The following is a 72,089-nucleotide window of genomic DNA, read 5'->3' as shown; positions in this document are numbered from 1 at the left end:
CTCTATTAAGCAACGTCTCTCCCTCAGATACCTGGTATAGTGTAATAGACTTAAAAGATGCCTTTTGGACTTGCCCTCTAGCCGAGGAAAGTCGGGACTATTTTGCCTTTCAATGGGAAGATCCTGAGACCCACCGCAAACAACAGCTCAGGTGGACCTCCTTGCCTCAGGGGTTTGTAGATTCACCGAACTTGTTTGGCCAGGCTCTTGAACAATTACTCAGCCAATTTGAACCTATTCAAGGAACCAAGCTACTTCAGTACGTAGATGACTTGCTGGTAGCTGGACCAACAGAAAAAGATGTAAGAGAAGCCACTATAAAGTTGTTAAACTTCCTAGGGGACAAGGGGTTAAAAGTCTCCAAGTCAAAACTTCAATTCACTGAACCCGAAGTAAAATACCTGGGACACTGGCTAACTAAAGGAAAAAAGAAATTAGACCCTGAAAGGGTAGCTGGTATCGTGGCTCTGCCCCCACCTGGTACAAAGAGAGAAATCAGGCAGTTACTAGGACTCCTGGGGTACTGCAGACAATGGATTGAGAGTTATAGTGAAAAGGTGAAATTTCTATATGAAAAACTAACCACTGACAGGATAAAGTGGACGGAGCAAGATGAAAAAGAATTTAAAAATTTAAAGGAGGCCCTAATAACAGCCCCGGTCTTAAGTCTTCCAGATGTGAAGAAACAGTTTCAATTATTTGTGGATGTCAGCAACCACACTGCCCATGGGGTCTTAACTCAAGATTGGGCAGGAGTTAAGAAACCAATAGGATATATGTCAAAGCTGTTGGATCCAGTAAGCAAAGGATGGCCCACATGCTTGCAGGCAATAGTAGCTGTGGCACTGATGGTAGAAGAAGCAAAAAAAGTGACTTTTGGGGCACCTTTAATTGTATATACTCTTCACAGTGTCAGGAACCTGCTGCAACAAAAAGCTGATAAATGGCTTACTGATGCTAGGCTTCTGAAATATGAGGCAATATTGGTCCATTCTCATGATTTAGAGCTGCGGACAACTACAGCACAAAACCCTGCGCAGTTTCTGTATGGGGGGGTCTCAGAGACACCAACTCATAATTGTGCTGAAATAGTAGAACTACAAACAAAGATAAGGCCGGATCTGGAGCAAGAAGAACTGGAAGAAGGAGAGAAATGGTTTGTGGATGGTTCAGCAAGAGTAGTGGATGGTAAGAGAAAGTCAGGATATGCGGTAATAGATGGAAAAACAGGAGAAGTGGTGGGAGTCTGGACCTCTAAGTGCTAGTTGGTCAGCTCAAGCATGTGAATTGTATGCAGTATTAAGAGCTCTGAAGCGATTGAAAGGAAAAAAGGGAACTATTTTTACAGATTCCAAGTATGCATTTGGTGTGGTACACACTTTTGGGAAAATTTGGGAAGAGAGAGGGCTGATTAACACCAGAGGGAGAGGATTAATTCATGGGGAAATAATAAAACAGATCCTGGAAGCTGTCAGGGAGCCAGAGGCAATCTCAATAGTGCATGTTAAGGGACATCAGACAGGCATGCAGTTCCAGACCCGAGGAAATAATCTAGCTGACAAAGAGGCGAAAAATGCAGCATTATTAAAAGTAAGTACCCCAGAGGTCGAGCAAGGAGAACCCAAAGAATACCCCCCACAACCCTCCGAAAGGGAGATTGAAGACTACCTAAAAATCGGAGCAAAACAAGAAGAAGGTAAGTGGAGGTTACCTGATGGGAGGGAGCTACTGTCAAAAGAATATAGTAGAAAAATCCTCAAAAGACTACATCAGCAAACTCATTGGGGGGCAAGGGCCCTGGCAGAACAATTTTTAAAGTTTTTCAGATGTAAAGGTATTTATGAATTAGCAAAGCAGGAGGTACAAGGGTGCATGATTTGCCAGAGAATAAACCGGGCTAACTCCCGACAGGCAGTACTGGGGAGTCGCCCTGCTGCTCATCGGCCTTTTGAAAGGATCCAAATAGATTTTACTGAGCTACCTAAAATTGGAAGATATAAAAATTTGTTGGTATTAGTTGATAAACTAACCCACTGGGTGGAGGCTTTCCCTACCTCAAGGGCAACAGCCCAGACAGTTTCAAAAATATTATTGGAAGAAATTATACCCCGATATGGTATAATAGACTACATAGATTCGGATCAAGGGACACATTTCACCTCTAAAATTATTAAGCAATTGGCTGAGGCACTAGGAATTCGATGGCAATATCATACCCCTTGGCACCCTCCGAGCTCGGGCCAGGTAGAGAGAATGAACCAAACTCTAAAAGCACAATTATCAAAATTAATGTTAGAAACAAAAATGACCTGGATAAAGTGTCTCCCCTTAGCCCTCCTAAACATCCGAACTATGCCTCACTCTGAGACAGGGCTGTCACCCTTCGAGATGCTTTATGGGATGCCTTATGAACATGGAATGCCAGTAGGGCATCCTGGGATAGAGGATGGACAAATCCATCCCTATCTGACAGCAATCAATAAGAATTTACAGGAATTAAGGAAACGGGGGCTGGTGACACAACATTCCCCCCTGGGATTTGCTATCCACAAAATACAGCCGGGGGACAAGGTTCTTATAAAAACATGGAAGGAAACCCCTCTCACTCCTCACTGGGAGGGTCCATTTCTTGTCCTCCTCACTACAGACGCAGCAATTCGAACGGCAGAAAAAGGCTGGACGCACGCTTCTCGAGTGAAGAAAGTCGAAGTCCAGCAAGGAATACCTGAGTGGAAGATCACTTCTTCACCCAGAGATTTTAAAATAAAATTGCACAGACCCAACAAATGACCGGGAGGGATCAGATAAGTTGTAATATAACTGGTTGTGAATGTTATCCCTTTGTCTCTTTCAAGTGTGAATGTTGTAACGAAATTTGGGTTGTTCATTGTCCCTGAGGGGATAGGCCCAGAGGCCTGTGTACAAAGTGTTTGGAGGAGGAGCAAGACCTGACTAGCCAATATTTAACCCTTGCTACCAAAATGGGAAATTGGAACTAGACTCCCCTGAGTGGTACGCCATATATATATATAAATACGGGTTCAGGGGAAAATTGGACGCACAAGCAGAAACTTTAACAGTCAAGTGCCAGAAAGCCATCAAGGTACCTTGCGGTTCGGACACAATAAAGCTCTCTAGGTGAAACGTATATAAGATGTTGGGGTTTTAGTTTAGTCCTAGTTTTTTTTCTGTTAGAGGAATTTTCCCCCATATGCATGTTGCTAGGGCACAAATGACTGTACTTAAGAAAGACAAAAGGGGCCTGTCCAAGCTTTTTGTTCGCACCTGGCTGGCAGTTCAGTTCGTTCTCAGCGTCTGGAGGGAGAAGGTGCAGAGAAAGGAGCTGCTGGTTCCCGTTTTCGGCGTCTTTCCTTTCTGCTGGAAACAACACCGGGGATCCCAAAGCTGCTTTCCCTGCCCTGCTGGAGGCTGGGCTGCGGCCGCCCTACCCCGCTGCTGCTTCGAGCCTTCGTTACGCTGTAGCCGTGCTCACCCTGCCTGCCTGGAGCCCCGGGGGGTTCCCCTTTTGGATACATCTCGTCTGCCACCCGGGATTTGTGTTTGTGCCTGCCGCTTCAGCCTACCAGTCCAGCCTGCTGTTTCCGGGAACCCGGGACCAGCTGCCCACCGGTTTGTGAAGCTCCTTTGTTCCATCCTTCCCCGGGATCCCAGGGCATCAGAGCAGCCGCGTGCTCCCCGAGCTCGCTCCGGAGCGCCCCCTGCAGCCGCGGGGGAACCATCACACCTGCCCTGCTCACCAGGAGCCGCCAGCGATCCCTGTCGGCTGCGAGCGGAACTGCATCCGAGGGGAAATAGCCTGACAGCCGAGAAGGCCGGGACTGGGTTTGTGTTTGCTGTTACTGTCATAGTTGTTGTTGTTTTGTTTGACTAGTTATATATATATATATATATATATATATATATATATATATATAGTAAAGAACTGTTATTCCTATTTCCCACATCTTTGCCTAAAGACCCTTGATTTCAAAATTATAATAACTCAGAGGGAAAGGGGTTATATCTGCCACTCCAAGGGAGGCTTCTGCCTTCCTTAGCAGACACCTGTCTTTCAAACCGAGACATAAGAGAAGGTATGTTATTTGGTCCAGCCATAGGGCCCCAGAAGAATATCCCTGTTGCCAAGAAGATGGCTTACCTCGCCGCTGGCTGCACTCCAGTGGGCGAAGGCAAAGGCAGAGGGATACACCTATGGGGGTTCCTGATGGTTCTGAGCCTGACCATATGCCTAACACTTAATATACCCTTAGAGGGTATATCCCCCAAAGAGGGCCAAAAAGCTGGCAGTCTTTGCAAACCGTGTCAGCAGGTTCCTTTGAAGGAACAGGAAGCACACCAAAGCCCAGAGAACTGCAAAGGAAATAGCATACATTGTGATCTAAACAGCACTCGATTTAAAATTTGTGAATCAGAAGGCAAAATTAAATGCTTATCTCAAAATGCAAGGTTTAAGGAAAGGAAGTCAGAAGCTCCTCCTCTCAAAAATAAAAACCAATACTCCAGGAGACATAAAAGAAATATAGACCAAATGCCGGTCTCAATCTGTGACCATTGTAATCATACTGTATGGGTTGGAGGGAAGAAAAAATCCATCTTCGTAGCCTATTCTCACATCAACAAATTATGTTATGATAATGCAAAATTAAGCATGTGCTTGATGGATGGAAAAATTTACTGGGTAGGAAAAAATTTAAGGTACGAAGACAGATCACCCCTCGGCAATGAACCTGTTATACTGGACCTCCTTGAGGAAAATGATGACAGGGCATGCTTACAATATGATAACACTTTTTGCTTTACTAAGAACAAGGATGGCATAGACCCGGAAAACTCTATGAAACAGGTAACATTAAACCTTAAGAGACAAGAATCAGAAATAAGAAAAAAGAGAATAGAACAAGAGAGACTACTGGCATTAAGCAAACAATACGACTTATTGGAAAAACAGTATAATGATTGGGAATGGCCGGCCCCAAACACTAACTTGTTCATAGACCTAATGCAAGAAATTGCTACTGAGCTAGGTTTATCCAACTGTTGGATATGTGGGGGGCTAAAATCAGCAGAAAAATGGCCTTGGAAGGGTGAAGGCTTAGCTCCAGAACAATTTTTAAAAAGAGATAAAAATCAGTTCTCAAAGACTACACAGAGGCCTGAAGGTTGGATTCTAGACCAACGGGTAATAGGAATAATTTGCATCAGCAGGGAAGGAAGTGAATATACCGAGGTTGTTGGATACACCCCGTGTATATCCACCCTAGCAGTATATTCAAATAATAAAAGTAAAATCTGGCAACCAGAACCCCCTTCAGGATATTGGAGTCAAGAGAGGAAAGCGAATTGTGATTGGAATAGTCGAGTTAACCTTTGCAGGTACAAACAATCTGGAGCTAACCCTTACCAATCCCTAGAAAACTTAAGAGAATATTGGAGAGAACCAGAAAATACAAGAATAAAATGGAAAGCCCCTGATGGTATATACTGGATATGTGGTAAAAAGGCATACAGCGAACTGCCCAGTAAATGGAAAGGTTCATGCACTCTAGGTATGATTCGACCCTCTTTCTTTACACTCCCCAGATCAGAAAGTGGCCTGTTAGGAGCCCCTCTATACGAAACGTTAAGCCGAAGGAAAAGAGGGATAAAGAAAACACTACCTATAGCAGGTGGGAGTCAAAAATGGCGTGAAGAAGAGTGGCCAGCAGAAAGAATAATCCAATATTATGGTCCAGCAACATGGGCACAGGACGGGAGCTGGGGATATAGAACCCCTGTATATTTACTCAATCGGCTCATAAGGCTCCAAGCTGTAGTAGAAGTGGTTTCAAATCATACCTCGGATGCACTAGAACTGTTAGCTAAACAACATTCCCAGATGCGTGCCTTTGTATACCAAAACCGAATTGCATTAGACTATTTGTTAGCTGAAGAAGGGGGAGTCTGTGGGAAATTCAATGAATCAGAATGCTGCATAGAAATTGATGACTATGGGGAGACCATCAGGGACCTCGCAGCTGAGATCAAAAAGGTGGCACATGTTCCAGTCCAAAAATGGAATTCCATTTTACAAGCATCTTGGTGGGAACAACTGTTTGATGGTACATGGTGGAAGAAAGCAGCATTTTTTATACTTTGTTCAGTGGCCAGGGTGATATTCATACCCTGCATGATTCCTTGTTTTATTAGATTAATACACTCAGTAGTACAAGGTATGCAAATAGCTGCGATGCCCATGGACCCGGAACTAGCTGCTGGAGGATTTGGCAAAAACAATAAAATTTCTAAAATCATGGAATTAAAAGAAGAAGCAAATAGTAAAGCTGCCGAGGTTCTGATAAAGTTTGAAAAGCAGATAAAAGAGGAAAAACTAGAGTTACAAGAGAAACTAAATAGCTATGACTAAAAGGAATTCTTTTGTTTGAATATTCATACCTTTATACTTGTAATAAGTATTTGATGATAGTGTTTCTATTTTTTTTGCAACAAAAGGTAGCACGAATTAATGTTTCCATATAAAAAGGGGGGGAATTGTTATAAATAAAGTATGTAATTCGTGCTATTATATATAAAACTGGAATGTAATCAAACCATGTAGAGACAAAGTTCCCACCCCCCACCCCCCCCCCCCCACCGGCTTGGCTGAGAGAAAAATTTCACAACACCAAAAGAAGTTCCTCACAATAAGTGAGGATTCCACCTAGGTGGAGTTGGATCTTATCACCGGGACATTTGCACTATGACGATTTGATTACCACCTTCTGGTATCTACACCTCATCTGATAAGGAATCGGACATTCCGGGAACTAAAAATAACTGTTCCAGGAACCAGAGATGGTCCATCCATCAGCAGAAATGACCCACTCATCACCCAGGATGGACGAGTCATCAGACCCAGGAAAGGCTTTGTGCAGCCCAACTCCGGGACAAGAAAACTTCATGAATACGAGAAGAATAGGATTAATTCGGACTTCACCAAAAACTGTATAAGAAGGGACCAGCCGAAGCAGCAGTCGTGAACTTGGGAGGTCTGGTGCGATAGAGATCAGATCTATGCGTGTTCACCCAGCTCCGACCCCGGGCTCGGTGCTGCTTTCCTCGATCGTGGCTTTTGAAACCGATATTTCGGTCACATAATAAATGTCATTTCTTTATAAATTTTGATTGGCCATTTCGTTTCTATCAAACCAATCACCACACACCACTGGGTGAACACACGATAATCACGCAGCATATTTTTCTACCTCTAATTCAGCTATGCCTCTTTCCTCTTGCTGCCTGTTCTGAGCTTCCCCTCCCCCTCCCAAAGACACGTGCTCCTGCCACATGCTCCGAGCTCCTTTGTTCGAAGCGCGGGCAAAACCAAATGTAACTCAAACTCTTCAGCAGTGTCTGATTGGCCGCTCACCCCCGGTCCGCCCCAGTCCTCCCCTTCCCCCTTCTCCGAATAAAGGATAGTCGAGGGGAGGCTCTGCTCTCTCTCGGCTCAGCTTTTCCTGTGAACATTTGTAGTTGTCTCTCTCCTTTTTTAAGGCTTCTAACTGCAGGGAATTGAGCAGGCAGGGAGCTATATTTCTCCCTCTTTGCTTCTGCTGATGGTATTTGCTCTGCAGCTGATACAGGTATCGCTTTTAGAGCTATTAAAGTGCTAGATCGCCTGTGCTGCCTCTCTGGGTGGCTCGAGGCTTTCCAAGGCATTGAAATACAAGCGCTAGCCGGTATAAAGCTGAAAAGATACCATCCACATTTTGGCGCTCAACGTGCTATCTCTGAACTCCGGTTCTGAGAGACTTTCAGGGTGTCCCGGCAGCTGTGTGTCTGCTGGAGTCAGCTCTGCACGTCGTGCTGTGCCAGCTCTGTGTAGCGAGCTGTTACTTTTTGCGTAACAGTGAGCCCAGAGGCTCAGCCTGTACCTCCCCCACACCACGTGGCGAGGAAACGGCTGGAAAGCAGAAGACCCTTCTCGCATGTTTTTTTTCTCCGGACCTGCTTTCCTGTGGAAAAATCCAGATTTCTGGTGAGTATCCCTGCTGGTTTAGGGGCTCCTGTCTTAAGCTGGTGCCGGTTCAAACTTTCTCTTTTTTTTCCTCCTTTTTGGCGATTTGGGGTTGAGGTTTGTGGTGTTGCTCTCATAATGGGATCTGAAGTTTCTGCACACCATAGAGAAATACACCACCAAGTTCAAAGCTACCTTTCCTTAACTGGGCATAAATACCCTAAAAATCTAGTTCAATCTTTTGTACAATGGCTTTTTCAGTACTTTCCTAATCTTACATCCGAAGACATAAGATCTGCTGAATTTTGGGATAAGGTGGGGAGAAAACTTTCCTCTCTTAGGCGTGCAGGAGATCAAACAGTTTCAAAATTCTTTCCTCTCCTGTTACAAAGTTATACTTTGCCTGAGAAAAAGGCAGTACATGAAAAGCCTCTGCAAGAAACCCCTGTTAATTCCCTTATACCCTCTTCCAATCCCTTTGTCCCGGACCCCTCTTCCCCTACGCTGGTAAACACAGCTAGAGCAGACTGCTTTTTAGCACAGGAGAGCTATCGTCCTCCTGGCTCACCCGTGTTTCCTTAGCACCCTGCCTCGGACGGGAATCCGGAGTCCGTCCCAGGACCTTCCCAACCCCTTTTCTCCACTCCCTTGTCCCCAGTTTCTAGCCCTCATGTTTCAAGCGCGCGTAAGAACCCCTTCTCCCCTGATCTCTTTGTTCCCAGGGAGAGCCATTGCCATGTGCTCGCAGCCCGGGGAAAACCCCCTCCCCCCAACCCCTTTTCTCCGAGTTTGTTTGTCTCCAATAATGGCGGCCGCGATGTTCCTTCCTCTCCAAACTACACCTCCCACAATCCCTTTCTCCCCCACCCCACAAATCCCTTCTTGTCTCCATCCCCTCCCACTCATGCGTCACAACCTGACCCCGCCCCAAACCCCGCCCCCACAGTGTCGTGTTTCACCCCTCCCTCTGTGCCCGCCCATGGCTCAAGTACCGCCCCTGCCTCCCACAACCCCGCCCCCAACCCCTCCCCTCCTCCGGCCGTGTCCCCGCCTCCACTCCCCGCCCCTGCGCCTCCACTCCCCGCCCCTGCTTCCTCTTGTCCTGTCCCTGGTTCCCACAATCCTGTAAATACCTTTTTAAATCCGGGAACCCATGGCTACCAGGAAGTAACTCCAACTGCTTCTACTACACTCTCTCCTACTATCAATGTAGCAAACCCTTACTGGAAACCCTTACCTTATTCTAATATTAAGGATTTGTGCAAGGCCATTAAGGAGTTTGGAATGCATAGTAATTATTTTAAGAGCCTTTTAAGTGCTACTTTTGGAACTCACTTACTGGTACCTCATGATTTACTTACATTGATGCAAACTCTTCTGACAGCTGGTGATTTTATGATGTGGAAAAAGCAATGGAAAATAATTTTATCTGATTTATTAAAAATTTTGTGGCAAACTCCAGATAATTACCTGGACCTTGAGAATAATTATATCACATTAGACCTTTTATCTGGTGACAATAATATGGCAAATTCTCAAAAACAAGCAATGCTTATCCCTCGTCCAGTTCTTACTGAAATCACACGTGCTGCTGAAAAGGCCTTAACATTATTACCATCTCAAACTCCTAACTCTCATTATACCACCATCAAGCAATTGCCAAATGAAAATATTCACTTTTATAACCGTTTGTGCGAAGCTGTCTCTTCCCAGGTCCCTAATTCTGACCTCCAACAAGCGCTCCTACTCAAACTTCTCCAAGTAAATACGAATGATGCTTGCAAACAGGTCATCCTCACTCTCCCTCTTCATCCTCCTCCTACTGTTGAATCCATCCTCGAAGTCTGTACAAAGAAGGTGCAGCTGAACACAGCTGCTCCCCTTTTGAAAAAAGTGGGGATGGTTGGGGAAGTTGTAGAGAATGTTACGGGTACAAGAGAAACTCAATTGCGTGGTAACCTTATATGCTATTGTTGTCAGAAAAAGGGACATGTAGCTCGCAATTGCAGAGCGATTATAACTGCTGATAAAAACTCTCCAAAGACTGTTTCCCCAGGTCAACAGCAGGGAAACTAGTGACTCAACGCGTCCTAACAGCTCCGCGTTCAGACAAAAATAGAGCTGCAGACAAAGCAACTTGGACTTCTGGACTCAGGTTTAAGGTAACCTGTGCTAAAACACACCATTTCAACAACAACAAACAGACTGTAATACCCATCTCATTCCAGAATGTGGACCACATGCAAGACTTTACATACCTTTTTGTTATTGGGGACACTCGGGTAACACCTGCTGGGATAGAGGTTACACCCACACTCATGAAAGTGGATCAGAATGGGTGTTCTAACCTAATTGTACAATGTATATATCCGCCGTACTTTATGCCAAAGGGTCAAGTCATTGCACAGGCCATTCCACTGCCCAAATACCTGCCCACAGATGGTCATATGCCAACCATCTGTTGGACTGAGGTTTTGGGAAATGACAAACCTATAATAGAATGTAAGCTCCATCACAAATCACATAAAATCAGTATAATGGGAATGAAAGACACAGGTGCGGATGTGTCGGTCATTCCATTTGATAAGTGGCCTGAGCAATGGGAGCTACAATCTCAGGGCATCATACATGGGATTGGAGGTACCCAAATTGCAAAGCAATCCAAATACACCATCCAAATTGAAGGTCCTGAAGGACAAATAGCAACTCTTCGTCCGTATGTCCTGGACACCAAATTCACCCTGTGGGGAAGGGATGCCATGTCTCAGTGGGGAACAAAAATTGATATCAGCCCTAGATATCAAAATTTTCTCTTGCAGGCCACTAAAGCAGAGTGCCATCCACAAAAATTAACTTGGAAAACAGATGAACCCGTGCAAGTTAAACAGTGGTCTTTAAAAAAAGAAAACTTAGAGGCACTCAAAACATTAGTAGCTGAACAATTGGCTAAAGGAAATATAGTTCCAACTAACAGCCCGTGGAACACACCCGTGTTTGTAATAAAAAAAACGGGAAAGAGCAAATACAGGCTACTCCAAGATCTTAGAGAAGTTAATAAAGTTATTGAAGACATGGGACCCCTTCAACCAGGTATGCCATCACCTTCAATGCTCCCACAACATTGGCATTTAGCTGTTCTTGACATTAAAGATTGCTTCTTTCATATTCCACTCCATCCTGCAGATGCCCCTCGATTTGCATTTTCTGTACCCTCTCTTAATCATGAAACCCCCATGGAACATTACCATTGGCTTGTGCTTCCCCAAGGTATGAAAAATTCCCCAACTCTCTGCCAAGAGTATATTGCTAAAATTCTATCTCCCATCCGTGCCAAAGCAGAGAAAGCCATCATCCTACATTACATGGATGATGTGCTGGTGTGTGCTCCCAATAATCAGTATCTTGAGCAGACACTTAACATGGTGATTGAGGCCCTAGAGGCCAAGGGCTTTGAATTACAACCTGAAAAAATGCAGAGAACAAGCCCTTGGAAATACCTCGGACTCAAAATCACAGAAACCTCTATCACCCCAACACCCGTCACCATTAATAATAACCCGAAAACATTAGAGGAAGTGCAACAGATCTGTGGGACGCTGACCTATCTAAGGTCCTTGTTAGGACTCACCACAGAGGATGTAGCTCCTATTGCAAACCTGTTGCAAGGGGAAGGTGGTCCAGCATCCCCCAGATCCCTGACAGAAGAGGCAAGGCAGTCTCTCAGAAAGATACAAGAGCTCATTTCCACCAGACAAGCACAAAGGTATCAGCCCTCCCTACCCTTTAGGCTTGTCATTCTAGGGAAGGCACCACGCTTTCACAGCCTCATATTTCAGTGGGACAAAGAGCAGAAGGAACCCCTCATCATAATTGAATGGGTTTTCCTTCCACTCCAACCTCCTAAAACCATCACACAGCCACAAGAATTAATGGCAAAAATTATCATGAAGGGTAGAGCAAGGCTCCGCACCCTGGCAGGATGTGACTTTGCATGCATCTACTTACCGGTAACAACAGACGCATTAGATCACCTACTCCAAAATAATATAAATTTACAATTTGCATTAGATAGTTACTCAGGCCAAATCTCCAATCATTACCCAAAGCATGACATGTTTAATCTGGCATTCTCTTTCATCCCTCGAGAGATTCAAAGCAGAAAACCCCTCGATGCGATTACAGTTTTCACTGATGCATCAGGGAAAAGTAAGAAGTCCGTGGTCACATGGAAAAATTCAAAGATGCAAAAGTGGGAATCTGACATCAAGGTAATCCAGGGATCACCACAAGTAGCTGAATTATCAGCTGTCGTTAGAGCATTTGAGAGGTTCAAAGAACCCTTTAATTTGGTCACAGACTCAGCATATGTAGCTGGAGTAACTGTTAGAGCTGAGCATGCTCTCCTAAAAGAAGTCTCAAACAAAAAAATTTATGATTTGCTCTCAAAATTAATTTATCTGGTTTCCCACAGAGAGCACCCCTATTTTGTCATGCATGTGAGGTCACATACAAACCTTCCAGGATTTATTGCGGAAGGTAATCGTAGAGCTGATGCTCTGGCTATGCCAGCAGACATAGTTCTATCAGCTGACTTACTAAAGCTCCCTCAAGTTTTCGAACAGGCAAAATTGAGCCATGCTATGTACCATCAAAATATTCCTGCTCTCATTCGCATGTTCCATCTGTCGCGGATGCAGGCAAAAGCAATAGTGGCAACATGTCCCAACTGCCAGAAGCTACAGCTTCCATCACTGGGCATGGGGGTCAATCCCAGAGGTATTAATAGCGGTGAAGTGTGGCAGATGGACGTCACAAATTTCCCTGAATTTGGGAGATTAAAATACGTTCATGTTTCTATTGATACCTTCTCTGGTGCTATTTATGCCTCTGCACATGCAGGTGAAAAAGCTAAGGACGTTGAAAAACATCTTGTCCAAGCTTTTGCTGTGCTTGGTATACCTGAGGAGATAAAAACTGATAATGGACCTGCCTACACCTCTCAGGAATTTAAAAACTTCCGTCGGCAGTGGGGATTTCGACGTTACAGGTATTCCTCACTCCCCAACTGGACAAGGTATTGTTGAACGTGCCCATCAAACCCTCAAGCGAATGCTGCTACAACAATCAGGGACCATCAAACTCAACACACCTGTCCTCAGACTCAGCAAAGCACTGTTTACCATAAACTTCCTGAATGGCACCTTTGAGGATCCAAACCCTCCCATCTATCGTCATTTCCAGAACACCGAGAGACAGAAACTGAAGGAGAATCCAGAAGTCCTGATCCAGGACCCAGAGACTCAAAAAATCCAAGGACCATACAAACTTGTAACTTGGGGACGTGGGTATGCCAGTGTATCTACCCCTGAAGGACTGAGATGGATCCCAGGGAAATGGGTAAAACCTTATGTCACTTCCTCAAAAATTAAGGAGGTTAAAACAGCCTCCTGGAAGAGACGCCGTAAAAAGGATCCAAATTTTGCACCCTCATGTAAACCCCCTACTGCAGATTTTGATGTTAATCCCTTAAGTTAAGTTGCACTGTTTTGCACTCAGGTTTTGCACTGTATTCTGTAAGTCTTCGTCCTGATACTCCATACCATAGATGTCCTGACTAACCCCTGAGTTTTGCTGGGGAACTAGTTTAAAGGCATCCTAGGTACTATCGAGTTGTAGGGACGATAGATTCCAATTATGTTTTGCACTGTTGTTCTGTTACTGTTCTATGCACTTTAAGTTACTAAGAGTTACAACCCAGCTTTAAAGAAAAAAAAATAGGGAATTGTTGCTGCCTGTTCTGAGCTTCCCCTCCCCCTCCCAAAGACACGTGCTCCTGCCACATGCTTCGAGCTCCTTTGTTCGAAGCGCGGGCAAAACCAAATGTAACTCAAACTCTTCAGCAGTGTCTGATTGGCCGCTCACCCCCGGTCCGCCCCAGTCCTCCCCTTCCCCCTTCTCCGAATAAAGGATAGTCGAGGGGAGGCTCCGCTCTCTCTCGGCTCAGCTTTTCCTGTGAACATTTGTAGTTGTCTCTCTCCTTTTTTAAGGCTTCTAACTGCAGGGAATTGAGCGGGCAGGGAGCTATATTTCTCCCTCTTTGCTTCTGCTGATGGTATTTGCTCTGCAGCTGATACAGGTATCGCTTTTAGAGCTATTAAAGTGCTAGATCGCCTGTGCTGCCTCTCTGGGTGGCTCGAGGCTTTCCAAGGCATTGAAATACAAGCGCTAGCCGGTATAAAGCTGAAAAGATACCATCCACACTTTCCCACAGTCCTTCTCTAGCAGAAGTAACAGGACTGAGCCATGATTTTAAAAAGGTAACAGGGCCTTCATTTTATAAGGTTTTACCTGTATGCAACAAAAATCAGCCAGGATCTCTTTGCTTTTGAGTGAGAAAATCCCGAGACAGGGAGGGAAAGTCAGCTTATCTGGACAGTGCAACCCCAGGTTTTCAAGAATAGCCCAACAATATTTGGAAACCAGCTAGCAAAGCATGGAGAGGCAGTTGGGAAGCCAAGCAGAAAGTACTGCAGGTGTGGATATCTTGACCTTAGTGGGCCAGAAGCCATAGGAGTGGCAGACAGGTATTTGAAGGATTAAGTAGAAGGAACATTATATATTACATGGTGTTTTACTTAAGAGAAATCATACAAGGCGGTAGTTAATCAGTGCTGCTAGGAAACAAGAATGTTGCAGCTTTTTCCTAAGGTAGTGGAAAGTTTTGTTTGAAGGCTGTAAGAGTATATAAGCCATGCTGTAGAAACTATAAACGGCTTTTGCTTGCATCAAGCTGCCTCCTGTCTCTCAATCGCCGACACCAAAGGAATTGGAGGATTGGAGGAGACAAGAGCCAGGAAGGGTTATTCTTCAATATGTTGATGACATCTTGATTGCAGCTAAAACCAGAGATGACTGCATCCAACTCACTGTAAGCTTGTTAAACTTTTTGGGACAGAGTGGATACAGTTTCCAAAGACAAAGCGCGGATTGCCGAGGAAGAAGTAGTGTACTTGGGATTTGAGATCTTCCATAGACACCGACAGCTAAGCAAAGAATGGAAAGAAGCCATCTGCTGACTTCCAGAGCCCCACACCAAGAGAGAGATGCAAGTTTTCCTGGGACTGGTAGGTTGGTGTCATTTGTGGATAGCAAATTATGGACTTCTGCTAAAACCCCTGCATGGAGCATGAAAAGCAGCTGAAAAGGGAATCATTACATGGACTGAAAGCACAAGGGCTGCATTTAAACAGCTGAAACACTCTTGGCGCCCAATGTGAGGCCTGAGGGCATTAAGAGAGAGAGGTGAAAAAGGAATAACAGTTCCTGGATAACTTAATTTTGTGTGCTGGATATAGGAACCTTGCTAGGCAGCACTATGTGGTCTAGTTTACCCTGGTTCGGGTGGCAGGTGGTCGTGGCTATATTCTTCCCCTTTGCAGCTCCTTACCTAAATATGGGTCCTCTGACTAAGGCTACCGTTGCTGTTATCCAGCTTGCGCTATGGGTTGAGAAGGTGAGGAATTCATGGGTTTTTAACTTCCTCTGGAATGTGGGCACATGGATAAAGGGCTATCACACACTGAGTGCATGTTTTTGGGGTTATGTTAAAAATGGTACCTTCTGTGAGGAAATGACACTAGGGGAAGTTTTCTCCCAACCCCTCAACCAGTTCTTTGGGCCCACCCCATCAATTTTCGAAGGGTTTAGATTCCCTCTGAGTACTAACCACCGGCTGCTGGTAGGCCTACTCTATTTAGCACTCAGGGATAAGTTGAGATTGGCTTGGATAACTACCCAGACACCAGCCCCAGAGACTAGAGATCCTACCCCAGAGCCTGATCCTGCCCCAGAACCTGACATGGCCCCAGACACTAGAGACCCTGCCCCACAGCCTGATAACGCCCAACAGCCCGATACCGCCCAACAGCCCACCTCAGAAATGGACTACCCAAAGTGGGTGGGGGTACTGGTGAAGGGGATGCAGGAGATGTGCCAGGAGATATGCCAGGAGGTGGGCCAGGTGCAACAGGAGATATGCCAATTGCTATGGAAATACACTTCCTCAGCTAGTGAAAAACCCTCTCCCTGCCCCAAAGAGGGTGAGTCCGATGGTGCAGCAGTGGAACCCACAAATGTTACAACTGTCCAGGTTTCAGCTGAACCACAAGGACAACCACAGCCAGCAGCAGTCGCCCCTGTGCAAAGGAGGAAGTATAAGATCAAATCAGTACGACCAGTTAATGATGATGGGGAACCAGGGCCCTCACAACCAGCAGGAGAGCCAGAGCCAGAAATCATCACTGAGTCCCTGTCGTACAACAGTCTCCGTGGTATGCGAAAAGACATTGTGTGAAGGGGGCATGAGCCTTATACCACCTGGCTGCTTCAGGTTTGGGACCTTATGGGCACAGGTGTGCAACTGGATAGTGGTGAGGCAAGGTATCTGGGATCGTTGACCCAGGACCCAGGTGTGGACCAGATATTTGTGAGGGAGTCAGGGCCCCTTTCTCTCTGGGAGCGGCTCTTAACGAGTGTGAGATAAAGGTTCGTTCACAAAGACAGAATGCAGAAGTACCATCATAGAATGCAATGGAGGACACTTGAGGAAGGGATCCAGCAGCTAAGAGAGGTGGCAGTATTAGAGGAACTCTTTGGGAGGGATGGACAGCATGACAATGACCCTGATAAGGTCAGGTGCACAGGACAGATGATGTGGAACCTGGCAAAGCTAGGTCCATCGCAGTACACCACCTTCATTGCAACAATTGATGCTGACAATAACTGAGAAACAGTGGGCTCTGTTGCCAACAAGCTCAGAAATTATGACAGTATGGTCAATGGTCTGCTGAAAGCTCATGTCTCTGCTGTGGTCCAGGACCTCAAAGAGGAGATGAAGGAGATCAGGGAAGAGATGAGGAAGATCAGTGTGGCACCAGTGCGAGTCACAGGCCCCCAAGTCAGAGCCCCTCTTCCCCTGGCTAGAGAGAGAGGGTACACCCCACGAGCTGAGCTGTGGTTTTTTCTGTGCGAGCATGGGGAAGACATGAGAAGGTGGGATGGGAAACCCACCTCTGTCCTGGCAGCACGGGTGCGTGAACTCAAGGTGGGAGGCACTAACCAAGGGGATTCCGCTAAGGTGAAAGTAGCCTCAGCCTCCCATGACCAAGCTGCCAGGAATTACAAAAGGGAGGATGATATGTCAGATCCCCCTGAAAGGACCTCGAGCATGTACGCCCAGGGAAAGAATGATAACCAGGGCTAGAGGGGCCCTGCCTACAGCCAGGAAGAGGCACAGGAGAACCGCGTTTTCTGGACGGTGTGGATTCGATGGCCTGGCACATCAGTGCCACAAAATATGATGCATTGGTTGATACTGGGGCACAGTGTCCTTTAATGCCATCGGGACATGTGGGGGCAGAACCTGTATCCATCGCCGGGGTGACCGGGGGATCACAGCAGCTGACCCTTTTGGAAGCTGAGGTGAGTCTGACTGGGAAGGAGTGGCAAAAGCATCCGATTGTGACTGGCCCAGAGGCCCCGTGTATTCTGGGCATAGACTTCCTCCGGAATGGCTATTACAAAGACCCAAAAGGACTCAGGTGAGCGTTTGGGATGGCTGCTGTGGAGGCAGAGGGCATTAGGCAATTGAGCACCCTGCCCGGACTATCAGAAAATCCTTCTGCAGTTGGGATCCTGAAAGTGGAAGAGCAACTGGAGCCCTGACGATTTTTGCCTTTTCTTTTATACCTCTGTCATACCTTTTTAGAGCTTCTGTATTCCTAGTGCTTTTTCCCTACATTCTTGGACTTGTTTGTTAAGCTAAGAGACTAAACATTTTAGAAGCTTCGTAGCTAGGGATCAGTGTGCCCCAGACCCCAAGGTCCTCTCCAGAACACATTCTGTAAACCAAGATAGAGCCATCCAGGGGAAGGTTCCTTGGGGAGGGGGGCTCACTTGAGCCTCTGATTGGGGAATCTTTGATAGATATGCTAATTAGTAAAACCTATAATGTTATACCCAATGTTGGGGAGGGGAACAGAGAAAAAGAGAGAGACACAGAGATAGACTCGGCGGGGTGCATCTCGATGCATATGACCTGGATGTGCACACCTAAGGATCCTTAAAATAAACAGCAAGTTAAAATCCCTTTTCCCCTTCTAACCATGTATGACTCTTGATTTTAAGACCAGGAAAAGGCATCAGCTCCTGGCAACCACAAAGGGACGCTAAAGACCTTGAAAATCACAGTCTTGGGTTGGAACACATCTTGCTTTGCTCCTCTCTTTGCCGGCAAATTACAGAGGGGCCGGAGCAACAATCTAAGACTGTGACCAGGACTTTAGGACCCAGCACAGAAAGGCAGAAGCATGGAAAGAGGTAAGAGAAAAGTGTATCAGTACTACTGAGACTGTGCTAGCACTAGGGAAGGAGATCTCCGAGGGGGTTGGAAAGGTTGGGGGCATAAAAGCCCACAAAAGGGGAAAGCTTAAACTTTTCCCCTGCGAACTGTGGAAAGGAGGGGACACCCTCCGTGGAGTCCACAGGAGCCCAGAGGATGCACCCTACGCACCTCAGAGTGGCTCAGAGGTTGTTTGCTTGGTTGGTTGATTGGGACGTCGGGAAGTTGTGGGTTCGAATCCTTTTGAGACCAGATTTCCACACGCGCGCATTTACTGCTTGCTAAAACTAGTTGCTTTTATGTGTTTTAAAGTGCTGTTTTGAAGTGTTTGTGTAGTAACCTAGATAAACTGCCTGGGAAATCGGAATTCCAAAGCCAGATTGCAGGCTGAATTCCAGAGTGAAGAGCTTTCCTCTGGCAGAGTTTTCCTGTCTGTGAGAAAATATGGGTGGTGTGAATGAAAAAATCCCTTCTAACAGCCCATTAGAGCTGATAATAAAACACTGGAGATGGCTGACAGGGCAAAAAACTACTTTGGACACCGGAGAATTGATCAGACTGTCCACACGGGTTTGGCCGACTTTAAATTTAAGTCAAGGAAATTGGCCTCGCTATGGGAGATGCGGGTATGCCACCGCCCCCTGACCGCCCCAGAGGCAGAGAAGGTGCAGTCTGGCCATCGCCCCCTGACCTTTCCAGAGGCAGAGACAGGGAAGGGGGAGGGGAAAGGGCAGGCTGCCCACCTTTCCCCAGGAACCCCGAACACGGAAGTGAAGGCAGAAATGGACACGGGCAATTGCGGCAGCATTCCCCAATACAGAGAACTGTAAGTTTCCGAGCCAGAGACAGGAGGAGCCGGTCGCTCTCCCCACCCTGCGGCACAGGCAGTGTTAAAGCTGAGGGCAGATGGGATGGCCCCGACCCAGGCGGCTCTTGCAGAGCTAGGGACGGGAGAACCTGCTTACAGCCCCTGCCTCCCCACCCCTCCACTGCCGCAAAGAGCGAGACAGTTCCTGATCAACATTTGCCTGGAACAATTTTTAAAACCAATGAACCAATTTCTATTAAAAGCGAATGGGATGATTTTGATACAGATGGTTCTCACGGGGAGGGTGGTAGAAGAAGGGGCAAGATAGCCCAAGAAGACATGAGAGCAGTCAGTCCCGTCGCTAAACACACAAAGTCCAAAGCAGATAAAGGGGGGGAGGAAGAACTTGCATTAGAAGCACCTCTGAGACAGGCTGTGGGAAATCAAAAAGTTATTTATATAAAAGCACCATTTTCTCTCGGAGAATTACAGCAGTGGAAAAACTCAATTGGGAAGTACAGGGACAACCCAGAGAGAGTAGCTATGCGTGTAGAAATGGCCATAAATAACCCAAAACCCAGATTGGGGTGATCTAAATGTTATGCTAGATGAATTATTGGATAAAACAGAGAGAGAAGTGGTCAACAAAGCTGTTATATCTGCTATAGAAACTCAAATTGCAACTGGGAGTCTTCAAGGGTCAGTTAATGATATCTATCCCCTAGCGAACCCTAACTGGGATCCTAATGTCCCAGAACAGATAGAAAAGCTGAAGCGATACCAGAAATGGGTGGTTGTTGAGTTAATAACATATTCTGTGTTAAATACTTTAAAAGGTAAACTGAGTCAAGACACTGTGGATGTGATTGGAGCTACAGGGGTAAGTGAAACAAGGCCTTTTTTCCAACCTCTAAAATTTAAATTGCGAAAACACTGGGTCACTCACCAGTTCCTGTATATGCCAAATTCCCCAATGCCATTGTTAGGCAGAGATTTATTAAAAAAATTGGAAGCAGAAATTAAGTTTTCAAAGGAAGGGGGAGTGAAAATTATAATCCCAGAATCTAAAATTATCAAAGCAGCTGCTATCCTTGTACAGGAATGCCATGCAAAAATTCCCAAAGAAGTTGAAAAGGCTGTCATTCAAATAGTGTGGACCAATGATTCTCCTGGGAGATCCAAAAAAGCTGAACCTGTGAGTATCACACTCAGCAGGGGCTACACCAGTAAGGCAAAGACAATATCCTCTGAAATTAGAAGCTCGCAAGGGATTAGTACCTGTGATTGAAAAGTTTCTCAAATTTGGGTTGTTAGTGGAATGTGAATCCAGGTACAACACACCAATCTTGCCAGTAAAGAAAGCTGATGGTAAAAGCTACAGGTTGGTACAGGATTTGAGAAAAATCAACAAGATAACAGAGGACATACACCCAGTGGTAGCAAGTCCTTACACACTTTTGACAACACTAACAAATGAATTAGGGTGGTTCACTGTTTTAGATCTCAAGGATGCCTTTTTCTGCATTCCTCTGCATAACAATAGCCAAGAACTCTTTGCATTTGAGTGGGAGAATCCAGAAACAGGAAAGAAGACCCAGCTCACCAGGACAGTTTTACCACAAGGATTCAAAAACAGTCCGACCATATGTAAGAGACAGTTCGAAGATCCCTCATCTGCCTCACGATCATCGCCGAGGACAGAGACTGAACACAGGAGTCCTGGCCTGGCTGAGGTGGGATGTCTGCCAAGTGTTGCCTACAGGTGTGCCCGCTGGGAACTGGTATGCATTCCTGAGGAAAATTAGTGCAGGTAACAATGGACTGGGCCGTTCTTGCTGCCCAGGCGGGAAGGACTGCGCTGAAGCAGAAAGGAATGACCTGTCCTGTACACCTGTCCTGCACACCTGTCTTGTGCATCTGTCCTGTACCTGTTTTCCCAAAACAACGGACCCCATAACAACCGCTGTAGATTTCCCCACCTCTTGGCCAGTTGCCCCTCGCTTCTGGAAAGGACTATAAAGGGACTTTCTGAAATAACCAAGTCCGAGATCTCCCCACGGAAAGAAGACGAATCTATTGGCGGAAGACCACGAGGACTTAGTCTCATCTGTTGGTAGCTATTGATCCCCCTCTTTTTCTTCCTCTCTACTTTGTGTTTCTTTCTCTCTCTCTTTCTCTCTTCTATTGCATTACTGTGTTGTGGGCACTTAATAAAGGTGCACTGTTTTGACTAAAACTGAAATCTCCTGTGTCCTTTTACACCCTGAGATCGATAAACGAACCATCACGACCCCCGCTTGCATTAGCGGATCGTGACATTAAACTGGCGTCACAGACAGGATCTGACAGACAGAAGGGGTTGCAAGGTTGTGTGTAGTCTGTAATAGGGGAAGGACATTTCGCTCCAGCCGCGCCTAGCCCGACAACCTGAAAAGGGTGAGCGGTGTCTAGAAAGCAAGGGGGGTGACTCAAATTTCCCGCAAACTGCACACACCGAGGTGAAAAGCACCCCATACTCAGTTGAGGGCTCTGTCTTCAGATTTTTCGGAAAAGATCTCTTAGTGTAAAAGGGGAAACTGTGGGGGTTTTTTTTGGTGTGTGCGTGAATTTGGACTGCTTGGTGTAGTGAAGAGACAACCATAAGTAACTTAAGGAGTACCTCCCAAGCAGATTTGGTCTCTTCACCCACCCAGGGAAACGAAGGGAGACACAGCGAAGCTGTGTGTGTCGCAGTGTGTAATTAACTTTTACCTCCCTGTGGTGGTTTTGATCCCTTCATAAAATGACTGAAAACCGCAGTGCAAAAGTTAAAGGTGCATTTTATGCTCTGCTAGCAAAACATAATGCCCGGCCCTCTCCGGGAGGGGAAGAATGGGCTCAAAATAACTGGTTTAATTTGGATTATGTGACTGATAGAGTATGTTCTTTACAACATGAGACTAGATTTAAATTTGGCCGAAATAAAACCATAATCTGCTCTGTTTTAGGAGCATGCCTTGTGGCAGCTATAGATCATCGCTTAAAGCGATATACTGAGGAGAAAGCGATCATAGATTCCCTTCAAAACCTAGTGGAGATTTTACAGAAACAATTAGATGAAGAAAAGAATAGAAATCATTTGCTAGAGGCTGCTTTAAAAGAGGAATATTCTAGGAATTCAAAGAGTACTGACTCACCAAAAGAGAGAGAGGAAAAGGAAACTCCTCACATTAACCAAATATACCCCCAGAAAGAACTAATGCTAGTGAAAAATTGTGGGGAAAACTGCTGCCCTCGTATGAGACCTCTGATTAAAACAGAATATAATTATATCAATGACGAAGATTTTGAACCACATATCACCACTAAGCAAATACCATATACCTCTGTTGAATTGGCTAGATTAAAAAAAGAGTATGGGCGGCTCCCCCACGAATCTGAGACGGAATATGTCTTCCGAGTGTCTCTCACCGGAGGAGACCAAATTCAATTAACTGAACAGGAGGCCAGTGGATACTGGGGACATGGAGTTTTCTTGACAACAGGAGACAAACATGGCACGTGGTCCCTGACTCAGCGTGCAGCTTTCTGGGCTGGGGGACTCAATCCTTTAGAAAGGGGAGACCCTTTCGCTATAGTTGGTACCCCCGATCAACTCCTAGAAAGTGTCCACAAAGCTGCCTGTTTGCAAATGATCCATGAAAGGAAATTAACTCCTGGATATGAATCCCCCATGCAATTACCTGTTAAACCTGAACTAATGACCCCTTTAATTCGAGGCCTTCCAGAATCACTCAAACCTACAGCAATTGTCCTTCAAAAAACCATAGCAGCTGTAGGTCCTGTAGAAAGGCTGGATAGATTCCTTGGAAACCCAAGCGACCAAACTGGATCTACCGATCCTGGGTTTACTCCATATTCAACCCCCTCTCAGCTGCCAGGTTCACAATCGAATTCACCTGCCGGTGATCGCAAAGTTTGGACATGGAGTGAGGTTGCAGAAGATCTGATTAATTACAGTAGAAAATATGGACCTATAAAAATCCCAGAGGAAAAATCAGACAAAACAAAAGGTGTCAGGTACATTAGGGCTCCTCATAGCGAAAAGCCAGAGAATGTAAAACAGATCTCTAACCGTCAGCATTGGTGGTTATTAGGCATCAAAAAGAGGGTCCCCAAAGATGTGATGGATGGCTTACCCCTTGATAAATTGAGTAAGGTAGTGTCTAACTGGCACTGCCGAAAACCCGTTCTACCAAATCCGTCAGTTCAACCCGGTGCACCCCTCCTCCCTCAGAATCTGGGCAGTGAGTCAGAGCAACCTGTCCCTCAAAGTCTGTGCAGTGAGCCAAAACAACCTCTCCCTCAAAACCAGGGAAACTAGACCCTCCGTCTCTTGTCAGCGGGCGAAGAGACAGAGCATGGGTATACCTGAGAAGGCTCACTAAAAATAAAAAAGGAGATATAATGATCACAGCTATTACAGGCCCTAAACGGGCACCTGTAACTTTTCTGATTGACACTGGGGCACAAATTTCTGCGCTGACAAAGAAAGATGCCCAGAGGTGTGGAATTGTTCCAACAAAGAACCGATATTGTGTTTTAAATGCCTTGGGAATGACAGAATCTATGAATGTGGCCCTAGTCAAGCTCATTTTGCCTGGAGAGGAAAATCAACTCTCTATTAAAAAGGTGATTGGAGATATCTCAACCAATCTATTAGGGATGAATGCCCTCGTTGGGAGGCAGTGGGAGGACTCAGAGGGTCTTCTGTGGTCTTTTGGCACACCACGTTTTAACGTCAGACTGCTCTAAGCCGCACCCTCCCTACCATTCAGCAAAGTAACTAATATGAAACAATACCCCCTCCCCCTGGGTGCCAAAGAGGGCATCAAGCCAGTGATACAGGAGCTGCGAGAACAAAGAGTAATAGTTAATACTCATTCTCCTTTCAATTCTCCAGTATGGCCAGTACAAAAGCCTAATGGGAAGTGGAGGCTGACAATAGATTTTCGCAGGCTAAATGCCAACACAGACCCTCTTACAGCAGCAGTCCCAAATTTGGCAGAATTAATAACATTGATTCAAGAAAAGGCTCATTCAATCATGGCAACTATAGATGTCAAAGACATGTTTTTTATGATACCTTTACAGCCAGAAGATATGGACCGTTTTGCTTTCACATGGGAAGGACAGCAATACACTTTCACTAGGCTTCCCCAAGGGTACAAACATTCCCCCACCCTGGCTCATCACACTTTAGCCCAAGAGTTAGAAAAAATACCCAAAGCTGACAATGTGACTGTTTATCAATACATTGATGATATCCTTGTGGGAGGAGATGAAATAGAAGAAGTGAGAGATACCCAACAGAAAATAATCTCCCACTTAGAAAGCCTTGATTTGCAAATTCCCCCAGAAAAAATCCAAAACCCTTCACAGGAAGTGAAATTTTTGGGAATTTGGTGGAAAGGAGGTATGACATGTATCCCACTTGATACCCTAACCTCTTTAGATCAGATTAAAATGCCTGAATCCAAAAAAGATCTCCAACATGCTTAGGATTATTAGTATTCTGGAGAAAACACATCCCAGATTTTTCCATAATTGCCAGACCACTTTATAACTTGTTAAGAAAAGGGATAAAATGGGAATGGACTGCTTCTCAAGAAGAAGCATTGCAACTGTTGATTTTTGAAGCAACAGCTCACCAAGCCCTGGGCCCCATTCACCCTACAGATCCTTTTCCGGTGGAATGGGGATTTGCCTCCTCAGGGTTGTCAGTACACATATGGCAGCGGGGTCCTGAGGGTCCAACAAGGCCTGTTGGTTTTTACTCCCATGGCTTTAAAGATGCTGAAAAAAGGTACACTACCTGGGAGAAAGGATTGTTTGTGGTTAGCTTATCTCTCATAGAAGTGGAGAAGATTGCACGACAACAACCAATTGTTTTGAGAGGCCCTTTCAAAGTTATTAAGGCAGTCTCTACTGGGACCCCCCCACCTGACGGGGTGGCCCAGAGGGCCTCAGTAAGGAAGTGGTATGCTCAGATTGAACATTATTGTAGCATCTTCTCAGTAACTGAAGGAGCTGTAAAAAATCTGGCAATCCAAGAGACTGAAAACTTGAGTAGCAGCCAGGACAAACCTGCCTCAGTCATTAAAGTAGCCCCTCCTTTTTCCCCCGAACAGTCAGCAAATTCTTGGTTTACAGATGCTTCTGTCAAGCGAGAAGGAAAGGTGTGGAAATACAAGGCTGTAGCCCTCCACACCTCCTCAGGTGAATGAATTATCACAGAGGGGGAAGGCAGCACCCAAGTTGGCGAGCTGATAGCTGTTTGGAGTGTTTTCCAACGTGAGGCACAGAATACTTCTCTTGTCTGTATCTACACCGATTCCTATGCTGTGTTTAAGGGATGTACTGAGTGGCTTCCTTTTTGGCAGCAAAATGACTGGGAAGTTAACAGAATCCCAGTATGGCAAAAGGAAAAGTGGCAAGAAATTCTAAATATTGCAAGTCAAGGGAATTTTGCCATGGGGTGGGTAGCCTCTCACCAGACAGATGGAAATCCAGCAGGAGAGTGGAACAATAAAGCTGATGAATTAGCAAGACTAAGTCCTTTGAAAAAGGATCAGATTACAGAGGACTGGGAGCACTTATTAGAATGGTTGCATGTAAAAAGACAACACACAGGTGCAAAAGATTTGTACAAAGAAGCCCTTGCTCGCGGTTGGCCTGTTACCAGAGAAATGTGTAAAACATGCATATCAGCCTGTGAACAATGCCACAGACGGCTGGAAAGACACCCTTTGGAAGATGACCCTCTGCATTTAAGAAAGGGTAAAGGCTTATGGGATGCATGGCAGGCAGATTATATTGGCCCCTTTAAAAAGTCAGGAGGTAAACATTTTGTGCTTGTAGGAGTGGAGATAATATCTGGGTTAGTCCAGGCCGATGCCTTTAAAAGAGCTACAGGAGATAACACTGTCAAAGCATTGCAGGGATGGTTTGGAACTTTCCCAAAACCACAAGAAATTCAATCTGATAATGGGTCTCACTTTACTGCCAAAGTTGTACAGGACTGGGCAAAAAGTGAAGGGATTAAATGGACTTTCCACACCCCTTACTACCCTCAAGCTAACGGCATTGTAAAAAGGACCAATGGTCTCCTAAAATCACTTCTGAAACCACAGGAGGGAAATTGGGATGTTCGACTATGGGAAGCTGTGAAAGGTGTGAATGATAGATGGGGGGGTAAACGGGTGTCCTAAAATCACTGCCTTTTGCCCAACAGCTCCAAGTATTATTCCTTCATTACAGGGACCAAATGATCCTAAGAATCCTTCACACTACCCTGGACAACCTGTTTTGGTAGACCTTCCTACTGTAGGAGAAGTACCACTAGTGCTAAAAAGCCCTCTGAATAAATATGCATGGGTAGCCTCTGATGCCCTAGGGAGAGAGCATCGGATACATATGTGCTGGATAATTCCATCATTCTAACTTTCTGCCTTTGGTTGCAGACTGTGTTTGCTTTTCACAGAACTCTGAGGGACATGAAGAATCCAGCATGGTCCCTTAAACAAGTCAAATTGCTGATGCAAAACAATGTCTCAGAAATTCAGCCAGCTTGTTCACCTTTTCTGCAAACTTCCTTTGAGGGGTGGACAACCTGGTTGTGAAAGCGGAACCCTTCTAAGAAACGAACGCAAAGGGACATAACCGGTGTTGTGGGAACAGGATTGGGAATCTTAAATAGTATTGATTCAGAAGTACTAATGAATAAATTGGCTGCAACAACTACAGATTTGACTAAAATACAACAACCCATCAGTGGTTGTTATCAAACATATTACCAAATTGGGAAAAGGTAAATCTGAATGACCACAAATTGATAATTGACGCACTCAATGCTACACAAAACAACATTTCTTTGGCTCTCAGCTGCATCCAGGCTCAATTATGAATGCAGTCAGTTGCTGCCTCAATTATAAGAGAAGGCGAAGAAGGCACTTTTCCTACTGAAATTCAGAAAATAATCTGGGACAGTGCTACTGATTTTGAAAGAGAATTCCAATCCTGGTGGAACTTAGTAAATTTTACCTACGATCCCATCACAAACACAGCCACAGCCTTTGTACTAACCATACGTAATGCTTCAGTGCATTCGATATTCCCAATCATTGCATTAGGGCTGAACCATGATGGAGCTGTTCTCTATCCTTTCGAGCATAGAGAATGGGCCCGTCAAATTGGTGAGAAGTGGCAAACTGTTAATTTGGAAACTTGTGTTATCCGAGAACAACAAGGGTTCATCTGTGAAAGTAATGCAATTAGAGCTCAAGACATTTGTTTAGATACAGAACAAAATAGCTGTCATTTTGAAATTCATCCTAACGAGATTCCTGAAACAGTGCTTTTGTATATAGGTAATAGATGTGCATGCTTAAGAACTGCTTGTGATAAAGTATTTGTAGAAAATTTAGTAGTAGATACAAAAAAAACATTTAAATTTTTGTGTTTGTAACTTTACTAAAATCATAGGATGTGATTTTTCATATTTAGCCCCAGTTACTTCTTATCACCTTTTACAGTCCAATTACACACTGATCCACCAATTATTGCCTACCCCCATTGGGATGAACCTTACTTTGGTAAAGCAATTGTTGCTGCACCAAGATTTAATTGAAATTTTGGAAAAGATCAAGAAAAATGGACAGAAAACCTTGGTAACTGTTCATCACAATGTGAAAGAAATACATCGTGTTCTAGAAAGGGTAAAGAAAGATGCTGAACACAGGTGATCGGATACTCTTTTTGGGTGGTCACCTACTGCTACAGGTGTCCTGAACAAATTGTGTCATCCCATCATTGTTCTCTTGATTTTGGTTTTGATTGGTTTTGTTTTATCAGCAGTCTTATACATCATGAATTGGAGAATGATGAAACGGTTAACACAATTGACCTCTATAATAGATGTCCACGATTTGGCCAATACCCCATTCACTGTGGACATACCCAAGGTTATTGACACTAGACGAACTACACAAGTATTAAAATAAAATGTGATAAGAAATTAGAGGTATTTTGATTAAAAAATTACATGTGTATTCTGATTAAAAAATTATTTATTTCCTTCTTTTTTGTTTCCTTCTTTTTCTTTTCTTTTCTTTCCCTTCCTTTCTTATGTTCTCTACCCCTTTTCCGGGATATGCTAACCAACATTGACAAGTCCTGAAGACTTCGCAACAGCACTACAAAATCGTGCTGATAGAGCTCTCCTGATGACAGTCGTGAGTCACGGGGTGGTGTAAGAGACGGTCCGAAGATCCCTCATCTGCCTCACGATCATCGCCGAGGACAGAGACTGAACACAGGAGTCCTGGCCTGGCTGAGGTGGGATGTCTGCCAAGTGTTGCCTACAGGTGTGCCCGCTGGGAACTGGTACGCATTCCTGAGGAAAATTAGTGCAGGTAACAATGGACTGGGCCGTTCTTGCTGCCCAGGCGGGAAGGACTGCGCTGAAGCAGAAAGGAATGACCTGTCCTGTACACCTGTCCTGCACACCTCTCCTGCACACCTGTTTTGTGCATCTGTCCTGTACCTGTTTTCCCAAAACAACGGACCCCATAACAACCGCTGTAGATTTCCCCACCTCTTGGCCAGTTGCCCCTCGCTTCTGGAAAGGACTATAAAGGGACTTTCTGAAATAACCAAGTCCGAGATCTCCCCACGGAAAGAAGACGAATCTATTGGCGGAAGACCACGAGGACTTAGTCTCATCTGTTGGTAGCTATTGATCCCCCTCTTTTTCTTCCTCTCTACTTTGTGTTTCTTTCTCTCTCTCTTTCTCTCCTCTATTGCATTACTGTGTTGTGGGCACTTAATAAAGGTGCACTGTTTTGACTAAAACTGAAATCTCCTGTGTCCTTTTACACTCTGAGATCGATAAACGAACCATCACGACCCCCGCTTGTATTAGCGGATTGTGACACCATATTCGGAAACCAGCTGTCAAAGGAGCTTGAGGACTGGAGGAAACAAGAACCAGGAGGAGCAGTCCTCCAGTATGTTGATGACATCCTGATAGCAGCCAAGACACGAGATGACTGCATTGAGCTCACTGTAAGTCTGTTGAACTTTTTGGGCCAAAGTGGGTATCGGGTCTCGAAAGAGAAGGCACAGGTTGCCAGGGAAACAGTAGTATACCTGGGCCTGGAAATTTTCCATGGACATCGACAACTCAGCAGAGAGCAGAAGGAAGCCATCTGTCGATTTCCAGAGCCCCCTACCGTAAGGAAGATGCAGGCCTTCCTGGGAATGGTAGGTTGGTGTCGCCTGAGGATATCAAACTACGGTGTACTGGTGAGACCTTTATATGAGGTCATTAAAGCAGCTGAAAAGGGGACAATTATGTGGACAGAGAATGCCAGGGCTGCATTTAAACAGCTGAAACATTCCTTGATGTCAGCCCCAGCTTTGGGGCTGCCGGACTTGACTAAACCTTTTGAACTCTTTACACACGAGCAACTGAATGTTGCTCTGGGGGTACTGGCACAGCACCTTGGAGACCAGCGAAGAGCAGTGGCCTATTTCTCAAACAACTAGATAATGTTGGCCAGGATGCTTGAAAGCTGTGGCAGCAACAGTCCTTCTGATACAGGAGGCCCGTAAATTCCCCCTTGGGCAGCACATTGTCGTGTATGTACCCCATGCAGTGATAAATGTGCTGGAGCAAATGGGGGAACACTGGCTCTCCCCTAGCAGGATGCTCAAATACCAGTCTGTGTTGTTAGAACAAGATGCTGTTACTCTAAAGACAACTTCTGTGGTAAACCCTGCAATGTTTTTATCATCCACGTTACTTGACAGTGTGCCTGAGCATGATTGTTTGCAGAAAATAGTGGAAACTTATTCCAGCAGACCAGACCTGAAAGATGTTCCTTTGAAAGATCGAGACTGGGAATTGTACACTGATGGGAGCAGCTTCATGAGAAACGGTAGGAGGATGACCGGTTACGCCGTAACCACCTCAGATAAAATCATTGCGGCAAAAGCCTTGCTTTCAGATGTATCATCACAGAAAGCTGAACTCATTGCACTAACAAGAGCTCTAGAACTGAGCGAGGGGAGGAAGGTGAACATATGGACTGATTCCAAATATGCCTTCAGTGTTGTGCATGCCCACGGAGCTATTTTGAAGGAAAGTGGCCTGCTGACTGCTCAAGGTAATGAAGTTAAGCATGCAAAACAGATTCTTGCACTTTTACAGAGCATTTGGAAGCCTACGGAAGTGGCTATCATGCACTGCAAGGGTCATCAAAAAGGGAAAACAGCCCCCGAACTGGGAAATCGTTTTGCTGATGAAACAGCCAGAGAGATTGCAGAAAAAGGCATTTTTGCAGTGGTACCACAGAAAGAGATAGTTTTGTCATCATTTACCCCAAAATACGATCAGAGGGATCACAAATTAATTAAGTTCCTTGAAGCTGAAATCAAAGAAGGTGGGTGGGCTGTTACCCCGGTAGGACAAGTCGTAGTTCCACCCCTGATCCTTCGGGAAATAGCCCAACGAGAGCATGAAAGTACCCACTGGGGAACAGAAAATCTTTTAAAACATTTGAGGAAAGTAGTGATAGGGAGGGGAATGACTGATATTGTACAATCTGTAACAAGCAAGTGTGAAACCTGCTGTAAAAACACCCCTGACACAAGCAAGAGAGTTGTGTTAGGAGTGAGAAAAACAAGAGATCTCCCGGGAGATTATTGGCAAATAGATTTTGCTGAGATGCCATGCAAGGAGGGATGCAGGTATATACTGGTACTAGTTGACACCTTCAGTGGATGGCCTGAGGCTTTCCCCTGTCCCATCAACACAGCAAAAGAAGTAGTGAAAGCTTTGCTCAATCATATAATACCAAGATTTGGGGTTCCTTTGGGAATGTCATCAGATAGAGGACCACATTTTGTTGCAACGGTGGTTGGGGAAGTTAGCAGGATTTTGGGACTTACCTGGGACCTGCACACACCATACAGGCCCCAGGCAAGTGGCAAAGTTGAACACATGAATGGGACCCTCAAAACCCAGATTTGCAAGATTTGTCAAGAGACATCCATGACATGGGTTCAAGCCCTGCCTATAGCCTTCCTGAGAGTCCGCATACAGCCAAGAAGAAGGCACAACATCAGTCCCTATGAAATATTATATGGCAGGTCATACCAGGTTCCACACATCCCAGGGCAAATTCATATGAGAGGTAAAAATGATTTGCAGAAATATTTAATGGCTCTGAGTTCCACTTTGCAGAAGCTCCAGAGATTTGTTGTATTATCCAAATCAATAAGAATAGACACACCTGCTCATCAATTCCAGCCTGGAGACTGGGTCTACATCAAGTGGTGGGACAGCGACCCCTTGCAAGCCAAGTGGAAGGGACCATTCCAAGTTTTGCTGACCACTTTTACTGCGGTCAAGGTTGCTGGCAAGGGACGGTGGATTCATTACACCAGGGTGAAGAAAGCTTCTGCTCCCAAAACCACCAAGAAGACAGAGACTGATACAAATCAGAAAGATGCAGTTTAAACTGTTTTTTACATGTTTGCTGTTTGCCCAACTGTTAACCATGGTTCAGGGTTCACCCCATGATTTGCATAAGGCTGTGGTCCAAAATGTCTCCAAAATTCTTAATAAGACCGATTGCTGGATCTGTACTCAGTTACCACCCCTAGAAGGGAGGCGTCACTGGCCATTGATTGGCATTTTAATGGAAGAAAACCGCACTGAAATGTGGGAACCAATTAATAGCACCCTTCTGCCTCCCATTACCCTGAGTGGCCTGGTAGAGCATGCAAACTATAAGGTTCCTTGTGCAATTGTAAACGCCACAGGAAAAGCCGTTCTTCCTTCATATTGTCATCAGGCCCATTTCAGGGAAATAATAGACCCAAGAATTGCAGCAAAGATGAAATTGACAGGGTGGAGACTGGCTCAGCCATTTGGGACGGGGTTGTATTGGATATGTGGTAATAAGGCCTGGAAAGTTATGCCCGTGAACAAAGACCAGGCTTGTGCTATTGGGGCTGTGGTCCCAAATATAACAATATTTGACCATCTTGAAAAACCACATGAGAGGAGGAAAAGATCTCTTAATCCCCTCATTGAACACCCCACACTTTTCCATAGCATAATCAGAGCCCTTAAACCCGCTTTTGGAGTAGTTGAACTGGAGAGAGCAATTGTAAACATCTCGGCTGTCATTGAACGTATTGAGCAGCATACTGCAGATGCAATTTCAGCCTTACAGGAGGAAGTTGACCCGTGCAGTTATGCAAAACAGGATAGCTCTCAATTTCATACTTGCTGCACAAGGAGGTGTATGTGCTACTGTCAATACCTCTTGTTGTTCTTATGTGGACCAAAGTGGAAGAATTAAGAAAGATTTGGATGAAATTTGGAAGGGAACTCAAATTCTACATGAAGTGGCTTCTAGAAATAACACTTTAAAATTTGATCATATTTTTGATATCCTCACCTCATGGTTACCAAACTGGGCCTGGGTAAAAGAAATATTCATAATAGTTCTAATTGTAGTTATTATCTGTGTAATTTCCTGTGGAGCAGCCGGTTGTGTAAACCGGTTCTGCGGGTAAAAATAGAGTAAAGTAGAGTAGAGTAGACACTAGACAAGATAGAGTTTTGTTAGTCTCTAAAAGGGGGGAAATGATGCCATGAAGATTTTTTGCCTTTTCTTTTATACCCCTTATACACCTTTTTACAACTTCTGTATTCCTAGTGCTTTTTCCCTACATTCTTAGACTTGTTTGTTCAGCTAGGAGACTAAACATTTTAGAAGCTTCGTAGCTAGGGATCAGTGTGCCCCAGACCCCAAGGTCCTCTCCAGAACACATTCTGTAAACCAAGATAGAACCATCCAGGGAAAGGTTCCTTGCGGAGGGGGGCTCACTTGAGCCTCTGATTGGGGAATCTTTGATAGATATGCTAATTAGTAAAACCTATAATGTTATACCCAATGTTGGGGAGGGGAACAGAGAAAAAGAGAGAGACACAGAGATAGACTCGGCGGGGTGCATCTTGATGCATATGACCTGGACGTGTACACCTAAGGATCCTTAAAATAAACAGAAAGTTAAAATCCCTTTTCCCCTTCTAACCGTGTATGACTCTTGATTTTAAGACCAGGAAAAGGCATCACAACGAGTGCCAATTGCTACCTCAACAGTGCACCGCCGGCAGTATCAGACAAATTGATATGCTGTGATCCCCATCCACAAGATGATCCGTGAGCTGGAGAGCCAAGGGGTGGTCAGCAAGACCCACTCACCCTTCAATAGTCCCATTTGGCCTGTGTGCGAATTGGAAGGAGAATGGAGATTGTCTGTGGACTATCGTCCCTTGAATGAAGTGACTTCACCATTGAGCGCTTCAGTGCCGGACATGTTGGAGCTACAGTATGAGCTGGAGTCCAAAGCAGAGAAGTGGTATGCCACTATTGACATTGCCAATGCATTTTTCTCCATTCCTCTGGATGCAGAGTGCAGGCCTCAGTTTGCTTTCACCTGGAGGGGCATGAAGTACACCTGGAACTGACTGCCCCAGGGGTGGAAGCACAGTCCCACCATCTGCCATGGACTGATCTAGGCTGCACTGGAAAAGGGTGAGGCCCCAGAACATCTGCTGTACATTGATGACATCACTGGGTGGGAGAACACGGCATCGGAGGTATTTGAGAAAGGAGAGAGAAAATCATCCAAATTCTCCTGGAAGCTGGTTTTGCCATCAAGAAGAGCAAAGTCAAGGGACCTGCCCGAGAGATCCAGTTCCTGGGAGTAAAGTGGCAAGATGGACGACGTCAGATTCCCACTGAGGTCATCAGTAAGATCACAGCAACGTCTTCACCGACCAACAAGAAGGAAACTGTCTTGGGGTGACATTATGATATGTATCCCATATCGCTGCCCTATGCCCAGAAATTAATTTTTTGTGCCTTTCTATGCCTCTAAACTGAGCCTGAGAGGGGGAAGGAAAAACTGAGCAAAACTTTTTCAAAGCAGTTTGTAGCTTGTTCAAGGTCACACAGAGATAGCGAATTTTTTTCTCCCAGCTGCGGCAGGGGAGGGAGGAAGCACCCGGCTGGCTGCTCCAACAGTCAGTTTTTCTTTTTGGCCAGTGGTTCAGCTTCTTTTTCTCCAGAGAGAGACTGAGAGTCGAAGGTTTTTTCCTTCCCTGGAATTTCGGATTTTCTCCCTTTTCTGCTGGATTGCTTCAATTTCGGAACACATCGGGAGATCTTTCCCCCCGAGCACAGAGGGCCTGGACCTGGGCCAAGCCCCAGCTCCGAGGAGACCAAAGGGAGGATGTCTTGGGGTGACGTTATGATGTGTATCCCATATCGCTGCCTATGCCCAGAAATTAATTTTTGTGCCTTTCTGTGCCTCTAAACTGAGCCTGAGAGGGAGAAGAAAAAACTGAGCGAAACTTTCTCAAAGCAGTTTGCAGCTTGTTCAAGGTCACAAAATGATAGGAGGCTTTTTTTTCCCCAGCTGCGGCAGGGGAGCGAGGAAGCACCCGGCTTGCTGTGTTCCAGTCAGCTTTTGGCCAGTTGTTTCAGTTTCTTTTTCTCCGGAGAGAGAGACTGAGAGTTGGACTTTGCTTTTCCTTCTCTGGAATTCTGGATTTTCTCCCTTTTCTACTGGACTGCTTTCAACCTCAGAGCACATCGGGAGGACTTTTCATCGGGCACAGAGGGCCTGGCCCTGGGCCAAGCCCCAGCTCCGAGGAGACCAAAGGGAGGACTCTAACGCTATCCCAGGTTTTTCCTCCACAGCGAGAGATTTTACCATTTAACCTCATTTTCCTTTCCCGTGTGTTTGTTAAAAAAATAGTTTTATCTTCTTCACTTTCCTTCGAGGAAAATTTATTTTTTTCCCGAACCTGGTGGGGGAGGGGTGGTTGTGCCTTCTCTCAGAGGATATATTTCTAAATTTGGCCAAACCGGTACAAATTTAGTGGCGCCCAACTGTGTGGCTCGAAGGAAAGTGAAAAACCTGTGCTAATTACATTTTGGTTTGTTTTTACTTATTCTGTGCTGGAGTAAAATAGTCATGTTGGTTGAGTTCATAACATTTCTCTGGCTTGATATATTCATGTGTTTCTGGTCCCTAGGCTTATTTGCCTATCCACAACTTGGTCCGATCTTATCCTTGATAAGGAATTTTTGCAGAGCAGGGACACGAATTCGGATTTCTATTTTGCTGTACTCGGTGATAATGATTTATAAGAAGTTGACAGAGGTACAGGCATCTGTTCAAAGTGTGTATGATAAATGGTTTCTCCCTCCTAACCCCAGTCCTAGCTTCAGTAGCCTGTTTTGGGAATTTATTAGTAACTGCACCCAGATTGTTAGAGGAGGGGGAGTCGGGGTTTCCCTTCCCTTTAAATTTGATAGGTTTTCTTTTGAGAGTGTTCAGTTTCCCCTGGATGTTAAAGAGACCACCCTCCTGGTATTTAATCTGGTAAGCTTCCTCTATGTGCTCTGTATGTCTCGCAGCTTGTCTAGAATAAGAGCTTAGATTTCCCGGGCGACTGCCGAGACACCTGACCCAGAGGTGGAGCATCCTGAGTGGTGTGGGGAATGGGAGGATATAGGCCAAATCCTGAAGAAATTCTCTGACCCCATGGTTTGCAATTATTCCCCTGAACAAGTTCAGAAACCACCTGAGGTGGCGAAATATCTGAAAGAGAAATACAATGAAAATTCCAATGAGAACAAGCTCCTTGCAATATGTTGGGTCTTGGCATATGCCTATCGCACACTGCAGCCGGTAAGGGTAGAGAGGCAGGAAGATCAATCAGCAAAGCCTGCAGATACCCCAGTCACTCAGGCTGCAGATAAACCAGACAGCAAGCCCAAACCAGATGGAGAGTCTAAGCCACTGACAGTGGCTCCTGTTACAAGGAAAAAGCACATAACCAAAACTGATCGCCCAGTGAAAGATGAGGATAATGGAGGGGAAGGAACCTCAAAAGATGCAGGGGAAGGAACCTCAAAACCACCAACGGACTCAGGCACAGAAACCATTACAGAGTCCATGTCCATAAAAGACCTTCACAGCCTAAGAAAGGATTACACCCGACGGTCCGATGAATCCATAATAAGTTGGATGGTCCGTATTGGGGATGCGGCAGGTGATGATGTGATGCTGGACGGTGCTGAAGCAAGGCATTTGGGATCCCTGTCACATGATCCAGTGATTGACAAAGCAATGAAAAGGGGGGCTGACTCTACCAGTGTCTGGAGATGGGTTTTGACAGGCGTGATTGAAAGATATATGTGTGGAGATGATCTCTACATGCAGCAAACCCCGTGGAAGACCATAGAACAAGGGATCCAACGCCTGAGAGAACTAGGGGTGGTAGAGGTTGTCTTCGCAAATGACCCAGGATTGAGGAGTCCAGACCGGGCCAGAGTTATTCCATACATGTGGCGAAAACTCATACAACTTGGGCCACCAGAATATGCTTCTGCTTTAGCAATAATGAAACCGGACTATGGTGCGAATGAGACTGTGAAGGATATGGCAGTGAAGCTCCGAGCATATGCAGACTCTGTGCATGGCCCAACACATGCAAGAATTGCAGCTGTGGAAACACGTGTGCAGAAATTGGAAGATAAGATGGAGAAGAATCACCAAGAGATTAAAGAGTGCTTTCTCCACGGACGTTCCCCAGAGAGAAGGAACATCCCACGAAGTGAGCTGTGGAATTTCCTGTGTGACAGTGGGGAAAACATGAGGAAGTGGGGTGGACAACCCACTTCTGCTCTGGCAGCACGAGTGCGTGAATTGAAGGAGCGCAAGTCTCAGAAAGGAGGATCTACCAAAAAGGAAGTAGCCCCAGTTGCCTGTAGCCAAACTGCTGGAAATGATGGAAAAGAGGATGACATTTCCAATTCCCATGAAGGAACCTCTAAGATGCAGGCCCAGGGAAAGAAGGATAACCAGGCATAGAGGGGCCCTGCCTCTAGCCAGGTAGAGGTCAGGGAAAACCGTGTTTTTTGGACTGTGTGGATTCGTTGGCCTGGTACATCAGAACCACAAAAATATGATGCCTTGGTTGACACTGGTGCACAGTGTACAATAATTCCATCGCAGCATGTGGGGGTAGAATCTGTTTCTATTTCTGGTGTAACAGGTGGATCACAAAATTTGACCTTGGTGGAAGCTGAGGTGAGCCTGACTGGAATTGAGTGGAAGAAGCATCTCATTGTGACTGGCCCACAGGCCCCGTGCATTTTGGGCATAGACTTCCTCCGGAACGGGTATTTTAGAGACCCAAAGGGACTCAAGTGGGCTTTTGGAATAGCTGCTGTGGAGACAGAGGGCAGTAAGAAATTGAACACTTTGCCTGGGCTATCAGAAAACCCGTCTGCAGTCGGCCTTCTGAAGGTGGAAGAACAAAGAGTACCAATTGCTACCTCGACAGTGCATCGCCGACAGTACCGGACAACTCGAGATGCTGTGATTCCCATCCACAAGATGATCCGTGAGCTGGAGAGCCAAGGGGTGGTCAGGAAGACCCACTCACCCTTCAATAGTCCCATTTGGCCGGTGCGCAAATCTGAAGGAGAATGGAGATTGACTGTGGACTATCGTGCCTTGAATGAAGTGACTCCACCACTGAGCGCTGCTGTGCCGGACATGTTGGAGCTCCAGTACGAGCTAGAGTCCAAAGCAGCGAAGTGGTATGCCACTATTGACATTGCCAATGCATTTTTCTCCATTCCTCTGGCGGCAGAGTGCAGGCCTCAGTTTGCTTTCGCCTGGAGGGGTGTGCAGTACACCTGGAACCGACTGCCCCAACGGTGGAAGCACAGTCCCACCATCTGCCATGGGCTGATCCAGACTGCACTAGAAAAGGGTGAGGCTCCAGAACATCTGCAGTACATTGATGACATCATTGTGTGGGGGAACACTGCAGCAGAAGTGTTTGAGAAAGGAGAGAAAGTTATCCGGATTCTCCTGGAAGCTGGTTTTGCCATCAAGAAGAGCAAAGTCAAGGGACCTGCCCGAGAGATCCAGTTCCTGGGAGTGAAGTGGCAAGATGGAAGGCGTCAGATTCCTGCTGAGGTCATCAATAAGATCACTGCGATGTCTCCACCGACCAGTAAGAAGGAAACACAAGCTTTCCTAGGTGCCATAGGCTTTTGGAGAATGCACATTCCTGAGTACAGCCAGATTGTGAGTCCTCTTTACCTGGTTACCTGCAAGAAGAACAATTTCCATTGGGGCCCTGAACAGCAACAAGCTTTTGCCCAGATCAAGCAGGAAATTGCTCATGCGGTAGCCCTTGGCCCAGTCAGGACAGGACCCGAAGTGAAGAACGTGCTCTACTCTGCAGCCGGGAGCCATGGCCTGTCCTGGAGCCTTTGGCAGAAGGTGTCTGGTGAGACTCGAGGTCGACCACTGGGGTTTTGGAGTCGAAGCTACAGAGGGTCTGAAGCCAACTACACTCCCACAGAGAAGGAAATCTTGGCAGCCTATGAAGGAATCCAAGCCGCCTCAGAGGTAATTGGAACTGAGGCACAACTCCTCCTGGCACCCCGACTACCGGTGCCGGGGTGGATGTTCAAAGCAGAGGTTCCCTCTACCCACCACGCCACCAATGCCACATGGAGCAAATGGATTGCTCTCATCACACAGCGCGCCTGTATCGGAAAACTGAATCGCCCTGGGATTTTGGAAATAATCACAAATTGGCCTGAAGGTGAAAACTTTGGTCTCGCTGATGAAGAAGAACAAGTGACACGTGCTGAAGAAGCTCCACCGTACAACCAACTGCCATCAGAAGACACACACTACGCTCTTTTCACTGACGGTTCTTGTCGCATCGTAGGGATGAAACGAAAGTGGAAAGCAGCCGTATGGAGTCCCACACGACGGGTTGCCGAAGCTACTGAAGGAGAAGGTGGATCAAGCCAACTCGCTGAACTCAAAGCTGTTCAACTAGCCCTGGACATTGCTGAAAGAGAGAAGTGGCCAAAGCTCTACCTCTACACTGATTCATGGATGGTAGCCAATGCTCTGTGGGGATGGTTAGAAAAGTGGGAAAAAGCTAATTGGCAGCGTAGGGGAAAACCAATCTGGGCTGCTGAAGAGTGGAAAAACATTGCTGCCCGAGTAAGAAAGCTGGTTGTGAAAGTCTGCCATGTAGATGCCCATGTCACCAAGAGTAGGGCTAATGAAGAACACCAAAACAACAAGCAGGTAGATCAGGCTGCAAAGATAGAAGTGTCACAGGTAGACTTGGACTGGAAACACAAGGGAGAGTTGTTCCTAGCTCGATGGGCCCATGATGCCTCAGGCCATCAGGGCAGAGACGCCACCTATAAGTGGGCACAAGACCGAGGGGTGGATCTAACCATGGACAGTATCTCCCAGGTGATCCATGACTGTGAGACATGCGCTGCGATCAAGCAGGCCAAGCGGGTGAAGCCCCTGTGGTATGGTGGGCGGTGGTCCAAATACAAGTATGGGGAGGCCTGGCAGATTGATTACATCATACTGCCTCAAACCCGCCAAGGCAAGCGCCATGTGCTCACAGTGGCAGAAGCCACCACAGGATGGCTGGGGACCTACCCTGTGCCTCATGCTACTGCCCGGAACACCATCCTGGGCCTTGAAAAGCAAGTCCTTTGGAGGCATGGTACCCCTGAGAGAATTGAATCTGACAATGGGACTCATTTTAAGAACAGCCTTATTAACACCTGGGCTAGAGAACATGGCATTGAGTGGGTGTACCGCATCCCTTACCATGCATCAGCTGCAGGCAAAGTGGAACGGTGCAATGGATTGTTGAAAACCACCTTGAAGGCACTAGGTGGGGGAACTTTCAAAAATTGGGAACAGCATCTAGCAAAGGCCACCTGGTTAGTTAACACCCAAGGTTCCACCAGTAGAGCTGGTCCAGCCCAATCTGAATCCCTGCATACAACAGATGGAGATAAGGTCCCAGTAGTGCATGTCAGAGGTCTGTTAGGAAAGCCTGTGTGGATAAATTCTGCCTCGAGTACAGACAAACCCACCCGTGGGGTTGTCTTTGCTCAGGGACCTGGTTGCACATGGTGGGTAATGCAGAAAGACGGAACAACACGTTGTGTACCACAGGGAGATCTGATTGTTGTGTGAAATGCTTGTATACCCCTGCTTGCTGATTGTCACTGTCACTGTTCGTATATAGCTGTGTGTATATATATATATATGTATTAATGTGTGTGTAGAATTAGAATATCTTAGTTTGGGCATTGAGCCAACAATATGGGATAAGGGGTGGAATGTCTTGGGGTGATGTTATGATGTGTATCCCATATCGCTGCCTATGCCCAGAAATTAATTTTTGTGCCTTTCTATGCCTCTAAACTGAGCCTGAGAGGGAGAAGAAAAAACTGAGCGAAACTTTCTCAAAGCAGTTTGCAGCTTGTTCAAGGTCACCAAATGATAGGAGGCTTTTTTTTCCCCAGCTGCGGCAGGGGAGCGAGGAAGCACCCGGCTTGCTGTGTTCCAGTCAGCTTTTGGCCAGTTGTTTCAGTTTCTTGTTCTCCAGAGAGAGAGACTGAGAGTTGGACTTTGCTTTTCCTTCCTGTTCCGGTTTGGCCAAATTTAGAAATATATCCTCTGAGAGAAGGCACAGCTACCCCTTCCCCCCCAGGTTCGGGAAAAAATAAATTTTCCTCGAAGGAAAGTGAAGAAGATAAAACTATTTATTTACCAAACACACGAGAAAAGGAAAATAAGGCTAAATAATAAAATGTTTCACTGTGGAGGAAAAAAAACCTGGGAAAGTGTTAAGAGTCCTCCCTTTGGTCTCCTCGGCGCTGGGGCTTGGGCCAGGGCCAGGCCCTCTGTGCCCGGTGGAAAGTCCTCCCGATGTGCTCTGAGGTTGAAAAAACAGTCCAGTATAAAAGGGAGAAAATCTGGAATTCCAGAGAAGGAAAAACAAAGTCCAACTCTCAGTCTCTCTCTCTCCGGAGAACAAGAAGCTGAAACAACTGGACAAAAGCTGACTGGAAAGCAGCAAGCCGGGTGCTTCCTCGCTCTCCTCCCGCAGCTGAAAAAAAACCTGCTATCTCTGTGTGACCTTGAACAAGCTGCAAACTGCCCTGAAAAAGTTTTGCTCAGTTTTTTCCTTCCCCCTCTCAGGCTCAGTTTAGAGGCACAGAAAGGCACAAAAATTAATTTTGGGCATAGGCAGCGATATGGGATACACATCATAACGTCACCCCAAGACACTTCCCTGGAATTCCGGATTTTCTCCCTTTTCTACTGGACTGCTTTCAACCTCAGAGCACATCGGGAGGACTTTTCATCGGGCACAGAGGGCCTGGCCCTGGGCCAAGCCCCAGCTCCGAGGAGACCAAAGGGAGGACTCTAACGCTATCCCAGGTTTTTCCTCCACAGCGAAAGATTTTACCATTTAACCTCATTTTCCTTTCCCGTGTGTTTGTTAAATAAATAGTTTTATCTTCTTCACTTTCCTTCGAGGAAAATTTATTTTTTTCCCGAACCTGGTGGGGGAGGGGTGGTTGTGCCTTCTCTCAGAGTATATATTTCTAAATTTGGCCAAACCGGTACAGAGGACTATAACACTTTCCCAGGTTTTTTCTCCACAGTGAGACATTTTTATTATTTAGCCTTATTTTCCTTTCCTTGTGTGTTTGTTAAATAAATAGTTTTTATCTCTTTCACTTCCTTTGAGGAAAAATTTATTTTCCCCGAACCTGGTGGGGAGAGGGTGGTGACCTTCCTCCTCTCAGAGGATATATTTCTAAATTTGGCCAAACTGGCACAGAAACACAAGCTTTCCTAGGCGCCATAGGTTTCTGGAGAATGCACATTCCCGAGTACAGCCAGATTGTGAGCCCTCTCTACCTGGTTACCCGCAAGAAGAAGGATTTCCACTGGGGCCCTGAACAGCAGCAAGCCTTTGCCCAGATCAAGCAGGAAATTGGTCACGCAGTAGCCCTTGGCCCAGTCAGGATAGGACAAGAGGTGAAGAACATGCTCTACTCTGCAGCTGGGAACAATGGTCTGTCCTGGAGCCTCTGGCAGAAGGTGCCTGGTGAGACTCGGGACCGACCACTGGGATTTTGGAGCCGAAGCTGCAGAGGATCTGAAGCCAACTACACTCCCACAGAGAAGGAAATCTTGACAGCTTATGAAGGAGTCCAAGCTGCCTCAGAAGTAATTGGCAGAGAGGCACAACTCCTCCTGGCACCCCGACTCCCGGTGCTGGGGCGGATGTTCAAAGGAAAGCTTCCTTCCACGCATCATGCCACCGACGCTACTTGGAGCAAATGGATCGTCCTCATCACGCAGTGCTCCTGAATTGGAAACCCAAGTCGCCCTGGGATCTTGGAAATAATTACGAACTGGCCGGAAGGTGAGACTTTTGGGTTATCTTCTGAAGAAGAAGAGGAACAGGTGACACGTGCCGAAGAAGCCCCACCATATAACGAGCTACCGGAGAGTGAAAGACAATACGCCCTCTTCACTGATGGGTCCTGCCGAATTGTAGGCGCTAGCCGGAAATGGAAAGCCGGTGTATGGAGCCCCACACGACAAGTTACACAGGCTACTGAATGAGAAGGTGGATCGAGCCAATTTGCTGAGCTCAGAGCTGTTCAATTAGCTCTGGACATAGCTGAAAGAGAGAAGTGGCCAAAGCTCTACCTCTGCACTGATTCATGGATGGTAGCCAATGCTCTGTGGGGTTGGCTGGAAAGGTGGAATAAGGCAAACTGGCAGCACAGAGGAAAACCAATCTGGGCTGCTGAGGACTGGAAAGGCATTGCCACTCGGGTAGAGAAGCTACCCATGAAGGTCCATCATGTAGATTCTCACATCCCCAAGAGCAGGGCTAATGAAGAACATCCTAACAACAAACACGTAGATCAAACTGGGAAAATAGAGGTTTCCCAGTTAGACTTGGATTGGCAACATAAAGGAGAGTTGTTCCTAGCTCAATGGGCCCATGATTCCTCAGGTCATCTGTCGGAATTGTAAAAGGGAGAAAGCAGGCCCCGGCAGGGGGAGAGAAGCAGTCCGAAACCAACATGGTTGATAAGCACAAAACTCCATTTATTAGCAATCCAGAGGCACTTATATAGTATACCAGCTTGTTAACTCCTAAGTGGCTTAAAGCTTATCAAAGCACATTTCTACTTCTACCTAATTGGACTTACATTGGCAAGTTTCTATTAGTTATGTTATGATTAAAAGAATTCAATGTTTACCTCCCTTCTCTGGGTCTTATCTGAACAGCTGCAAGTCTTCACCTCCCTCTTTGTTCCCCAGGCCTTTTCTCACACAAGAATCTTCTCATGGAGAGTTTTTTCCCCACACACAGGCCTTTTGCTTGCAGGCTCTTGCTACAGTTCTTTTATTGATCCCAATAATTCTATTTCCCAACAATTCCCCCTTTTTTCTTTTGTACAAGCAATACTTGATGGGTCACAGATGTAGTGACTTTGTATATTATCTCTTGCAAGCATTGGAAGGCAAGGTGAACACACTATTATTAATAATATTACTAGTTCTACAGTAATCAAATGCTACGCAAATAAAACTAGCTATGATTTTTAAACCTAATAACTTTAACCATCCCTCTAAGTTGAGACCATCTTCTTTTTTCTGTAATTGTGTAGTTAATTGATGTAACTCACTTATCTGTTTGTGAAGTAGGAAGAAGTGGTTAGAATGATTTATACAGCACATACCTTGGAACCTTTCACAGCCGTGGCTGTGGGCTAATAGTAGAAAATCAATGGCTACTTAATTTTATAATATTATATGTCTAACACTAATAACACTTATACCTAACTTATTAAGCATTTGCCAGGTTATATTAAACTTATCCCTCTCCCAGCAAGCAAGTTTAAGCAAAATAGCATAAGCCCTGGCTGCTAAAATACCAGGTAAAAACATAAATGCTAACTAAATTAACTGCTTTCGCTTGATCTAAATGGGCAGACAGCTGATTTAAAATGCCTGCTAATGCTTTTGTTTCAAGATGGTCAAAAAAGAATTTTTCACTTTACTTCCGTGTTTGGTGTTAAGCTCTACAGTTCACAAAACCACAGTTAAGGCAGTTTCTTGATATAAGGTGAGCCCTTATTCCAAGTCAGGTTTGCAGTAGATATACAGAGGGCACAACAGCCCTTTTTAGTATTTCCTCCTCACGTGGATGCACTTCTGGATACAGGGTCAGTGCTGTTCACTGCAGGCTCTGTTGCAGCACGAGTCCAGCAGCTGGGTACCCACAGAGGTCCTGCTGGGGTAAGCACACACCCTCTACCTGAATATCAAACCTCAGCGGGCCCTTGCCAGATCCCTGTAGCTGGGTGCCTATACATCACATAAAAAGGCTTTGTTACTTTCCTTTTTGCTTCTACAATACCGCTGTGAAGATAAGCAGGTGCAGCGTCACTATCCCCAAACAAACACAAGTAATTTAATACATACAAGGCTTTTGTTAATTTTTCCTGCACATCTGAAATGTGCTTGAACTTACCTAATATAACTTTAGCATCTGATTAGCACGCTCTACAATAGCTTGCCCTGTGGGTACGTGAGGGATTCCAGTGATGTGCCGCACACTCCACTGCTGACAAAACTTTCGCAGCTGCTCACTAATGTAGGCAGGACCGTTGTCTGTCTTGATCTGCTCCGGTACACCCATCACGGCGAAACAGCTGGTCAGGTGCCGTATTACATGAAGGGCCTTTTCCCCTGTCTGCGCTGATGCCCATATAAATTTGCTGCAAGTGTCTATGGTGACATGCACATATTTCAGTCTGCCAAACTCAGGAACATGGGTCACGTCCATTTGCCATAGTTCATTCAGGCCTAAGCCTCGGGGATTAACCCTGACACTGAGACCCGGGCCATGATGACTGCATGTAGGACATGCCCATACTATTCCTTTGGCTTCTTCCATGGTGATGTCAAATTGTCTATGAAGACCTCTTGCATTCTGATGGAATGTGTTATGGGCTTCCCGTGCCTTTGCAAATTCATTCAATGGCACTGTCACAGAGACTAACTGATCTGCATAGGCATTCCCTTCGCCCAGGCCCTCTGTCCATAGATGATTCCTGACATGTATTATAGCATAGGCACACGATCTCTGACCAATGGCTGATTGGAGCTGGCGCAGTAGTTCAAACAGGCGTCTGTTATTTATGTCTTTGATCCTAGCATCCTCTATCTGTTCCACAATGCCAGCAACATATAATGAGTCTATTACTACATTGAGCCTAACAGACAACCATCGCTTAAAGGCCCAGACCACTGCAGCTAATTCAAGGGTCTGCAAAGAGTCTCCAGTTTCAGCCTCTAGTATCTGATGGCACCTGTCATAGGTTAGCAAGGATAGTCCTGGAAGGGATGTCCTTGCTAAGGGATGCTTACAGCTTCCTCTGGGACCTGATAGAACCTATCAGCTGGCCAGTTTGAATATGGACAATTCTTTAAGCCACTTAAAGTTGTGACCGCCTCTGTGATACACACTTAAGAATAGACAGACTCCCCCCCAAGCTCTCTCTCGTTTCCGGCACTGGGACAGGTGGCTGCAGGCCCCGTGCAGGGGCCAGCAGGCCCGGCCAGGCCCTGCTTGGGCCAGGCCGGGCCGGGCCACGGCCAGCCTGGAGCCATGGGCCTGTTCCAGCCGTGGAACTCCCCCCCCACTGCCTTGCCGTGGGCCGCCAGAGCGGCTTGGAACCCGCCCCCCTCCACTGCGGCCAAGATTTCAGCAAAGCGGCACCTCTGTCCGGCAGAGGTCAGGTGACCAACTGCGATAAGCCACACAGCTGCAAGGCTGAGGTGAGATTAACCCTTTTATTGCTGTGAAGAGCTGAAAACCTGAGGAAAGAGAGAGAGGAGATGCTTAAAGCTGAAAGTCTGTTGTGAAGCTATGATATATCAGAGCATCCCGTTGTAATTTCATGAAGATATGGGGGGTGGAGTGTTCAACTCGTAAGCAAAAGCACCTGCACTGAGATAGGCAGATGCTGATGCAGCTGTAATTTCATGAGAAGTTTGGACACAGAGAGATGAACCAGATGAGGACTTTTGCTCCAAATGGGAAAGGAGAAAAACCTCAATTCCTAGAGATGCTCCCAGAGATAGTCTTAAAGATGAAGATAAGAAAGACCCTTTGCTCCCAGGGAAGGAGAAGGGCCCCTGGTTTTTTTGTTTCTGAATGGCTCAACCTTAAAATTGTACCCCAGGAAACTTTCAAGAGTGGACCCTTGAAAGCAGTTGCGGGAAAAGCTGCAAGTCGGGGGAAGGGACTCACATCTCAAGCAGAGAGACCTCTTCCTAAATGGACTGAACAATATTTGGAAGTGAGCAGCTGTCTCGTTGTGATAATGTTTTCATAGCACGAGCAAAAAGAGACTTCTCTTCCTAAATGGACTGAACAAGGTTATTATGGATGTGGTAAACAGACTGAACATCTTAAGGGTTGTCTTTTTACATTGTCAGTGGGAGAAGGGAGGAAGGTGGGGGGAGGAGGAGAGTTCTGAAGGTGGTATAATTTTTTTTTCTTTTTTTTTTTTCTTTTTTTTTTCCCTTTCCTTCTTTTAGGTCTGTTAATAAACTTCTTTATCTTCTTTCAAGTTGGTGCCTGCTTTGCATTTCTCCTAATTCTTATCTCACAGAAGATAAACAGTAATGAGTATTTTAGACCAAACCACTACAGCACCATTGTCCTTGAACCTGCCACGTCTATTTCAACCTGTACAATTCGCACCTTTCCAGCATCGGTGAACACTGTTACTGCTTCTTGTAGTGGGTGCTTGCTCCTTTTGGGAATCTGAATCCATGTATGCTGTGTCATCCATTTCAGTATTGGGGCCTTGAGTGGTTGTACTTCAACTTGCTGGGCATTGCTTAGCAAGCTAATTTACAAAGCTTGAGAATTTTGTAGATACCACTCGAGCTCAGTTCTTTTCATTGGCAAGTAGATCGTTCCTGGCTCTTGCCCAGAAACTTGTATTATACGGGTGCGGCCTTTCTGTATCAATTCTGCCACATTATCAATTTTCTGTTGCAATGTTTTTTAGGCTGTAGGCTTGTAAACATCCATTCTAGGACCTTAACTTGCTCCCCCTTTTTCTGTTTGCACTGAGTCAGTGCACCAATAAGTTGACTCTCTCCGTGGAGGACAGTAAAGTCGACTGGAATATCAGCGTCCATTCGATCAACTGCTCTGTCTGCAATAACAGTACTGATACGCTGGATAGTATCCACCTGCTCTGGTGTGGGCTGAACAGGCGAGGAAGGATTGGTCCCTTTCAGCAAGGGCCGCAGCACCTCCAGATCCTCGTTACTGATGCCAACAACCGGTCGCAGCCACTGCAGGTCACCCAAGAGTTTTTGTGCATCTTTCAGGGTTTTGAGATTGGTTTGAATTGCCACCTTCTGTGGCCTGATTTGTGCCTCAGTGATATTCCACCCCAGGTACTTCCAAACAGGTGTACGCTGAACCTTTTCAGGTGCAACAATCAAGCCATACCGGTTTAACTGATTGGTGAGCAGGAGCTCTTGCTGGGGGGTGATTGGGTCTGGCTGAGTGATCAGTATATCGTCCATATAATGATAAATGATGGCTTTCGGCCACTGCACTCGAACCGGTTTTAGTGCAGCATCAACATACATCTGACACAAGGTGGGACTGTTCTTCATCCCTTGTGGAAGTACTGTCTATTCATATCGAGAGGCAGGCCCTTGCCCTGTTTATCACAGGGAGAGTAAAAGCAAAACGATGCATATCATTAGGATGCAATGGTATAGTAAAAAAACAGTCCTTTAAGTCCACTATTAGTAAATGCCAGTTCTCAGGCACAACTGCAGGATTTAGAAGGCCAGGCTGCATGGTTCCCATAGCTTGCATATGAGCATTAATAGCATGCAAATCATGCAACAGCCGATATTTCCCAGATTTCTTCTAGATTACAAAGATGGGTGTATTCCATGGACTCGTAGATGGTCACAAATGTCCTTGATTTAACTGTTCATGCACTAGTGCATGAGCTTGCTGCAGACTTTCCTCTTTGAGTGGCCACTGCTCGATCCACACTGAGGCATTTGTAATCCAGTGCAAGGCTATTGGGAAAGTCAGTGCAGCAGCCGCTACTGAAAAGGCATGTCAGTGGTTAGCACAAAACCCAGCTGGGTGAGCACATCTCTCCCTATTAAAGCGTTAACTTTCTCAGGCAGAGGCATCACTGCAACTACAACAGATGCAGTGTGTCCGTCTAGTATGATTTGAATTCGCTCCTGGCTGCATTGCACTGAAGCAGTGCCTCTGACACCTTCGACCCCCCCTGCTGCCTGTTGAAGGGGCCAATGCAGAGGCCAGCACGAATTGGCCACAATTGTCAGGTCTGCTCCAGAGTCCAAAAGTGCAGACAATGTGATAGAATCACTGCCATGAGTGAACACCGCAGTAGCAACTGGCCGCTGAGCTAGTGGGAGGGTGAGAAGAGCGAGACTCCCAGTTGAACCAAAATTTCCCATTCCCCGCTCCGGCGTTCCCTCGGCTACAGCTGCAGTCAGGTGAGGCAGAGGAATTAACTGAACGATCTTGCTATGTGCTGGGATGTGCATAGGTGGAAAATGAGTTTTAGCCATAATGCAAATCTCCTTCATAGTCTTTATCAATTAGGCCAGGCAATATAAGCAGTCCTCTCAGGCTACTAGAAGAGCGGCCCAACAGCAAAGCTCCATAGCACTGTCCATTGATAATCAGGGGCCCTTTAATGCCTGTCGGAATCCTCTGGGGCCGGCCGTCGATCAGAGTCACATCTATTGCCAGGTCCAAGCTGAGGCTTCCTCGGGTTGCTGGCCAAAGGCAGTTGGCAGATTGCAGGGAGCTGCGGAGACTGGCATCGCTACTGCTGGGGCCACTGTTGGTGTCAGCGCGCTGCGACCCTTCACGCTCAGTCTCCCGTTTCCCGGCCTCCTCTGGCAGGCTTCCATGGAGTGAGTATTGAGATTGCAGTTACGGCACCATACTCGCTGGACCGGAGACTGCCGTTTCACGTGTCCTTTGCAGCCACATCGGTAGCACTTGACTTCATTAGAGTGATTATAGCACCCGTCTCTTGGTGCCTCTGCCCCTTTCAAGGGGGCAAGGGCCGCAAAGGCTTGAGTCTGGGCTTGCACGAGATCTTTCCCTACTGCCTTAACAGCTTCCACTAACATTGCCTGTGGCCCTACTGGCACTCTGCTCATTCTATCTAGCATCAGTTCTACCGGTGCGTCAGCTGGCAAGGTAACTATTATAGACCGGGTGTATGGATTGCAATTCTCCATGACACACTGTTGCAGTGGGGATACTGCAACACGCCTATATCCAACCAGGAGTCCCGTGGAAAAGAAATATATACGGACGGATTCTTGCTAGATGTTTCAGAGATGTTTATTTCCCCAGCCGCATGGCCGGGCTCTGCCGAGAGACTCTTACAGTCGGCCCAGAGCTGCTTTTTGCCCGCGCAGGGGAACACAAACCAACCAATGGGGAACGAGGCTGAGCAGGGGCAGGGAAACCCCGTGCCTCCCCCCCAGGGCCCCTCTCCCAGGGCTACATGGCAGGGGGAGGAGACCCCAACATCTCACCCATTTTATTTTAATAAAAGGAGAATGAAGACAATTGGATAAACATAACAAGAACAGTTTCAAAACAAAACAAGCCACCCTCCTGAGTCTTTAAATGTCCAAACAGATTCTGTGGAACATCTTAGGGCTGACAGAAGGGAGACAGAACTCTCTGGACATGCCTGTGGGGAAACTGAGGCAGGAGAGGGTTCAATCTCTTCCCTCCCCCTTTTTCATCCCCCCATCGGCATCGGAGAGGAATTGTAGGGGAAACAATTGGCAAAGGCAGGGTTTTGTGAGGGAAACCATGGATGAAAAAACGGATTGGGAATACACTGGGGGTAATAGGACATAGGGTAAAAGGGAAAGGTGGGATTAGGAAAGGGAGACTGTAGGGGGGGTTTACAATGGAGATATTGTCTAACATGACTACGATTTTTTGCATATATACTGCCTTTTACAGGAACACCATCAGGCCCAGTGACCTGCGATGCTTGTAACCCTTTTCTACCTTGTATGATTTTGAATTCTACCACCTCTCCATCTCCCAAGCTTGGGATGCATTTTTCAGGGTTATTCTTTTTAATAGCAGTTCTATGCACGAATATGTCTTGCTGGTTATCACATCTTGTTATAAAACCATAGTTTTGTTTAACATTATACCATTTCACTGTCCCTAAGATCTTAGCTACTATGGTCTTTTTCTTTTTCCGAGTGGCTGCTGTTTTCTGTCTCGCTGTGTCTTTGCTCTCTCTTTCGGTCGCTCCCGTGTTGGAATTATCGGCGCGCTTTTCCCAGGGTCGCGTTTGGGGCCGCGCAGGCCGGGCCGGGCCGGGCCGCGCCGCTCCGTTCTCCGTGCGTTGCCTCCTCTGGTCGCAGCTGCGTTGCCACTGCCAGGCGCTGCATCTCGGCTGGGCCCCCAAGCGATGACCCCCCCGTGCCCTGCTCCAGCGCGCGTTTCGGCTGGGCACGGCTCCACTCTGCCGCCAGCCGCCGCCCGCGCGCCGCCCCTCTCATTCGGGCGCTCACGGGGCTCGCTCCACCACGCGCTGCACGGGGCCGGGCGGGCACGGCTGGGTCCCGCCGCTCCTGCTGCGCCTCGCTCCGCCACTGACACGGCGGCTCGCGTGGCTCCGCCCGCGCACGGGAACCGTCTCGCTGCTGCTCGCAGAGCCCTCGGTGCACGTGGCCGAGGCCGCACGGTCCCTGAGCCAGGCTTCCCTTCGCCAGAACACAGCTGACATTGCTCAACAGTCTCGGTTATTAAATAATATTCACGAAAATATTCTTCCATCGGCATATATTTTGACTCAAATATTAACTGGGTCCAAACGGTCTTCCAAAAGCTCTTGGTAAGAATTAAATCCCAAGAAACATAGAAAAAGTTCTTAAACAACCATGCCAGGAAGTGTTTCAGTTCTTTCTGAGCTTGAATCAAGCTAAAATTTACAAACCGTTGTTCAAGAATCATTTTAAGTTTAAGATAAATGTCCATATGCGGCTCTGAAAGCCAAGAGTCTTCCCACGGTTCCTCCATTGTTTAGATATGGAATAGCAAAACAAAACCAAGAAGGAGAATCCAAAGTTTCCAGGGTTTACTCACACAAAGTCGCTTAGGGATCGGGGATCGTTCTGCCCTCAAATCTCCACCATTATGTTGCAGTGGGGATACTGCAACGCCTATATCCAACCAGGAGTCCCGTGGAAAAGAAATATATACGGACGGATTCTTGCTAGATGTTTCAGAGATGTTTATTTCCCCAGCCGCATGGCCGGGCTCTGCCGAGAGACTCTTACAGTCGGCCCCGAGCTGCTTTTTGCCCGCGCAGGGGAACACAAACCAACCAATGGGGAACGAGGCTGAGCAGGGGCAGGGAAACCCCGTGCCTCCCCCCCAGGGCCCCTCTCCCAGGGCTACATGGCAGGGGGAGGAGACCCCAACAACACACTGTCTTAACAATGGTCCCTTCATAAAATCCTGTACATCTGAATTATATATAGCATTAGTAACCCTGTCGACAAAACTCGAAAAGGATTGATCCCCTCCTTGTTTGATGGACAGATAGGAAGGCTGAGGGGGTGCTGTTTTTACAAAGGACATTGCCTGCCGGGCAAGTCTCATAGCGTCCAATAATCTTTCTGGTCCCACTTGCACTTGCATTTCCACTCTGGAAAACTGCCCAACACCCATAAGCTGCTCCACCGTAACCCCATGTAAGGGGTCTTGTGCGTCACGGTGGGTATTAACAGAGGCGTCACAAAGGCGTTGCCAGTGCGCCTGCCACAGCATAACCGGTGAAGGGGTCATAATCATCTTCATAATAGTTTTAATATCCTCTGGGCAAAGAATCCCACAGCCCCATACGTAGTTCAGCATCTGCTTAGCTGGCTCACTGTGCAGGCCGGACTCATTGACTGCGCCCTGTAGGTACAAAAATGCTGCTAGCGAGGATTTTCTTGCTAGTTTCTAAGTCCGTGAGAGACTTTTCTCTCTCACAGAAGAGGTAGCAGGGAATGTAAACAACCAAGACACCTGCAACCTTGAAAAGTCTTGTTTATGGTATAGTAGAAAAATATTTTGACAATGGATGTTTTAGGATATTAGCCAATCACCCCCAAGGGGTGGCTGGTCCCTTGTCCAATTAGACTATGAAGAAAAAAGTCTATAAAAGAGTTTGTAAATTAATTAAATAGATCAATCTTGCTGCACAATTCCTGCCTGCTGGATCTTCTCCTTTTCCTCCTCCCTATGGCTGTGGGACACGGTGATATACCGTAGGAACCAGGCCCGCGGTAATAGACCCCCGCAGCTGAGTTAGCAACTTCCAATTTACCGGGCTGTATTGTCCTACTACATCATCCGCAGCTGCTTGGTATATTACCGGGAAGGCAACTGGATCTCCGATCGCTTTGGGGAGTTCGTAATCTTTATTATCAAGGGCTGTTTTTACGATATTTCTCCAATCAACCCTACTACATTGCCACGTAGGGGTGTTACATGCTCTGCGAATGTCAGTTCCAGCAGGCTCATGGCGACATCTAGCAGCTTCTTGGCCCAACTTCTTGTTGTCACCGTCCGATAACTCAGCCTGCGTTCGCACCGGGGGTGCAGTATGCATGGCACCGGGTGTCGGATCTGTAGGGGGTTTCGCCGGCACGGAACACCCTATTGGTGGCCTGGGAACATAATTGCTCCCAAGTGTCATTATACCTGGCGGAGGATCATTGCCGCCTAAATGAGCTGTAGCAACTGCTGCTACCTGTTTCTCAACCCGATAGTGTTTCAAGCAATTAAGAACTGCTCTCCACGGCTTCATTAACTTCCTAGCTTCCTTACTGTCGTCTATAACCAAATGCCACAAACAGTCACCATATTCTTTCCACTGCTGCTCATGAAACAGCGATCCTGACTCTTTAAAATAACCTCTTGCCATTCCAAACTCCACTAATTCTTTATTAAGGCTTATCTCCTTAATTCCCTGCTTTTCTAAAAAGCGTAAAAATAAACCAAGGGTCACCTCTGTTTCCATATGCGCGTCCTATCGCACTAACTGTGTCTTCCCACAAACTGCGCCTTCCCGCAACCTGTGTCTTTCCACAAACTGTGTCTTCCCACAACCTGCGTCTACCTGCAAAGCCGCGTCTTACTGCGCTCTCCCTGCTGTCAGGGTCGTGCAGCCTTCAGGTTTAGCCCTTGTCAGCCAAACGGCGGACCCCTGACGTCAGGTCGGTCCAGGCTGGGATCAGGCGCTGGTCCGCAGCTGCCGATCCTTACGCCCGCCGGCGCTGCTCCGGCACCGCAGTTGGCTCCCGCCGGGTCGAGAGGAACCAAGTGCCAGTCCCAGTCCAAGTTCTGAGCTCCGAGTTCGAGTCTGAGTTCCATGTTCGAGTTCCAAGTTTGGGTGCCAAATGTCGGAATTGTAAAAGGGAGAAAGCAGGCCCCGGCAGGGGGAGAGAAGCAGTCCGAAACCAACATGGTTGATAAGCACAAAACTCCATTTATTAGCAATCCAGAGGCACTTATATAGTATACCAGCTTGTTAACTCCTAAGTGGCTTAAAACTTATCAAAGCACATTTCTACTTCTACCTAATTGGACTTACATTGGCAAGTTTCTATTAGTTATGTTATGATTAAAAGAATTCAATGTTTACCTCCCTTCTCTGGGTCTTATCTGAACAGCTGCAAGTCTTCACCTCCCTCTTTGTTCCCCAGGCCTTTTCTCACACAAGAATCTTCTCATGGAGAGTTTTTTCCCACACACAGGCCTTTTGCTTGCAGGGTCTTGCTACAGTTCTTTTATTGATCCCAATAATTCTATTTCCCAACAGTCATCAGGGAAGAGATGCCACCTATAAGTGAGCACGAGATCGAGGGGTGGATCTAACCATGGACAGTATCTCCCAGGTGATCCATGATTGTGAGACATGCACTGCAATCAAGCAGGCCAAGCGGGTGAAGCCCCTGTGGTATGGTGGGCGGTGATCCAAATACAAGTATGGGGAGGCCTGGCAGATTGATTACATCACACTGCCTCAAACCCGCCAAAGCAAGGGCTATGTGCTCACAGTGGTAGAAGCCACCACAGGATGGCTGGAGACCTACCCTGTGCCTCACGCTACAGCCCGTAACACCATCCTGGGCCTTGAAAAGGAAGTCCTTTGGAGGCATGGCACCCCTGAGAGAATCGAGTCTGACAATGGGACTCATTTCAAGAACAGCCTTATTAACACCTGGGCTACAGAACATGGCATTGAGTGGGTGTACCACATCTCTTACCATGTACCAGCAGCTGGGAAGGTTGAGCGGTGTAATGGATTGCTTAAAACCACCTTGAGGGCACTGGGTGGGGGGACTTTCAAAAACTGGGAGGTGCATTTAGCAAGAGCCACCTGGTTAGTTAACACCCGAGGCTCCACCAGCCAAGCAGGCCCTGCCCAATCCGAACCCCTACAAACAACAGACGGGGATAAGGTTCCAGTGGTACACCTGAGAGGTATGCTTGGAAAAACTGTTTGGGTTCATTCTGCCTCGAGCAAAGACAAACCCATCCATGGGGTTGTCTTCGCTCAGGGACCAGGTTGCACCTGGTGGGTGATGCAAAAGGATGGAGAGACCCGATGCATACCTCAAGGGGACCTTGTTTTAGGGTGAACTACCCATGGCTCTGTACTTGTATCAGTATCAGCATGTATATATGTATATAATTTGGGTGATGCATGTATTTATATGGTTAAAAGGGTTAAGTTTCATGTAACATGTTCGTATGGGAAAATTCGGGGTGGATAATGTTGGGGTTTTAGGAGTTCTCCTGGTTTATTTTTTTGTGTTAAAGAAATTTTCCCCATACGTGTTGCTAGGGGGACAAATGGCTGGGTACTTAAGAAAAGACCTAGCCATTGGAGTGGGGTGCATCTGGCTACTCTTTTGTTTCACCTGGATGTGTGGACAGTCAGTCCCTGGCGTTTGGACAGAGAGAGAGGCTGCTTCTTCGACTGCTTTCCTTCAGCCAGAGAAACCCCGGGATCCCAAGCCCACCTTCCCTGCCCCGCTGGGAGCCGGGCTGCAACCGCCCTGCCCCCGCTGTTGCTTCAAGCCTTCATTACTCTGTAGCCCTGCTGCGCCCTGCCTGCCAAGATCTCCAGGGGGTTCCCCACCGCAGCTCCTGAGTTTGGATACATCTCGTCTGCCACCCAGGATTTGTGCTCGTCCCTGCTGTTCCAGCCTGCTGTTCCTGAGGGTCCGGCTGGACACCGGACTCGGCTGCCCAGGGGTTTGTGAATCCTTTGTTCCATCCCTCCCCAGGATCCCAGGCCACCAGAGCCGCATGCTCCCAAAGCTCCCTCTGGAGCTCCCCCTGCAGCCGTGGGGGAGCCATTGCACCTGCCCTGCTCACCGGGAGCCGCCAGCCCCCCTGCTGGCTGCGACCGGAACTGTACCCGAGGGGAAAGGGCCTGACAGCCGAGAAGGCTGGGACTGGGTTTGTGATTGTTTGCTGTTACTGCCATAGTTATTGTTGTTTGTTTGACTTGTCATACACATATAGATATATAATAGTTAAGAACTGTTATTCCTATTTCCCATATCTTTGCCTGAATGCCCCTTGATTTCAAAATTATGATAATTCGGAGGGGAGGGGGGTCGCATCTGCCATTCCAAGGGAGGCTCCTGCCTCCCTTAGCAGACGCCTGTCTTTCAAACTAAGACACCTACTTTTCCAAACAGCTAGACAATGTTAGCCAAGGGTGGCCGTGGTGTTTGAAAGTCATGGCGGCTACTGTCATCTTGATTCAAGAGGCCCAGAAACTCACCCTTGGACAACACATTGTAGTGTATGTACCCCATGCAGTAGCAGAAGGACTGGAACAAAAAGAGGACATTGGCTGTCCGGAAACCAGATGCTTAAATAGCAGTCACTGCTGTTAGAACAGGATGATGTTAGCTTGAAAACAACTTCTGTTGTTAACCCTGCCGTGTTTCTGTCCTCTACCTTCTCTAGCTTAACTGATGATGTGCCTGAGCATGACTGTTTGCAGACAATCGAGGAGATCTATTCCAGCAGACCAGACCTGAAGAATGTGCCTCTAGAAAATCCAGACTGGGAGCTGTTTACAGACAGGAGCAGCTTCATGAGAAATTGTAGGAACCCAGAGTGCCGAGAATATTTCTCTGCCTGTTTTTAAGGGTTTTTACCCCCCTGGACAACACTGGTATAGCTTTAAACCTTGGAAAAAATTACCAACAGTCAGACAACAACTAGAAAATACAGTGGTGTGAATTAGGTGATAGACTACTATGTAAGATTGTCATATGGTGAAAAATTTAGAGGTTTTAGGCTTCTCTTTATAGTAAATAGATAAGAGTAAAGAATATAAAAATGGAGGATTTTTGTTCTCTTGACCTTCTTCTCCTTCTTCTACCACTCCATATTTTGCAGTAAAAGTAGTTTGGATTGATTGGATAGAAAATTCCGCAGTTCCTAGTTGTGTTACTGAATAATTAGTAAGAAAGTAAAAATAATGTGCATTTTTAGTAACTATTGGTTAAAATGTCTTTAAAAGGCTGTGTAAATCTTGATAATTAGTCTCTCTCACTCTCACTCCTACTTTTCCTCCTTCCACGCTGTACCTGGGTCATGCTAGTGGTTCAGTTCCTCTGATAAGACTTAATAAACAACTATCTAGAAGCATTGAAACCACAGAAGACATCTCGCTTTATCTTTTAAGCGCCTTGCAAGGACTTTCAGCAAATTCTCTCCCATCAGCAGACACTCAATTTATGGCACAATACAGTGTCAAATGGTGCCCCATGTTTGACCTCCATGGAGCGGAATGACCCAGAACCTTTTGGACAGCAGCGCGCAGCTAAGGCCAGACGAAAAGAAAACCCTGTGGACTCGGCCTTGAAATTCCAGGATCTCCTAACCTCGGTAAACAGGGGGGAGGAGGAGCTGTGGTCTGCTGGACGGAACTCGCACTGGGATTTCCCGAGCCCATAACATCTATCAAAAACAAGGTAAGCTGTCCAAAACTAGACCACGAAACAAATTATGGGTGCAGTTCCTTCCCAACCGGAGGTGAACTTAGTTCGAAACCACCCCATGCCAGCATTTCTACAAGAAATACAATGCTTGGTATCTTGGATAATGAGAGAGTTTCCTGATGCAGTAATTGGAGATTTATGTTTACCATCTTTTTTGGGAAAATATTAATTCTATTCTATATCATTACACCAGCCTAAAAGACGAAACAGTTCAAAAATTAATTGTCCTGGGTTGAGGCGTATTCTATTACCATCCTCATGAGCAGTGGAAATCAGGTGGGGCAGTGTTTCCTTGCCTCCTCCCCCCAGACTATCTTGCTGTTAATGGTCCATCATTGTCCTGCTGCATGACTGTTCCGGTTTGGCCAAATTTAGAAATATATCCTCTGAGAGAAGGCACAGCTACCCCTTCCCCCCCAGGTTCGGGAAAAAATAAATTTTCCTCGAAGGAAAGTGAAGAAGATAAAACTATTTATTTACCAAACACACGGGAAAAGGAAAATAAGGCTAAATAATAAAATGTTTCACTGTGGAGGAAAAAAAAAACCTGGGAAAGTGTTAAGAGTCCTCCCTTTGGTCTCCTCGGCGCTGGGGCTTGGGCCAGGGCCAGGCCCTCTGTGCCCGGTGGAAAGTCCTCCCGATGTGCTCTGAGGTTGAAAAAAAACAGTCCAGTATAAAAGGGAGAAAATCCGGAATTCCAGAGAAGGAAAAACAAAGTCCAGCTCTCAGTCTCTCTCTCTCCGGAGAACAAGAAGCTGAAACAACTGGTCAAAAGCTGACTGGAAAGCAGCAAGCCGGGTGCTTCCTCGCTCTCCTCCCGCAGCTGAAAAAAAAACCTGCTATCTCTGTGTGACCTTGAACAAGCTGCAAACTGCCCTGAAAAAGTTTTGCTCAGTTTTTTCCTTCCCCCTCTCAGGCCCAGTTTAGAGGCACAGAAAGGCACAAAAATTAATTTTGGGCATAGGCAGCGATATGGGATACACATCATAACGTCACCCCAAGACAATGACTCAGAGATAACTCCCTCCAGACTATCTTCTGTTAATGAGCCTAATCAACACTTGGCCTCATGACTCATTACCCTATTGTGAGATGCTCCACCCAGAGGGAGGAACCAAGCATCCCATTGTGGATATAATCTGGGACTCTGAACACCAGAGACACTCTTTCCACTGGATTTCCAGAGGACAGGAGCTACACAGTCACCACTGGACTTTCTGAGGAAGAGCAGACCCCTTCTACTACAGGATCACCACTTCAGAGGACTGCAGCCACCATTGTACCAGACTGCTACCACCACCCTGCCTAACAGGGACTCAGGTTGTATCTTGACTCTGTCAGTGTTTTCTTTTACTTTCTTTTCCTTTTCTTTAATTTCCATTAAATTGTTATTCTGACTTGGTGCCTCCCACTGGTTTGTTTTCAAACTAGCACATAATTTGGCGCCCAAGTGGGGCAGGCTGCTGAGAAAAGTCAGAATTACAATTTTGTATTGTAGAAGCCACCTACTCACTATGATGCTCAACATGCTTGCATGGGTCTTGTACCTAGCTCGCTATATTTTTCCTCACATGGGGAACTATCTGCCGATTGTAATGCTCCTGTGTAGACCAGGGTATGGTATAAAATTTACTCTATTAATCTATTATGCCTACTGCATGATAACCTCCGAGACAATGAACATACTTCGGAATATGTACTCAACTTTTTCTGCTTGTCCTACTTTAGGCTGCTACATCTGGGGCCTCAACAATCATACCCAGCCCCTGGGGGTAGGATTAAAGAATGTTTTTTTCCAGCCTTTCAGACCGGACACCGCAGTTTTTTAAAATATTCAGTTCCCTGTGGATGTTAAGGATGGCATAATCTTCTTGTCAGTTCTTTTCTCTTTTTTCTCTATGACCTGCACTGTGTACACCATGCTTAGGATCAGAGCTATGGCACAGCATCCTCAGGATGAGAGGAAAAAAAGGAGCTGAGCAACAAGCACAATGTCTACACAGATTGTCACAAAGAAGAAAGGAACCAAAAGCATAGTGAGAGCATCCATCTCTACTCAGACTGTCAATGAGGAGAAAGAACCCAGACGCAAGACCACAGCGTCCATGTCCACGCAGACTGACACAGAGGAGGAAAAAACCAAAGGATCTGTAAGCATCTCCACACAAACTGTCACTGAACCAGAACAGCCTAAACCGATTGCAGTTGCTCCCGTTCAGAAGAAGAAATCAAAAAGCAAATCAGTCCGCATAGTGACTGACGAGGATGCAGCAGGACCTTCGCACCCAGCAGAAGAGGCAGAGCCAGAGATCATCACTCGGTCGCTATCCCTGGGTGAGCTGCGCGACCTGCTGAGGGAATTCACCCACCAGACGAATGAGTCCATCCTGACCTGGCTGCTCCTCATTCGGGACGCTGCAGCCAATGACACCATTCTGGACGGAAGTGAGGCCAGGCAACTGGGATCTCTGTCCCGGGATGTGGTCATTGACCAGGGGATCGGGAGAACCCAAGAAACTCTCAGCCTCTGGCGGCGACTGCTTACAAGTGTAAGGGACAGGTACCTTTGTAAAGAAGACCTCCAGGTGCACCAAGGGAAATGGAGCACAATGGAACAAGGTATCCGGTGCCTGAGGGAATTGGCTGTGTTGGAGATCATTTTCTCAGAAGACGAGAGATTTCCTAAGAGCCCAGATGGTGTCCAGTGCACATTACAGATGTGGTTGAGGTTCGCACGCCTGGGACCAGAGATGTACTCCCGTTACCTGGCAACACTGCAATGGAGGGAAGGTGAGGACAGGGTGGGCGTCTTGGTGAACAAGCTGAGGATTTACGAGGACACCGTCACAGCCCCGTTTCGCACCCATGTCTCATCCGTGGAAACAAGTCTTTCAGCTGAGCAAGTCCGGAGCTTGATTGAAGAAGGACATCAGAAATTGAAAAAGGAACTTAAGGAAGAGATTTACCACATCCCGCCAGAACCAACAAGAGTCTCTGCCATTAGGAGCTGGCGTCCCCCAACCAGGGAGAGAGGATACACCCCACGAGGTAATCTCTGGTTTTTCCTTCAGGAACATGGAGAAGACATGAGTAAGTGGCATGGAAAACCCACCTCCTCCTTAGCAGCCAGGGTACGTGAACTAAAAAGAGGGACAACTACCACAAGAAGCGCATCTAGAGTCAACATTGCTCCGGTCTCTCGCACACAGAACTCCAGACAGTATAGGAATGATAATATGACCGATCCTCTTGAGGGGACCTCAGGAACGTATTCACCAGAAGGGAGCAACATGCAACATGACCAGGAATAGAGGGGCCCTGCCTCTAGCCAGGTAGAGGAAAGGGATAATCGGGTCTTTTGGACTGTGTGGGTCCGATGGCCTGGCACATCTGACCCACAAAAATACACGGCTTTGGTTGACACAGGTGCTCAATGTACTCTGATGCCATCAAGGTATGTGGGAACAGAACCCATTTCTATTTCTGGGGTGACAGGAGGATCCCAGCAGCTGACTGTACTGGAAGCTGAAGTGAGTTTAACTGGGAACGAGTGGCAGAAACACCCCATCGTGACTGGCCCGGAGGCCCCGTGCATTCTCGGCATAGACTATCTCAGAAATGGATATTTCAAGGACCCAAAAGGACATCGTTGGGCTTTTGGGATAGCTGCTGTGGAGACAGAAGATATCAGACAACTGAGTACATTGCCTGGCCTCTCAGATGACCCCTCTGCCGTGGGACTGCTAAGAGGTGAAGAACAACAGGTACCAATCACCACAGCAACAGTGCACCGTCGGCAATACCGCACCGACCGAGACTCTGTGGTTCCCATCCATGAGATGATTCGCAAATTGGAGAGCCAAGGGGTGGTCAGCAAGGCCCATTCAACTTTCAACAGCCCTATATGGCCAGTGCGTAAGTCCAACGGAGAATGGAGACTGACGATGGACTACTGTGGCCTGAATGACGTCACGCCACCATTGAGCGCTGCTGTGCTGGACATGTTGGAACTACAGTACGAGCTGGAGTCCAAAGCAGCAAAGTGGTATTCCACTACTGACATTGCCAATGCCTTCTTCTCCATTCCTTTGGCAGCAGAATGCAGGCCCCAGTTTGCTTTCACCTGGAAGGGTGTGCAATACACCTGGAACGGAATGCCCCAGGGGTGGAAGCACAGTCCCACCATCTGCCATGGACCGATCCAGACTGCATTGGAAAAGGGTGAGGCTCCAGAACATCTGCAATACATCGATGACATCATCGTGTGGGGAAACACAGCAAAGGAAGTATTTGAGAAAGGAGAGAAAATCATCCAGATTCTCCTGGAAGCCGACTTTGCCATCAAAAGGAGCAAAGTCAAGGGACCTGCCCGAGAGATCCAGTTACTGGGAGTAAAGTGGCAAGATGAACGATGTCAGATTCCCACTGAGGTCATCAATTAGATCACTGCGATGTCTCCACCGACCAGTAAGAAGGAAACACAAGCTTTCCTAGGCACCATAGGTTTCTGGAGGATGCACATTCCTGAGTACAGCCAGATCGTGAGCCCTCTTTACCTGGTTACCCGCAAGAAGAATGTTTTCCACTGGGGCCCCGAACAGCAGCAAGCCTTTGCCCAGATCAAGCAGGAAATCGCTCACGTCGTAGCCCTTGGCCCAGTCAGGACAGGACCAGAGGTGAAGAACGTGCTCTACTCTGCAGCCGGGAACAATGGCCTGTCCTGGAGCCTCTGGCAGAAGGTGTCTGGTGAGACTCGGGGCCGACCACTGGGATTCTGGAGCCGAAGCTACAAAGGGTCTGAAGCAAACTACACTCCCACAGAGAAAGAAATCTTGGCCGCCTATGAAGGAGTCCAAGCTGCCTCAGAGGTAACCGGCACAGAGGCACAACTCCTCCTGGCACCCCGACTACTGGTGCTGGTTTGGATGTTCAAGGGAAAGGTTCCTTCCACACATCACGCCACCGACACCACATGGAGCAAATGGATTGCTCTCATCACACAGACTGCCCGTATTGGAAACCCGAATCGCCCTGGGATTCTGGAAATTATAACAAACTGGCCTGAAGGTGTGTAGTTACAAAAATGCTGCTAGCGGGGATTTTCTTGTTATTTTCTAAGTCCGTGAGAGACTTTTCTCTCTCACAGAAGAGGTAGCAGGGAATGTAAACAACCCAGACACCTGCAACCTTGAAAAGTCTTGTTTATGGTATAGTAAAAAATATTTTGACAATGGATGTTTTAGGATTTTAGCCAATCACCCCCAAGGGGTGGCTGGCCCTTTGTCCAATTAGGCTATGAAGAAAAAAGTCTATAAAAGAGTTTGTAAAATAATTAAATAAATCAATCTTGCTGCACAACTCCTGCCTGCTGGATCTTCTCCTCCTCCTCCTCCCTATGGCTGCGGGACACGGTGCTATACCGTAGGAACCAGGCCGGCGGTAATATTTGGTGCTGCCCGACGTGATCTGCACTCTCTGACGTGTCCTGCTGCTGCGAGCCAAGCCGAATTCCTCTAGAGGTACGCTGTTCCCCTTCCCCCCCGGGACCGGGAGGCCCGACAGAACTGAGAAATGGCGAACAGCGGCTCACAAACTGAAGCTGTAGCGCAGGTCTGGAAAAATGTGTTTAGTATAATGCACACCTCTATTCCTGAAAACTCAGTTTGGGAATTATTGGACTGGGCTACTTTAAAAGGGATTTCCATGGACAGAGATACTGCCCTGGACTTTGCCTTATGGCAGGAACTCGGATGCGCTGTCTGACACGAGCTCCCGACTGGGGACTCAGCAGCGTTAGAATTATACAAAACCTGGCGTTCATTATTTTTCCTGCTGACAGACCTTGACTGTGATAGCAGGGCTGGCTCGCCTATCTCGGTGATGAGTGACGGAGGAATGTCCGAGGGGGGCCTCGTTGACTGGGTTTCCGGGGAAAATGATAATGGATTCAGAAAAACCCCCCCGGCTCCACAGGCAGAGCCTGCGCCGGCTCACCCTGCACAATCGCAGGACTCCGCAGCCCCCAGGGACCCCGCGCCGCCAGAGGCGGGGGGGTCAGAGCAGCGGGAGGGCACACAGCCTGCCTTTCCGGTCGGCTGGGCGGCGGCCACGGCTTATCCAGTGCCTCAGATCAGCGGCTTAGCCACTTGGATGCCCAGAGAGGCTCCTAGCTCGGTTCCGTACGGACCTGGATCTAACTTCTTAGCCGGCGTAGCACCGGGCGTGCATGCCCCGGGACTCCCTGGGTGTGGTCCGCTGCCCTCCCTGGCGCTGGACTGTTCTGCGCAGTCGCAGAACCGAGCCATCGACCTTTTAGTGCAGCATTTGCCTTTGCTGATGGAGCTGCCAAACTTATCCCGAAGGATGGAGGAACTCCTCACCCTGTTAGAGCGGCGAATGCCCGAACCAGCGCCGCCCGCGCCCCCTCCGCCATCTGCGGGAGACGCGGCTCCGAGCCGAGAAACGGCGAACCGGGAAGCGGCGCAGCCGCGGCAAAACCCGGCAGCGGCTGCGGAGCCGCGGCCAGAGACGGCGGCTGCGGAGCAGCGGGCAGGGGCAGCGGCACCCAGAGCGACCCCCGAGAACGGGCCGGCGGCGGCAGCGCCGGGCGCGGCTGGGGAGCGCGAAACAGCAGCGGCAGCGGCGACCGCGCCGAACGCAGCTGCTGTGCCAGAGGCGGCGCCGAGAGCAGCTGTAGCCTCAGAGACAGCGGCAGCAGTTCCAGTACCAGTTCGGTCGGGGCTGGCCGAGACGGCCTCCCGTATAGAAACTGGTGTAAAAACTGCTGCGCAGCCAGCTGCAGTCTGTCCTGTCTGTTCTGCCTCTAGCAAACTTAGCCAAAGTGCCCCTCCACGTAAATTTCTGTTCACTCCCAGCACCCCAAAGTTGCCTTTGCCTGATGATTCCTCGTCAGGCAGTGAGGCAGATGAGGTGCTGGCCCCAGGTCGTCAGGCGGCTGTAGCCGCGCGGCGAAGAAAAAGGCTGCGCCGGTCTCGCCCCTGGACCTTTCAGGACTGCACAGTAACAGTGCGTCCGACGCATTATAATCGCTTCTTAGAGTCCCTTAAGATGAGAGCATTGGAGGAGGGTGACTGGAGGTCATTAGAAATCCTTGGAATGCCATATAGATCTGAGGATTCTGGGGGTAACCGGGGAGCTGTTACACTCCATCCACAGGTGGTGCCAGAAGTTCAGGATGGTAGTGCTTCCCCTAAAGGGGAGATCCAAGCTTTCCCAGTGTATAAGGCTCTCCCAGATTCAGGAGAGCATGACAAGCATGAGGTAATTGCCTGGAAAGTTGCCCAGGACCTCCAATCCAAGGTGGCACAATATGGGCTAGGTTCTGCTGAGGTTATGCAGATAATAAGGGTGATAAATACAGATTTGCTTTCTCCATTTGATATCAGACACTTAGGTCAAATTCTATTTCAACCTGTACAATTTACAGTTTTTGAGAAAACCTGGAGAAAGCTGGCCGGCAAGACTGCATTAGCAAATATGCAGCTCCCTGCTGCTGATCCTAGACAGACAGCAGGAGTGGATGCTTTGATGGGGACTGGTCCCTTCTCTGATCCCAGTCTACAGGGTAACTTGTCCTCTAGCATCCTGCAGCAAGCTCAACAGGTCGGCATGGCTGCCCTGTTGAAAACCATAGAGTTGTCTGCGCCCAGAAAGCGATATACGGAAATAGTTCAAGGCAAATCAGAGTCATTCCTCTCTTTTGTAGAGAAAGTCGCTGCTTCTCTTGAGAAGCAGGTTGAGGATGACGGGTTAAGACAGATGTTGTTAAGGCAGTTAGTGAGAGATAATGCAAACGAGGAGTGCAGAAAAATCATAGATGCCTTACCAGGGGACCCTGAGGTAACAGACATGGTCGAGGCCTGTGCTAAGGTGGGATCTGGGAACCAGAAAAGGTCTGCTTTGGCTGCGTTCCTGGAGCCTGTTCACGCATCTTCTGGTCGTGAACCAAAGCCACCAAAACAGGTGAAGAAACAGAAGCGGCCTAAGCCGAGCCAAAAAGAGAACACACCGATCCCCCAGTGCAAGAGGTGTGGCAGGCCAGGGCATTGTACGGGCTACTGTAGATCCCGGACTCATGCCGATGGTCGGCCTTTGTCGGGAAACTTCCACCGGGGTGCAAGGAGGGGGAATTGCTCTCCGATGCAGTCACTCCCCCAGAGAGTGGCACAGGTACAGGCACAGGCCTACCCAGCCACCCTAGAGACGGCACCCAGGGATCAGACGGTCCCCACGGATCAGACGGGTTTGACGTCCACACCGCAGCCGCAGTCGTCTTAGACTCTAGCGGTATTTATAAGGTTCCCTTGGATGCATATGGACCCTTAGCCCAGGGATCCAGTGCGATGCTGGTGGGAAAACCTGATGTTGCCCATCAAGGAATCTTAGTGCACTCAGGAGATATTGATTCTGACTTTAAAGGTCAGATTTGCGCTATGGTCTCCACACAAAAACCCCCTGTAACTATTCCTGAAAAGACCTGCCTTGCTAAATTAGTGCCTTTTAAGTCTTGTGTCCCCAGGGTAGAACAAATTCAGGAAGATAACGGCAGTGGATCTACGGGACTTCCACAGGCCTTCTGGACTGCAGACATCTCTGACCAAAGGCCACAGATGACATGTACCCTGGTCCTGCCAAGCGCCCAACCACCCCGGATTCAGCTTCGAGGTTTGATTGATACGGGTGCTGATGTAACTATCATCTCCTTCTCTGCGTGGCCTCCCTCATGGCCTTTAGCACCGGTGGGATCGGCCATCGCAGGATTAGGAGGAACCACACAGAGCTATTTAAGCTAACGGCCTGTGGTGGTGAAGGATTCAGAGGGACACACAGCTACAATTAGGCCTTATGTTGCTACCACTTCCTGTAACCTTTGGGGACGGGATGTGTTGGCAGCTTGGGGCGTACGGATTGGGACAAATTTTAGCAGGGGTCACTGTGTGTAAGAGCGCACAGTATCCGACACTGCCTTTGTGGTGGTTCATTAACACACCAATCCGAGTCAGACTCTGCTCAGTTAGTTGAATTAAGGGCTGTTACCATGGCTTTTCAGCGATTCTCACAGGAACCTTTGAATTTGGTTACTGACTCTGCTTATGTAGCAGATATCACCCAACGCTTAGATTGTTCCCTTCTGAAGGAGGTGAACAATGTGGCTCTGTTTTCGCTGTTGCAAACCTTGTGGTCTGCAATTCGGGCTCGAGTGCATCCGTATTACATTCTGCACATTCGAAGCCACACCAATTTACCAGGTTTTCTAACGGAAGGCAATGCCAGGGCTGACATGCTGGCCAACCCTGCATGGGTAGGGCCTCAGCCTGACAAAATTGCAAAGCCAAGGCATCGCAGGGTTTCTTCCATCAAAGTGCACATACCCTGCAGAAGCAGTTTCATTTAACGCCAACCGAGGCGCACGACATTGTCAGCGCTTGTGCTGACTGTCATGGACTCGCTGCGCCTTTGCCAGCGGGGGTAAACCCCAGAGGGCTAAAAGCCTTGCAGATTTGGCAAACGGATGTAACTCACGTCCCAGAATTTGGTCGGCTGAAATATGTGCACGTGTCTATTGACACTTTCTCCTCGGCTATGTGGGCTACTGCTCACACTAGAGAGAAGGGCCGTGATGTCATCGCCCATTGGAAATTGGCTTTCTCAGTCCTGGGCGTGCCAGCTTCTGTGAAAACCGATAATGGTCCTGCCTACGCCTCGGAGAAGACGCGGCAGTTTTTACACCTATGGGGTGTAGACCATACCTTTGGTATCCCACATTCTCCTACTGGCCAAGCCATTGTTGAATGCGCTCATGGTACCTTGAAGCGTGTTTTGGACAAACAGAAAAGGGGAATGCATGGAGAAACCCCACAGAGCCGACTAGCAAAAGCTTTGTATACAATTAATCACCTTACAGTACCACAAAATTCAAATAATCCTGTTATTCTGAATCATTTTTTCTCATTGCAGTCTGCAGGCGACAGACAACTGCCCCGGGCAAGAGTCTGGGTGCGGAATTTACTCACTAACCAGTGGGAAGGCCCACATGAGCTTATCGTTTGGGGTCGTGGGTATGCTTGCGTTTCCACAGATACTGGGATACAGTGGCTACCTTCAAAATGCGTTCGCCCTGACCTACGGCACCAGAGGCAGAACAGGCAACCTCCAAATGATGACCAGAACGCCAATCATCCAAATGGCGGCCAGAATGTAGATCATCAGCCTAATGACTCTTCTGATGATGACCAGGATGTCAACCATCAGGCAGATGGTCCTTCTACAAGCAGAGACTGGGATGGTCCTTCTACAAGCAGAGACTGAACTTTAAATTTCTTGTTATGGAGTCAGATAGTTAAAGCCTTAAGGACATATTTAGAATTAATAACTGATGTAGATTTCTATTTGGCATTAATAGTAGAGTTGTTATCTTATAAAACAAAAAGGGGGAATTGTAGGTACAAAAATGTTGCTAGCGAGGATTTTCTTGTTATTTTCTAAGTCCGTGAGAGACTTTTCTCTCTCACAGAAGAGGTAGCAGGGAATGTAAACAACCCAGACACCTGCAACCTTGAAAAGTCTTGTTTATGGTATAGTAAAAAATATTTTGACAATGGATGTTTTAGGATTTTAGCCAATCACCCCCAAGGGGTGGCTGGCCCTTTGTCCAATTAGGCTATGAAGAAAAAAGTCTATAAAAGAGTTTGTAAAATAATTAAATAAATCAATCTTGCTGCACAACTCCTGCCTGCTGGATCTTCTCCTCCTCCTCCTCCCTATGGCTGCGGGACACGGTGCTATACCGTAGGAACCAGGCCTGCGGTAATAAAGGTGAGACTTTTGGATTATCTTCTGAAGAAGAGGAAGAGCAAGTGACTCGTGCTGAGGAAGCCCCACCATATAATGAGCTACCGGAGACTGAAAGACGTTATGCCCTCTTCACTGATGGTTCCTGCCGAATTGTAGGCGCTAACCAGAAGTGGAAAGCTGCAGTATGGAGCCCCATATGATGAGTTGCACAAGCTACCAAGGGACACGGTGGATCGAGTCAGGTTGCAGAGCTTAAAGCCGTCCAGCTGGCTTTGGATACTGCTGAATGAGAGAAGTCGCCGACGCTCTATCTCTACACCGACTCGTGGATGGTAGCTAATGCTCTGTGGGGATGGCTGGTTCGCTGGAGAAAAGCCAACTGGCAGCGCAGAGGGAAACCCATCTGGGCCGCTGAGATTTGGCAGGACATTGCCGCCCGAGTAGAGAAGCTGACCGTGAAGGTTCGACACGTGGATGCGCACGTACACAGGAGTCGGGCTAATGAAGAATATCGCAACAACAAGCAGGCGGACCAAGCTGCCAAGGTGAAAGTATCTCAGGTGGATCTGGACTGGCAGCACAAGGGAGAATTATTCCTAGCTCGTTGGGCCCATGATGCCTCTGGTCATCAGGGGAGAGATGCAACATACCAATGGGCCCGTGACCGAAGGGTGGACCTTACCATGGACAGCATTTCACAGGTCATCCACAGTTGTGAGACCTGTGCTGCAATCAAACAGGCCAAGCGGGTGAAGCCTCTGTGGTACGGTGGACGATGGTCAAAGTACAGGTATGGGGAAGCCTGGCAAGTTGATTACATCACCCTTCCCCAAACCCGCCAAGGCAAGCGCTACGTGTTGACCATGGTTGAAGCAACCACTGGATGGCTGGAGACCTACCCTGTGCCTCATGCTACAGCCCGGAACACCATCTTGGGCCTGGTAAAGCAAGTCCTGTGGAGACATGGCACCCCTGACAGGATCGAGTCAGACAACGGGACTCATTTTAAGAACAGCCTCATCAACACCTGGGCCAGAGAACACGGTATCGAATGGATATATCACATTCCTTATCATGCACCAGCTGCCGGAAAAGTTGAACGCTACAATGGACTACTTAAAACTACCCTAAAGGCACTTGGTGGGGGGACCTTCAAAAATTGGGAAGTGAACTTAGCGAAGGCTACCTGGATGGTCAATACCCGAGGGTCCATCAATCGAGCTGGTCCTGCCGAGTCTGAACCCTTGCACACAGTGGATGGAGATGGAATCCCTGTGGTACAGCTGAGAGGTATTTTAGGAAAGACTGTTTGGATTAATGCCACCTCAGGCAAAGGCAAACCCATCCATGGGATTGTCTTTGCCCAAGGACCAGGTTGCACTTGGTGGGTAATGCAAAAAGATGGGGAAACCCGTTGTGTACCACAAGGAGACCTAATCTTAGGTGAGAACGGTGTGTAGGGTTTCATTGTATATGTGTGTGTATATATATGTGTATGTGTGTATGTAAATGTATATGTATATGTATAGATATATATATATGTATGTGTGTTTAGAGTTTAAGAAGGTATTGATTTGGGATGATGTAGATGGTAATAGAATAAGGGGTGGATAATGTCCTGGGTTGAGGTGTATTCTATTACCATCCTCATGAGCCGTGGAAATCAGGTGGGGCAGTGTTTCCTTGCCTCCTCCCCGCAGACTATCTTGCTGTTAATGGCCTATCCTTGTCCTGCTGCGTGACTCAGAGATAACTCCCTCCGGACTATCTTCTATTAATGAGCCTAATCAACCCTTGGCCTCATGACTCATTACCCCATTGTGAGATGCTCCACCCAGAGGGAGGAACCAAGCATCCCATTGTGGATATAATCTGGGACTCTTTCCACTGGATTTCCAGAGGACAGGAGCTACACAGCCACCACTGGACTTTCTGAGGAAGAGCAGACCCCTTCTACCACAGGATCACCACTTCAGAGGACTGCAGCCACCATTGTACCAGACTGCCACCACCACCCTGCCTAACAGGGACTCAGGTTGTATCTTGACTCTGTCAGCTTTTTCTTTTACTTTCTTTTCCTTTTCTTTAATTTCCATTAAATTGTTATTCTGACTTGGTGCCTCCCACTGGTTTGTTTTCAAACTAGCACATTAATACCATTAGCTACAATGATTTCTGAAGCGCTTTTGGAGGTGGCACCTCCTGCTTCTGACGAAGAGGTGTGGTTTAACATTCCCGCGGAAGCTTTGCTGACACCCGTAAGTGCAGCAGGAGATTTTAAAACCCCGCTCGAACCCTCCCCACCCTCAGACGCGGGCGGAGAACGCGCTGTTCGTGCGAAATTCCCCGAGTCTCTTAGCAAAAGCGGTTATGAGTTCTTGCAGCCACTGCAGGCAGCGGGGGGAGGGAGCGCGGCCATTCCGGAGACGAAACGCGAATTTTGCCGGAACCGAAGTTAAAACTTTTAATCGGTCCGGCAAAGGAATATGATACGGCAATTTTAGACTTTCCTTCAGGCGCGCATGCCCGGGGGGAGGACGGGGGGCTGCCGGCTACCTCCCTAAAAATGGAGCCTGCCTCGGAGGGCGTTGTTTCCATCTCGCCCAATCCATCCGTTACGGCGCAAGGCAGAGGCAATTCCCTACCTCCCGAGCCTGGGGTCCTCCAATCAGATGAACCATGCGTGCGGGCAGGGGCAGTCTCGGAGCTTCCATCTGTCCCTCCCTCTACCCCCGCGCAGCCCTGATTCGCGGCCGCTTCCGCGTTTGAACGGCCCGCCCCGGTGGCGGTGCCGGCATCTGCTTCTGACATCATCACTCCCGCCGCTGCCAGCCCAGCTTTACTTCCGCGTTCGGGAGACCTCGCTTCCACGCCTGCGCGGCGCGGCATTAGCCACCTATCTACAGATACCGCGGTTACCTCGGCAACGCCGCTTGCAAGTCAAGCCCTGGCCGGGACCTCAGCCACGCCCCCGCTTCCAGCCAAGCCAGGCCACCACTGCCCGGCACCAGAGCTTCTCAGGCCAGCCCGGCCCCACCCACGATCCCAGCTGCTCCCTCCGCACGCCAGCCACGCACCGACTCTTCAGCTGCTACGCCAATACGGCCTGTACCTACAGCACCTCCAGCCAACGCTGCAATTCTTTCGGCTACTGCAGTTCCATCCTATGAGCTTTCGGCAGCTACACCTCCTACCAGCCCTGTGTCAACACAGCCCCCGTCTGCACCGCAGCCACAGCCGTGGACACACAGCAGAGACATTTCAACAACTACTGTGTCACCATTGCATGTACCCCATATCATCACTGATAACACCACTCAGAGGATTATCACAACAATCACACGATATTGAACCATGTCTCCCATACGATTTCAGCAAAACAAAAACGATTTTATCTCCAGAAGAGGACTTTCTCAACTATATGCTGACACCTCTTCCATCACAACAGGACCAAGCACGTGTTATTAATAGTGACGTCTCACATCGAGACATTCCACTTCATGCACATTCTTCTCGAACTTCTCAGGGGCATTCAGCTGATTTTATGGGACTTTTTCATCCTCAAGTGCCTGCTCAACACTTCAGTGAGAAGGATATAGTGACCAGCACAGCTTCAGAATGCATTCCGCTATCTTCCCAAGCTTCATCTCATTTTTTTACAACGACCAATACAACTCCAACTTCTCATATGCCTTCTTCAAAGCTTCAAATTCCACAACAACAGGCATCTGATCCCTCATTTTTCCACCGTCGCTTTCAGCTTTCGGATGACTTTGTTCATCATCTTTATTTCCAACTGAGAGAATGTGCAGATTATCTACCTCAAAAGGTTGCAGCACTGGGTCCCCACCCTTCAC

General features: G+C 47.4%; 1 protein-coding gene across 1 annotated transcript; it reads left to right on the top strand.

Moving 5' to 3' along the window:
• The first annotated feature begins 22,003 nt into the window (after positions 1-22,003).
• Positions 22,004-49,479, top strand: LOC138102726 (uncharacterized). The gene is made up of 4 exons (XM_069000487.1): positions 22,004-23,507; positions 29,183-29,325; positions 30,098-30,428; positions 49,250-49,479. Exons 1-4 carry the CDS (start codon positions 22,004-22,006, stop codon positions 49,477-49,479), a joined length of 2,208 nt encoding a protein of 735 aa, XP_068856588.1.
• Positions 49,480-72,089: the final 22,610 nt, after the last annotated feature.

The sequence above is a fragment of the Aphelocoma coerulescens genome (assembly GCF_041296385.1).
Source record: "Aphelocoma coerulescens isolate FSJ_1873_10779 chromosome W unlocalized genomic scaffold, UR_Acoe_1.0 ChrW_unloc_scaf_1, whole genome shotgun sequence".
Taxonomy (NCBI): domain Eukaryota; kingdom Metazoa; phylum Chordata; class Aves; order Passeriformes; family Corvidae; genus Aphelocoma; species Aphelocoma coerulescens.
This window is presented reverse-complemented; position numbering and strand designations above follow the sequence as displayed.

Coding starts and splice junctions, on each gene's coding strand:
- LOC138102726 (XM_069000487.1), top strand. CDS start 22,004: ATGACTGAAAACCGCAGTGCAAAAGTTAAAGGTGCATTTTATGCTCTG. Junction 23,508..29,182: donor CCTCCCTCAGAATCTGGGCA/GTGAGTCAGAGC, acceptor CGCTTGTATTAG/CGGATTGTGACACCATATTC. Junction 30,429..49,249: donor TGGCCTGCTGACTGCTCAAG/GTAATGAAGTTA, acceptor CTCCTCTGGCAG/GCTTCCATGGAGTGAGTATT.